At 40.9% G+C, this 56555-nt stretch overlaps 2 protein-coding genes across 2 annotated transcripts; both read left to right on the forward strand.

Moving 5' to 3' along the window:
* The first annotated feature begins 4666 nt into the window (after positions 1–4666).
* Positions 4667–27450, forward strand: LOC119742903 (protein stum homolog). Its single transcript, XM_038219157.1, has 3 exons — positions 4667–7750; positions 22578–22748; positions 25385–27450. The coding sequence occupies exons 1-3, from the start codon at positions 7483–7485 to the stop codon at positions 25450–25452; spliced, it is 507 nt and encodes a 168-aa protein (XP_038075085.1). The 5' UTR covers positions 4667–7482; the 3' UTR covers positions 25453–27450.
* A 10538-nt stretch (positions 27451–37988) lies between these two features.
* Positions 37989–44180, forward strand: LOC119743393 (protein SPEC3-like). Its single transcript, XM_038219781.1, has 3 exons — positions 37989–38564; positions 43061–43243; positions 43704–44180. Exons 1-3 carry the CDS (start codon positions 38405–38407, stop codon positions 43973–43975), a joined length of 615 nt encoding a protein of 204 aa, XP_038075709.1. The 5' UTR covers positions 37989–38404; the 3' UTR covers positions 43976–44180.
* The last annotated feature ends 12375 nt before the right edge of the window (positions 44181–56555 follow it).

Raw genomic sequence — 56555 nt, forward strand, 5'->3', positions numbered from 1 at the left:
CTTTACCTCGACGAAGTCTCCTCTTGTATCTCAGGCAGGTTGCAATGGCTCTTTTGGCTCGATGCCAAGTGGAGAAACGATCAAGTCGGCACGTCTCGAAGTGATCTGGAAACTGGATGTTTGCACTCTTTGTGCGGGTAGACACTGCTGCAACTCGCTTGACTTCGGGGTCGGCCTCATCCAACTTCGGTGTTGTCACTTGTGACATCTCTGTAGGCCCATCCTTCTGAAGAAACTCTGGCCCAGTCAACCAGCAAGACTTCTCAACTAACTGCCATGCAGTCAGCCCACATGATGCTTCATCAGCTGGGTTGCATCTGGTGTCAACATACTGCCATGAGTAAGGATCAGATGAGTCACGGATCTGCTGGACACGATTTGCAACATACACATGAAATCTTCTGGCGTCGTTGGTTACATAGCCAAGTACAATTTTGCTGTCAGTCCAGAAAAATTCTTTCATCCCCTGATATGACAGCTCTGCACGCATGAACTCACTCGTCCGCGCTGAGACTGTAGCAGCAGCTAACTCAAGCCTTGGGATAGTTACATGCTTCAGCGGTGTGACTCTTGCCTTTCCCATCACAAAGGAACAATGGGCTTCATTCCTCTCATTCACCAGACGAAGATACGAACACTGGCCATATCCCTCTTCACTTGCGTCTGAGAAGTGATGGAGCTCGATGAGCTTCACACAGCCAAAGTTTTCTGGTTTGTAGCATCGCTTCTTTACACCGGCCTCCAGGACACTAATGAAGCGTGAATCTTCGGCAGAGTAGGGTTTGCCCTTGACACTCGTCTGTGAGAAATCGGACTCTAGAACTCTCAGCACTTTGTCTACATTGAAGATTTCTTTTGTTCTTGTGCCATAAACAAAGTGGGAATACGGTTCACTTGCCATCATGTTCGCACAGCCTGGTGGCTCAGCAGCAACCACTTTGTTGCATACTGCTGGTGGGGTTTGTTGTGAACCCTTACAAACGTTCCCAATCACTCCCCAGCCCAGTAGTGACCTCTGGCCGTAAGGGTCATCCTCACCACCGGCGATGATTTCCCTGGGTCGAACTACTCTGGGACAATTGCTCCCGATGAGAAGAGATATTTGCAGGGTTGGGTCATAGGGCATGAGCTTCTCTCCTAGAGACTTCAGGTGGGGCCATTGATGCACAACCGCAGGTTTCGGTATCTGGGATTTCTTGGCTGGAACGCTGTCCCGCTTGAAGCAGACTGGAAGTTTAACAGTGTGCTCTCTGTTGACATCAAGCACTTCAAGCCCGGATATGCGACTGCTGGTGATTTGCACATTTTGCTCTTGCATTGTACTGAGTAGTAACTGCGTCTCTGGTCCCTGCAGGTTCATCCTTTCACACAAACTCTTTGACACGAAGCAACCGTTGAATTGTTCGTCCAAGATGGCATATTCGAGGAACTCCCTCGCTGGATCACTCTCACTACGAACCAACACTGGTATAATCATGGAGTGGTCACCTTCTCCTTCTTGGTCTGGTTGGGAACACACTTGAATACAGTTGGACATTCCCTCATCTCGTTTGGGGTGCACAGCAATGACTTCTTTGGGTGGGGATGAATTGGTTGGAACTTTGTCAGCTGGTTGTTTACTTGCTGTTGCTGACTGGGGGTAACTTGAAGCAGTTTCTTCTGGCCGTCTCTGTTGGAAGTTGCGATGGAGACAGGTCAAATGGGCACCAGCGCAGATCCGACAAACTTTTTTGTCGTTACACTCTCTCACTTGATGATCACTGGAACGTGCACAGCCCATGCACAGTCTCTTCTTGAAGAAGAAATCCTTTCGCTCAGCGAAAGGCTTGCGCAGAAAGCGCTCACAGTCGTCCAGGAGATGATGCTTATTGCAGAAGAGACAACTATTGTCACTGGACAACTGCACTCCGCTTGTTGGTTCACCTCGACTGGTACTAGTCGCAAAAACACTGGTATTCTTTTTCGGAGCACTTCCTGCATTTGAACGTTGTTTGTCCTGACTTCGAACCACGCTCTGCAATGCAGGAATGTTTGCCCTGTCTGCTGCAATCTTCACAAGTTTGACAAACTCGCTGAATGGGGGGAAGGAATCCTGACCACGAATCTGTCTCCAATAGTCAATCTTGTCCCGCCACTTTGTCTCAAGGTTGAATGGCAGTTTCTCGACTAGACGAGCATTCTCACTGGCGTAGTCCAGCACTCCAAGGCTTGCTGTGGTTGCTCGTGCTGCCTCTACTTTCCCCAGAAAATCAGAGAAATCTCTCAAGCCTGCTGCATCCCTCGGCGTTAACCTCGGCCACTGACGGAGTTTGCTTATGAAAGCAGTGCTCACTACACTACTGTTTCCGTACCTCTCGTTCAATACTTTTCTTGCCTGCGTGTAGGCCTCTTCAGTGCCGATGATCATGTAGTGCTCCACTAGGTGCTTTGGTTTCCCCGACACATATTGATTGAGGTAGTTAAGCTTGGTGTCAGCGTCAAGGGGTTGGCTGTCGATAAGGGAATTGAAGGAGTTCCGCCACAGGGGGTACTGGAGTGGATCACTGTTGAATTGGGGGACGGCTATCTTTGGTAGCCGTCCCCCAATTCAACGGTGATCGGCGTTTGTTTACATCATGCTGTTGTCTACTGGACTCGGCCAACTGTGTAATGCACTTCTCAAGTGTCGACGACATCGTCATCCGTCCTCCTTCACTTTGGTGATGAGACTGATGTGCACTGGACTGTTCATCAGATCTGTTCTGATTGGCTGATGTAACCATGGCAACTGGTTGGAGCGACGCATTGTCCACATATGCGCTTTCACTTTGGGGCACAGATGGACACAATGTAGGGGGGGGGGGGTGATCACTTTGATGCGAGTTGAGGAATCTCTGCATATGTTCATGTTTTTCGGCAGGGATGCCGGACAGCTCTGATGATATTGAACTGTTGCCATCCCACTCCAGCGATGAGTACACCTGCATCACAGCTTGGGTTTCGGCCAATTTCCTCTCTATCTCAAGTTGTTCTAACTTTTTGTCTCTCTCGATCTTCATTTCCTCCACTTTCTTTGCCGCCTCCTACTCCAGGAGTTTCAGCTGTTTTTCTTCCTCTGCATAGTCTAGCTGGACCTGCAGAGCAGCCGCTGTTTTCGCTAGTTCCAGCTTTTCTTCCTGATGCCGTGCATATGATGATGTAGCGGACACGGCATGACTGGCTCGACTGGAACTCTTACTTGACTTGTAAGAAGACACATGACCAGCGTGACTTGCTGCTCAACCGGCGTTACTCTTCTTTGACTTGTCAAACTTATGACTAGAAGACGACTGGATTGGTAACGACATGACGTGGGTTTATTCACTCTGCATGCTCTGGAACGACTGGACTTTGGTTGTGACTTTGATTGTTATTTGATTGTTATTGTGGCTGCCTCAGGGCTCACTTGTGCCCAGAGGAGTTTCGGACTAGTTCTCAAACTCATGAGAAAAGGACTCCCAAGTGACTGGTATTCGCAATCAATCCAGGAACCACACACAAAACACAATGAAGCCACTTGACAAACATGGTGGTGATTGCTGATAGTAGATTGAGATAACAATCTGCAATTTAATAAAGCAGAAAAAACACTAATAAGAAAACTATAATAAATGTACATGGAAAAGTCTAATCTATTAAACATGGCAAGTTGAGTCCAAAAATGTGAAGTCTGATTTGTCAAATCTAAACACTATTTGCAGTTCAATCTGTTTTTTGCTGAATGAATAATCAACTGTAAAATCTCAGAAAATCCACTGAATTCTTTTTTTTAACTTATTAAAAGTAACTCATAAAATCAAGGAAAATGCTTCTTACCAAAATGGGGTCTTTCAAGGTCCACAAAGAGTGAATAAAGTGATGAAACTTGAAGAACTAAATCGCAAAGAGTATGAAAACACTTGTCTCTGAAATCACATGGTCAGTAAATATGGCTGCCAATTGTTTATGTGGCAAGATTATGCGGTACTTGTACCCACACAGGGTCTCTGTATGCACACAGGAAGTGCACAAGGTCACTCTGGTGGTGGGAAGGAGGCTACTTAATGCAACACATAAGTAGGCTCTTTCACTATTAAGGTGAAAATTAACTGTAGGCTCTTTCACTAAATATGAAATAATACTCTAAAAATGGAATTCTAAATTTAAACTATGAAAAACTTGTTAAGAAAATTAATAAACTTAAGACAAAGTCACTACACAGCTGCTGCAGTGACAGTTAGGAATATATCTGTGATGCTGAAATAGGCCTTGTAATGCATTAACTGACTTGTAACACCTGAGGCATCTGAAACTCATTTCATCAGAATTTGTAGCTGCATCTTACCTGTGCGACCGTTGTTGGTGGAAGTTTCCTTTACACGGGCGTAGCCTTTGTTTCTAGATGTGTTTGTCTTGTAGCACTACTTCTTTTTGCTTATGATGCAAAACAAAACAGCACTTCTGATCCTCATCAGATCTCAAACTTGCTGCGGAGCAGCCATTCCCTTGTTGAAGGGTCAACTTCTACAGATCCTGAATGCCATTCGGAGCTTGGTGGAGTGCGCAGTCAGTTGTGGTGTACTGTCTGGTCCTCTGCTCCACAGTGCAGTCGCATGCTGGCCGGGCTCTGGACAAGTCCCCATCTGTGCATGTTGGTCTTGACGTCTTGAGGCGTTCTACTCCACTTCTCGGTCGGTTGAGTTTGGTCAATGCATACCTTGGTAAGTCAGAGCCAGGGATGCTGTTTGATGGATCCACTATGAAACGCTGCAAGGGGGATGGTGTTGAGTGCCACTGAGCTGTCCATGTCTTGGTATAGTCCAGTGTGAGGTGGTCTCTTTTGGCTGAGAGGTCTTAATCAGCTCCATAGCATCCGAGGCGAATGGCTTCCTCGATTTCAAACGCTGTTGGGAGCCAGTTCGTCTCTCTGCTATCATGGTCCCATGAAGAAAGTGGTTGGGTTCCTGTGCACGACGTGAAATTGCCAAGGTCGCTGCTTTCCGTCTGATTTCGGATGGTGGGATCCCAGCGGGGACAGGTAACTCTTCGACTTGTACTTTGTAGCACTCTATACATGTATACGGAAGTCTTATCCCAATTTTATGGATTAGTTCTTTTGATGTTGCGTTCAAGCGACACTGCGTCCTACAATGCTGGAACCGCGAGGTGCTTGCAGGCTGTAAGCACACTTAAAGTCTTGAGCTCCCCTGCTTGGTAGCGGACCCTCATAGCTTGAACAGTCTTCCTTGCATGCTCTTACTAACTTTTGTTGAAATACCGTCTAAGTTTGGACTCCATCGGTTGGCACATCTGGAGCTTCACCAGGGATGCCTCTTTTTTGTAGCAGCATCACGACGGTGTCAAAAATGACGCAGTGTCGCCCAGCTCTGCCGTTAAGTCGCCTGTGGTGCGGGTTGACCAGATTACGATTTGAATAGGGTACGAGTTGACTCGGAAACGAGTTGACTCTGGTACGGGTACGAGTTGATAGACTTGTGTGTATAATAGTGTTGATCCGTTCCCCTCGGTGTCAAAAGGTCGAATTCAGACCTCTGCGCTAGTGAGCAGGTCATGGGCTCAAATCCCCCCTTAGGCCCTGTAAGCTCATGATTTTTTCAAGCTCTCGCACAGGAGTGTGTTGTACTTGCACATTGTTTTCACGTTGGCTATGACCACAACCCAATTCAATACAAGACAATCTTCTTAACAGTAAATTGTAGACATCGTGAGCAGTTAACAGAGGGCGCTATTGAGAGGACTTATCAATGAGAATGTTTTGAGTCTCATTGAAAGTGGCATTCTTTAGAGAAAAACGAAATCTGTTTTTGTTTCATTTATCGTTCGACTTTCGCATAATGCATTCAGAGTGGAGAATATGAGGCCTGCCCGTCAAATTGTCCATTATGAAGCAGTCAGCGGTAATATTATGTTCTACTTTTTCAAAGCCTGTCACTAACTCTGTGGGTATATTTGTCAAAATCCACCGCAGTATTTCGCTAATTAATTCATAGTTAAATGTTTTTGACTTCGTGAAAACATTTTCTTGTCGACTGCTGCCTTTTCCAACGTGCCTTATTATTGAAATCTTCGATTTTATGACCACATTTTTATTGACTCTATATTTTTTTCCCGGATATAGGTTTTTGACTCCCTCTAAACAAATTGATTGAGGATTGAATTGATTAGTCCTTCGTTATTGTAGGGAGATTCGCCAGCTGTTTACATGTATTCAGCAAGTCGGAAATCCCAGGAAATGAGGGGATTTCCATTCCGGTAATTAAGTTAATTACGTTATTAATCAGTTTGGAGATGAAACAATTTGTAACTAAATACAGGAAGTGGCCTATCAAACTATAAAATTGAATGTGTCTAAGAGAATCCAACTTTTTCATTTTTATTGATAATTTGTCCACACAAACAAATAAAAAGTGTACATGTCTGTTGTAAAAGTTCGTTTAAAAAGCTTTTTACATCATTGGTTTCAAAGTCAAAAAGATTACACAACAATAATTAGGTGTTTTTTTACGTACGTTACGTACGTTGTTGTACACTTCAAAACCACCACAATGTGAATCATGAGTCATTCCAAACTTCAAGAAACAGATTTACGAAGCACAAAAAGCAAGGAAGACAATGAGAACAATTACCAAGTTTTGATTTTTTTTTTAACAAGAACAACGGGGGATATGAGGGCACGCCCCTCCCTCCCCCGCTTTGAATTTGGCGAAGACAAATGAGCTTTTATTTGTTAGAAAAAAATGTTGAGTGCTCCGGTCCCCACCCAAGAATAAGAGTGCCCCTCCATCCTCCTCCCCTTCACTAAGGTGGACCCTTGTTTTGCCACTAGCTGCACAATCAAGAACAGCGACCAGATTTGCGGAGGCGAATAACCCCGCCCCAACCTTCCCTCTAAAAAAGACACTACAATTAATGCATGTTTGACAATGCAATCGATTGCCACCACCGCCCATCATTCAAGGTTAGCCAACGAGCAAACTAGTCTCCCTCAACATTATTACAAGCCTGTCACGCCAATATCAATAGCGTATTTGCATTGTGCGTACGTCGTCTAGGCTGTGCTTGGCAGACACAGACACAACGTGTTCAATGCACCGTGAACCTGAACTCTGTATGGTCTCTGGTCGGTCAAAGCAGCCGCCAGCCTGCAGACGGTATTGTTCCGTTCGTGTATGTGAAGCGAGGCTGTCGCTATTATTGTGCGGTGGGAATGTGTGTCTATGTTTGCAACTATATCACATGGAAATAATGTGTGACGCGGCTGGGCACTCTAAATGACAGTGATATTCTTGATGACATTATTGTAGGCACAGTACATTCGTTTAATCTACTACTCCTTTGACTTCGGACGTGTATATAACCTGAGTACCGAGTTACACTGTCGTCTTCGCGCTGCTTGAACGGGTGCTCTCGATATAAACTTCTTTTCTGTAACTCGCCCGACGTTTTGACAAGAATCACCACACCATGGCTTCCGAGGATGCTTCAGTTACCGTGGAGCTGACCACAGAATCGAGCTGCTCCCCGTCAGCGGCAGCAGGCGGCGACCATGACGGGGGCTCGCCCCGTGTCCGCGAAGCCCATGTTTTCATCTCCAACAGACAGATGTCCACTACCAAAGATGTCATTATCAGTGTGCGGGAGAAACACGGATCCTTCCGATCTGCTGTGCCCTGCATGCCCATGTCACTCGCACTCGTCTGCTGCCTACTCAATATCTTTACGCCAGGAATCGGTACGTATACACGAATACTTAAACATCGCCTGCTCATTAATTCGATAATAATCACACAAATTATTTATTGATAAAAGGGTATATAGCAAACCACCATATGGTCTCTGGAAATTAGTGAAATAACTGATTTCACAATCTTTAGGGATGTGTCCACATTGTTTAATGCAAAAGAGGAATGACTTTATATTGTATATTTTAAAAAATACCTTCCAGAAGTGAATTTATTATTTTTCACATGCACGCCCTCCGCCCCTGCTTTGCCCAAGGTCGATCCCTTTTGAATGTATTTACTATGGGGTACTTTTTGGGTCTTTATGACTTGTGACAGTGAGCACTAGATGTTTCTCAATTAACACACGGAGAGTATACCTTTAACTTGGGGAGTCAAAGTCCGCGACGCGATGACATGTGGATGTGCAGAGTGAAAACGTCGACAACCTTAGATCATACAAAATAATAAGGGCATCAGAATGCATGATTAATGCCATTCACGATCATTCTGAATGTCAGTCATGGAGCATACACGCTCCATGTCTCAAACCATGAAAGACAAATGAGAACATTAATGTTATCCTCGTCGTAACAAAAATGTTGACGTCGAATTTGAACCATTTTAGGATGTGCGATTTTGTTTGGAATAAGACGGGGAACAGCTCACAATTATTGTTCCAACTGATACACCATTAAAGCTGTGGTGTTCATCATATGCTTAATCTACGAGGAAGACCTTGCGAGGGGAATTAAGATGTGACTGAATAACTAGTGAGCGTACACGTGATCGGGAAGAATGCACGTGTCTGCTCTCGTCGAAATATCTGGAGGTGTTTTATCAAAAATGTAAAGGGGAATTGTTGCCGAAATCATGTCCGGTAACATAATCCAGAATCTAAATGAGCTTGGAGTTCTGAGGGACATTATTGTACGTCGGTGCTCTATGATAAAGGTTTATCAATAAATTGTTTGTCTTTGATATGATTTTTGGAAGTAGGAATGTGTTAAATTGGATCCTTTGGTTGCCTGTTGGTAACATATCACATCATCTGATCCTTATTATTATATAAATCACGCTGATGGGTCTAACCGTGCTTTAGAGACGTATAGTAAGGGTTCATTTCAGTTTTGGAAAATGACGAGTTTAGTATTTTTATTATTATTTTTTAAAAATCTGTGCCTGTGTATGTCTGGCTGTATTTGTAGCTTTATCAAAACGCAAATACTAAATCTATTTCAGTTCTTGTATCATTTCAAAGTTAGTTTATGCGTAACAAAGAGTGGCACGACGTCGCTGGGAAAGAGCCGTGGTCGTGATAATATGTTTTAGCTTCAAATTTAAATGCAGTGGTGCCGTACGTGACGTTTCAAAGTTTTTAGGGTGTGATTGTCTGCCTGAAGCGGATCATGGTTTGCAGTTAATTTTTTTTTAAATTTCACACCTATTGGGAATTTTTATGCCTAGGTTGAAACATTGTTGATCTTTACTTAGGGAAGTGACTGAATTTGTCAATGTCTTTATCATTGTCATTAATATCCCACAAAACACTCCACACAAATATAGATATCAATGAGCCATTTCAACACTTGCAAGCGGCCTACGTTTAGGAAGTTTGGTATAAGCATAGAGGAGTGTACTGTCCTTTCTCTATGGTATATTATGCATATAATGCTAAGTAATGACTGAATTTGTTTTACCCGCGGACTAACGTGCATCTTTGACCTTATCAGAGTACCATTATAGAAAAAAAGTAGCTGCCATGTGTCAATACCACCATATGCTGATAATTTCACTCCACCGAAACAGGTTTTGAAAATGAAACATGAATCCGATGCGCCAATCGAATCAACTCATTATAAATGTAAACGCACGGGAAGGCGAGCAAGTGATACTATATTGTCTGAGCGTTACCATTTTGTACACAATGGAGAAAGGACATGGGTACACATAGTTTACTTGAATGTATTGTCTTACAATCTATAGACAGACTTTCTTTTAGATCTATAGAATTTATTATAAACTTTTTTTAAATTTGAAAAAAAAAATCAAGCTGTGCTAGCATTAACGGGTCGGATCACGGGCTGAAATTGAAAAGGATCAAAAACGAGGAAATTTAATACATAGGCCTATAATGGCTTGCATAAAATAAAGTGTACATCGAGAGTATGGTTGCTTCGGTAGGCCTACAGACTGTAACTCGCACCAACCGATTCCTTCCTCCATGCTCACATTGAACGTGCAGGGAACTAATTGGCATGTGCATTTGATAGTTTTACTGTCACTGCGAAGATGCAGCGTGAAAATGTGTTTGTGCAATGCTATGCTAGGCGATATGGAGCAAGTGGTAACTCCATGCAGATATGCAACAGGTTGCGCGCCATATGGTCCGGCTGGCGGCTAGCTGGTTGCGTGCTGCGGTTCAGTATTTCGCATACGCTGAATTCATATGCGCATCATTACCATAAGAAAATGGCAATGTTACCAGCAAAAAAAATCAAATCGATACAGTTCATTGTTAATGAAATACGGGCGTTATCGTGCGGCTGTCGTTCTGCAATGTGTTTCCGGATGAAAAAAAGTGATTTAAAAAATGCATGGCATTTGAAAGAACTGGTTTGAATCGAAACTTTCCAGGAATAAAATCTAATAGAAATAATTATTCGCACCTGCACAGTGACACCTGTTCCCTCCACTAGATAAAAATCGCCAGGAACTTGCATTTTCATTTAAGAATTGGAATAGAATCACGTAGCAAATGTGTGCGGTTTCACACGCAAAGTCGGGGGGGGGGAAATTTGCCTTGCCGTTTAACGGAAACACAGCTAAGTGCAGCTAACACCGCGCGTTTCTGAATAATTGATCGTCCGAGGTATATGTTTAAAATAAAAGAAAAGGAGAAGGCAAATTGCCTGAGCTGTCTGTGTGTTCCCCGGTGGCACCGGGGCCCAGGTGAATTACTCTGCCTGAGGACACGGCTAATGAATCCGTAATGAGAGGCTTACATCTATTGAGCAATTAAAGGAACAACCTTGGACAGAAAGATACGAATGGGTGGACGCGTGTAGTTTTACACGTCATATGGTTGATCCATAGAGCAAGCCTTGCTCTATGGTTGATCCATGGAAGATGTTCAACTTGTCACCATTATGGAGCGTTTAATTATGAGCTGAATTGTTCCCGCCCAGTAGCAGCACTTTTCCCTGTCGCTACAATTCTTCTCTTTTTCGATCAGCACTAATTCTCTAATAGTACTAAACAGTGTGCAACACTTTGACTATATGGCAAAAATAAACACCTGTAGGCTACATAAAGAACATCTATTAACTACATTTTTGGCATTTGTGTTTTGGTACAGTTTTTGGTTATTACGGTTCATGAGATGAATATATGTCTTTGGAACACATTTTGTGCAACTTCTATTCCTCTTAGATGTATGAAAACTAGCCTATTTGACATCCCTTTTTGATTAATTTGATTGGAAAATGCACTGCTATAAAAATTTGAAATTTTCAATGCTTTTTTTTTTCGGGCAAGGCTGAGAGCGCTGTTGCTGTGATGTCATTTCAGGAAGACACTGTTCAGTTTTGGGGTTTTTTGTTTAAATTGTGAACCCAAAAACGGTGCTCATTGAAAACATTTGTGAGAAAACTTTGCTCATTGGCTTACTGCCTCGTACTGACACAACAACGAATCACCAAAGAAAACAACATTTACGACGGTCACCGCAAAATGTCCACAATTCTGCCAACTTTTGGTGCTGAAAATAGATGCAACATTGAAGTCTCTGCCTGAAATGACATCACACCTTTGCTCATGAATATGAAAATTTGCATCAGCATATAAACCAAAAAAGGCACCAAAATACCCTTGAAAATGGCAAAACGAAGTTGAAAATAAGGTTCAATGGAACACAAAGGTGCATTTTCAAGAATTGCACTTTAAAAATTACATTTGATTGGTTCTTTAAAGCTATCCGCATGTGCTCTTCAACATGAGAGTAGATTTTTTTATAAAAAAATCCCTTCTAGTTTGGACGGTTCAACCCTCTGAAAATACATTTTCCTAACGCACAAAAGAGACGTCTGACTTATTGTCGAGCCGGAACTAATTAGGAATGTGTATACATTAATGTTTCATTCCTAAATTGATATTTTTTTGTAGTAGGCCCTATACCAGAAAAATAGCAATTTAAAAAATGAAATCTATTTTTGGTGTGAAACATGGAAATAACACTTTTTGTGCATTAAAATCGATGTGTGACGTACCCAAAGTAAATAGCACTTGGGAAATAACACAAAGCAAATGTTTGATGTACGTATAGGGCGAGAATGCCACGTAGACATAGATCACATCATATGATTAGCATAATCGATATCAATAAACAAACACACAGCCACATCGGTCCGATGGAATGCACCGCCACAGTCCAAGGTCATTACTAAAAGTAATTACTGGTAATGGCACTGACTTGATTTATATTGTCGTATTATTTAGAAAACTGGAAATAAAAATTGAGATATTTGGAAAGTGCTGGTCCATATGAAAGTGCATGTGGTGGAATTTGGGACTTTGAGCAGCTCCACTTTGAAATATTGGGACAAACAATTAATATTAAAAACATATGAATATTATTTATAAAAAAGAGATCAGAACTTTCTAGTGATTATTATTAATATTAATCATTTTTGGTGATGAAACCAAGGATTTCCCCAAAAGCGCCCTATAGGCACTGCAGCTCGCAAGCCTGAAGAAACCTGTAGAAAAAAGACAATGGGAATAAATTACAGTTTTAGAGGTCGGAGGAAAAGCCCAGAAGAATATTCCGGGAAAACCCACGGAATCAGGTAGGGACTGAAAACCCAATCCACATATTGACCCAGGCGGGATTCGAACCCGGGCCACAGCGGTGGAAGGCGAGGAAAGTACCGCTTCGCTAACCTGACTTTCGTGTTAAATGGCCGCATTAAAAATTGAGTGCATAAATTTTACACCAAAGATTACTTCGCGCCAATATGTCTGGATTGAACGAAATAACACGTTACAACTTAAAGAACAGTTCGAACGTGCAGCTCACAAAAGTATGCAAGGTTTCTTTGGTACCTCGAAAATCGTTATATTTCACTACCCAGGCATAATTCTTTGACTTATAGTGTACAGGTGCTTACCTGTCAGATTAAGACCTTCTGGAGCAAAGGTCAAGCTACACTCATTTGGCAACTCAATTCATCTTTCATCAAAGAATGTCATTCATCGGCTACGTCAAACTGGAAATGATTTTGTGTGTCAGATGGCTTAGACCCGTCAAGATGACAAGCTCATGACTGACTGGTCCAAAACACCAAACTTGGCAGATAGATTCTATAGCCCTGGAGAAGATATTCAGAAGGCAGTGACACCTGAAATTCTTTTGACAAGGGTGCCTATTTTACATAAACCGTAAATACATGCCGTGTAATATTATTATGTGACCAGTCGGTCACAATTCCGATCATATGCCACCTGACTAGCTGTAATTTTGGTATAGAACAAGGAAAAATAATGCATGTATATGGTCCACAAAATGTGACAACCATAAGCGTGCCTGTTCCCGAACTTCATTTTTCCCCCTCAATTTTGTAATGCAATGATAATCAGGGAGGCACCAAGTTAATATAATTAGGGCCTAAGCTTCAAAAATTACTTTCTCTTTTTTTTCTGTCTCCTTTTTCGCATTTATTTTAATCAAAAACATCCGTGCCTGCTTGGGCAGAGTAGGGAGGCATTCAATCTTCCCATATTGGCCGTCGAGGGGCTCTCCTGTTGTCAGGATGTTTGTTTCTAAGGAAAGCGATCTTGGGACGAGAATAGATGGAGAAGTGACGGGAGATGTGTTGGAGTGAGTACGTGCAGCTTTCGTCGTATGTCGCGTCAGCGCGGCCTGTCTTGGTTTGATTCTGATATTTTACCCGCGCGCTATTTTCAATTCACTGCCATGCTCTCCGACCAGCATTTCCGCGTGGGGTCAGTTTGGAGTGCTTTTACTCGCGTGACCCACATGCATTCCCAAAATTGATTTCCATTCGGGCACGGTTATAATCAGAATCTGTCGTCAGGGTTACGGGAATGTCGTTCAGTCTTCTGATCGAGATTTTTTTTGGTATGCATTCCATCCCTCAACTAACTGGATTTCTGTCGACCTTTTGTTGTTTTGAAATTGTTGAAATATCTTCTGTACAAATGGAATGTGTTAATGATTCTTGGGTTGCAAGAGACTGTCTAATCTTTAGCAAAAGTCTCTGACAAATCTGAAGAATATAGGACGCGTAATTCGTTCTCAAATTTCTGAGATTGTAATTTGTTTCTTGTATTGTATAGGAAATGGCCTGCAGACCGAAAATTCATCAAACAGCAAAGAAGAACAAGATTAGTCTTTAAATTGTTAGATTTTATATTTGTTGTTCATCCAATTTTAACATTGCTCACGATGTTTCTCGTGTGACGATATCGGAGGCTTAAATGCATAACATTATAATGTTAGGCGTATAATTATTCACAATAAAATGATGTTACTACGCTTTCGGTATATATAAATTAAACCAATTCTTCAGTATAAAATATCTGCAGCAGAGTTTATAACATAAACTGTAAAAAGTTAATCTATCTTTTTATGTTACCTGTCATGGTTTACATTTTAAACACAAATGAAAATATCTAAATATAAATCAGACAACTGCTCATGCTGGTACAGGTCAGAAATACCTACAGGGCCCAGAGGAAATTAGAGCCATACCGGATTTAGGATGATATTTTTAAACATCACAAATTCTTAGAGTCGTTGTGGTGGATGTCATCAATCGTCTATAAAAGTGTGTCATTATTCATGCGTTGTTTGTGGCACAAGTAGGCCTACTTGTTGGGGCAAACGGCTGCAGAGCTGACCCCGGCGTGAGCTCTGCAGGCCCGCTGTGTTTCCCTTCTATCGGTATCTGGATACTTGACACGTAGCCGTCATATGCCTTCTGCAGGATCCAAGCCCGAGCTGCCCCACTTATTAAAGAACTCCAGCGGGGGAGAAAATGCTTGGAATCGTCACGGAATTGCTACGGAAACCCCACTTCCCTTCGACACCAACAAACAAGTCCGAGTTTCGGATTTCGCGTCAGCTGGTTCACAAACTGCCAACTTGAATATCATCAAGCGTTTCACGTTTATTTGTCTGGATCGATAGCTGTGTTTCGCAACGAGTCTTCAGTGTGTGGTATCATCTTCCAAACAAAAAAAGCGAGCAAAAACAAAGTTGGTTTTATCCCGAGATCATTTTATTCAAACCCTTTCATTTCCCGGCTTGGTGATTGAAGTATTTACACTCGTAACAGTGAGTGATATGGTTTGACCGATCCAGCTGTCGACTTGAGTGTTTACATTGATAGTTGTGCAGCTTGCTTGGACTGGTATATGGTGTGTTAACTAGGCGTCAGTTTGTGTGACCACCTTATTCAAGATACATAGGTATTACTTAGCGTTAACTAGGTCAGGCCATAGAAATAATTTAAGTTGGCCTACTTAAGCCTGAAATAATCGATTCAATAAAAGTAATGCTGGTTTTTAAGGTTGTTGCCGACATTGAAATTAAAGAATGGTGAGACATTTGTCTCTTTTTTTTTGGGGGGGGGGGGTGGTTGGGCATTACCTCTTAATTGTATTTTGCAATTTTGTAAAGTCTTCATTGTAGGATATGGCTTTTGCTGATGCCTATTCTGTCAAACGACAGTAAAGTTTGGGCCGTTAGTGCATAGGACTTTTCTCCATGATCGCAAATACGGTCGGAGCGCAATGGTTTTGTTGACGGTTTCACGCTCGTTGCAGTCGCTATAAGTCGGTCGACCTGATAATCATGGCTTTCTGCTCCAATAGCTTTTTCTTCTAATATCAGGAATATACTTTGCTGAACGTGTATTTATGCAGAAAATGCCCGCATTTTCCTCTAAGGATACCGACCGATGGAGTGCTTTTATGAGTTTTCTTGATTGAAATTTGAAACTGCAAGGTCGTATTGAGATACCCACAGGTGTTAGTTCTAAAGTAAACACACAACACGCGCATTAATTTATAATCAACCACGCGACGCATTCCGTTGACGAGTTTTTGAAAGATAGAAAGATGCAGGTATGGAAACATATGCTATAAATATATTTACTCGGCTGCGTTCACGAATTTATAGACATTTAAATTTAAAATCAATTTAAAATATAGAAACCAACAAACTGGACTAACAGCTGGAGACCTCGTGCAATGCATAGATTAATTGATTGCTATAGTTGCGAGACAGACATTCCAACTTGTTTGTAGAATTTATACCAGGCAGATTTCAACAAAACTGAAATAGTCCGATCCGTTCCTTTTCTTGGAAAAGCAAAATACAAAACATCGTATCACATTTTTTGTTGGTATTTTTTGTGTGTACAAAGAATTCGTTGAAGTTGGATATCTTATAACTCCTCAAAAATGAATGAAAATTTACAGAAAAGCTTGATTGTGTGATATTTTTGTACCAAACATGTTGGTATGTAACAGATTATTGGAACTGTTAACCATCGATATGAATCGGGGATAGTCCCTTCAAAATACACAATTTGAACTTTTGCATAATATCGCGTGGAGTTGATATTTAAACATCTTTTTTTTGGGGGGGGGGGGCAATGGGTTTTGCGTAATAAAAGCCGGGTTTTGTTTCTGAGCTCATTATGTTAAGTAATGGAAGCACATTTTCGCGTGTCGTCACTTTGAGTCCTCCCAGGGATTCAACATGTAAAGGGGATGTACATTAAGAAACAGCCTGTCCTCTGACTTGAGTCTCGCAAGCCCTGTAGATTTGCAAAGAATGCGCAGCGAGCCTCGTGGAACACGACCGGTGCGGGTATAATATCGACCCACTGTGGCAAAGCCCCTTTGCGTCCGTCTTGGCTTTACCGGGCAAAATCTCAGCCGGCGGGCAGGAGAAGATGATGGAACAGCAACGGTACGAGAAGATCACATTACAAATCTGTTGCGCATTGGACGCATAAGACAGGGATGAGTTATCTACTTGGGAGCAGGGGAGGGATTAAAGTAACGGCAGGTATAGGATACAGCACAGTATATAATCACTACATCTAAGTAATCGAAATACACCCGTCAAACTCAACTTATATAGTTTCCTCTTCGTAACGTATATAGGCTTTTAGAGTGATTAAACCCGAACGGCATTTCAGTCACCGGGGACATGACTCTTAAATAAGGGAAGTCAGAAAAGTGCACTTATAAGAAACACTTAATATTGACATTTTTTTCTCTCCATTGAGTAACATGCTAAACCATTCCTTTTATCTTTTTGAGTTGAAGGTTGAAGTATTAGTTTATTTGTCACTGTTTAAGCCGCTGTATTTCAAAATTAACCAATAGTTTACACTCGGGTCAATGTGTTTCAGTGATTTGCCTTGTAGGTCTATGTCAACCTGCCTGACTTCAGAATCTAACCATATATTTCTTGGGATGTACAAACCCTTGAGATATGGACTTCGCTTGTCTGCCAGACCTCTCAATTATTCTCGCACATCGTCTCTGACCATGGCAACTGGCATACCGTACGATCGCCATAGACTCGCCTCAGTCTTATTTTAGCTGCGGTGTCATTAATTTTATGAAACCTTATACTTGTGCCGTCTCGTTTCTTTTTACTTTGTGGGTTCCCAGTCTCACAAAAACATGTATGAGTTCTCATTGTTCTGTGCACTGAGACATCGCAGTGCGGCTAATGAGGCTGTATTTAAGTGAATCTCAGTTCTAAGGTACATATTTTGTGCAACGTTCTTCTCTTAAATATATGAAAATTGTTTGACATCCATTTTTGGTTAATTTTATTGAAAAGTGCACTTTTATTAAATATTTAACAAATTTCCAAGCTTTTCCGGACAAGCGAAGGCGCTGTTGCTGTGATGTCATTTCGGGAGGACTCTGTTCAGTTTAGGCGTTTTCTGTTCAAATAATTTGTGAGCCCAAAAGTTGCTCATTGAAAACGTTTGTGAGAACAGTTTGATCATTGGCTTACTGCCATGTACTGGCACAACAACGAATCACCAAAGAAAAGAAAATTTACGACAGCGAAATATCTAATACTCTGGCAACTGTAGCTGCTGAAATACCCGTAGTGTTGAGGTTTTTGTCTGAAATGACATCACTCTTTTGTTCATGAATATGGAAATTCGCATTAGCATAAAAACAAAAACAACAGGACTAGACCAAAATATTCTTGAAAATGGAGAAACGAAAATTGAAAGTAGGGTTAAATGCGACACAAACATGTCTTTTCAAGGATTCCATTGAAACAATTACATAACGCGGGCCCTTTAAATCCGCACTGCATCTAGTGGAGGTTCTGTATAATTATAGACAGAATAAGTGTTGTAATTTTCCTTGCAGATGGCTGCCATTCTTAATCGGACTGTTTTGACCAAAGACAGCATTAACCACCTTGACACACCCTTTGAATTATTTGATCAGTCCAACGACAGACTGAGTGATTGAATTGGTCTTCGAAAGTAGTCTCGTTGCTTCGGCAATTCCGAGTTATTCAGTTTACGGAAATGTACGTAGATTCACATTGCTGATGAATCGGAGAGCTGGAGCATTGGCGTCAGTGGATATGTGACGATCCAAGCTGAAACAAGGCCCAGAAGGTACATTCCTCCGTGTTCAGATGAAACGACCGCTTCGACCAGTTTGCTGTCGCTGGTAAAGCGGGGATATACACCCAATCTATTCATTCCGCTGTTACCCAATCAGAATACGAGCCAGGCGCCTGGCTGTACACAGCGTGCGTCATTGCCGTCTGATTCTTGGACGTGACTTATTGAAGAAGCTTCTCTAGCGGTTCGCTCTGCCAGTTATCATCAGCGTGTAAGCCCTGGGACATCTATTAAGAAGCTGGATTTCCTGAGAAGAATAACAAGTTCTCCTCGGTCCTTACTCCTTGCGTGTGGAGTAAATCATCGCCGAGGGTATAAGACATCAACAGGAATGCCAGTATTTACATTTTTTCTGGCAAAATATTTCTTTTAACTTGATTGCACAGCTGCAACTGATGGCTAGATGAGTTCGGAAACATCTGTGTAAAGGAGCTATAATCGGGGAATTTGGAAGCCACGCCATGCAAGTAATCAAAATATGAAAATACAGCTTGCAAGGATATCGTCATCCACATTGATGACGTGGATTTTTTGAGCAATATGCTGCCCTGCGTTGATTTATACATGCATGCTTTTAAAAACAACTGCTTTGAAAACGCTTGGTAACCATGCGTGTTAGTGTTTAGTTCACCAGTTGCCATGTCAACGGACATACGTCACTCTCCAATACTCTGCTTAATCCAACTCAATTCAAAGAGATATTTGGATTGTCAGTTTGTGACAAAGAAAAAGTAAATAAATATGAAATTAATTAAATAAAAGATTGGCACAAAGAACAATTACAAAATTGTACAAAATAAACAACGAGGCATTTTCAAGAAGACGAGGCTCGTACAGAAAAGCCCCATGAAAGCCGAATAAATGTTCCCCAAAATTGCCATGAAAGACAATCGAGCAACAAAACATAGTGATCAAAACAAAAATTTGCCTGGAAACAAAAAATAATACAGCACAGAAAAGCAGACATAATACGGACTGACAAAAAAAGACGTGATGCATTATGCTGAAGTGAGTGGATGGAAATCGAATCGAAGATCGGATAAAGCTGTTACACGATTGGAAATGGGAATCTCTCGTGAAGCATCGTTTAAATTGTCCAACGGACGATTGGGCTCCGATTACCTCCGTCGCCCGTGGTGTTCGAGAGACGAGACCCATAAAGAAATACTCGAAGTGCTGATCGGATAGAGTGAGACGTGCGAGCAAATGGCAAAAATAAATTGTGTTTATTACGAGAACCGGTGAAATACCCATGAGAGTCTTGACCTGCAGTGAAGGAGTTCGAGAAGAGACGAGAAGAAGTAAACTCAAACATAAATATTTACTGTGAAGTTTGTTACTGTCAGTCAGTGTGAGGGTATTTGGCAAAAGGGGTATTGTGCTCGCGAAGATGGGAATTGGACTTTACAATCCGACAGCCCACTTTTGAATTATTAGTGGACTAAGCCTGCTAGTTGAGTGTGACCAATCAATTTTGCAGTAATTTATGGATAAAAACATAAATTTGTGATTAGGACAAGGGAAGCTAGAGAAGGGAAGGCGCGAAACATGTAGCTAGCGTACCCGGTACCGTGTTTATGTTCCAAGTAGTTTATACTTTGACAATAGACTGTCTGTATACAAAGTGGATGGCGTTTCTTCACCGTTCGCCAAAGCTCCGGAAGGTGGGAGGGGAGGAGACGGGGGACAAGGACGCAATGCTTTCAGGAGTCTCTCCCAGTGGCCTCCCCCAACTTTCTCTTGTGAGCCGCTGAGGGGGTACTTGTGACGGAGTCCATAGCCCGGGATTGATATAGAAGGCTCTGGGTCCCTATGACGGCAACAACTTAGGAGAGGAGACTTTGAAATGGATTAGTATTGTCTTTTTATTTAAGGAGGATTAAGAAGATCTGGCCTGATTCAGGGAAAGATTGTTGGTATTACTTTCTAACAGGTACAGTGATATCAAGACAAAACAAATAGTAGGCCTAAACTACCATGTTTTTTAAATTAAAGAAAAATTATCTCTAATGAACGATAGTTGAAACAAACTGCTCACCTGGATCAAAATGTCTTTCTTTCCTTTAGATGTTTTTGATTTCTCACTCTGAAAGCACTCTATTCAGATAGAAAACAACCCAACTTGCACCCACTGATCCTAGCTGTACTCAGTTGTGGGTAAAAGTTTGACTTTGTTTCTAGTGACAAATCTGACAAGGTGCTTTAATAGTTTTCCATCCATGCAGCGTGTCCAATCGATATACGACTATCCGCATCTCTCCCCCAAGGACGCGACCCACAATGATGGGTACTCTTTCATTACTGATCTGGGTCAGCAGTACATCCACGCGGCAGCACGTGGTGCATCCTTCCGTCCAAGTATCCGATCAATGGTCCGTACTGCTCTCTTCAAGCTCATTGAAATCGATAGTCTGGCATGAACCAGCGTATATACGTCACCAATATCGAGCCTGTGATTTTCACGGAGCATCACACAAGCCACCACCCTTGTACATTTACTGTCAGGAAACTGAAGTGATTTGACAAGTCATCGACGAAACTATATGCAACGGTTGGGTGTAGCAACGGGGTCAGCTTAGATAGCAGCAACTTATTTTATGTTTTTTCTTTGCCATGCACTTGTGTAGGATAGTAGTACATTTTGTTTGAAATCAACAACAAAACACATCGTTAATGATGAGCAGCAGTATAAAGAATATCCAAGAGTAAAAAAGTATGAACTTGTTCAATGTGTTCAGATTTTGTCATTGATTTATTTTTAAAAAAATCTATAGAAGGACTAGGCCTACTCAATATGCGTCTATGGTTGCAGGCCAGTAAATAGGTCCGAAATTGCCTATAGCCGGCCAAATCACGATTTGCATGCCCTCAATTCTTTTGCTATTAGATCATTTTGTAGGTCATGAACTTGAGGGTTTGTAAAATAAGAAGGGTGGAAGCCGTGAAAGGGACTGCGAGCTTGTATTTTCTGTGAAATTCTGATGAAATTGGGCCCTAAAATTGCTGTATTTTTCAATAATGAGCGCAGGTATCATGTTTCAAGATGGCGATGGGCTACAGGCAATTTTTTATGGGGGGACAATCTTTGGACGGATTGTTTTAGCCCAAAAATATATGAAATAAGCTTTAAAGGGAATATACATCGTTTGCTTTTGCTGTAATTTTCAGAAATGGATGGATTGTTTTTTTTTGGGGGGGGGGGGCCATATAGTATATAATTTTTTATAGTAATTATAGTATATATATTGTTACACTGACTTTTTTGACGTTTTGGGTTCGTAGATGCTATAAAAACGAAGAAAAACAGTCATTTTCCTGTAGTCTGGTTCCCTGACTCCATTTAAAATGAAACGGAGCAATTTATGTACGCTGGGGAATTGTAAGGTCAGGGAACCAGTCTAGCTTGCTTGTACCCGTTCATAGGTGTGCAATCGATTGCAAACAAAACCGGACTAACTAAATATGGTCAATTGGGGGCCAGTATTTAAAAAAAAAAAAGTTTTTCCCAACACTGGTCGGCCGACCAGCGTTGAAAATTGATATGAAAATAGCACTTTTCTTGAAAATGACAGCACACCAGGTGCCATGATTTTACAAGATGTTTTAGAATGTCATTCACTAACGGTTTAGCAAGGTATTTCAAAATAATTTGGTAACTTTATTTTTTGATGTTTGCAAATGTTGTATTTTCCCTTTAATTTGATGTGTATCTGAAAGACCTTGGAGATTTGTGAGTATTTATCCTGAATTTCGAAAGTGGGGGCATTTATCATCGGGGTCTATGGCAGTTTTTGTACTAGTCTGCAACTCGCATGCATTATAATATGCGGAAAAGCTGCACCACAGCACCAGCCGACGTTTTTAGTGGGCAAACAGTTACTGTGGTGTAATGCTCGCTGCATGCGCCCACCTGACAACAAATTCGTTGGTAGTTAATAATACAACTTTTTCCTTTTTTTGGTATATAATTGTAAAAACTTTAAAATGTCAATTGGAAAACGAAAATCGGCCACTAATTAAAGGATGACGCCAAGGTCGGCCGAGGTCATGGTGATACGTACGCCCTCAGTTGTTTATTCTAAGCATTCACTTGATTTACCTTTTTGTTTTCCCTCACTGTTATTACTATTAGGTACCCTTGTGTCTGCGTTCTCCGTGTTCTGTTGTGGCTTCACCAGGATCAGCTCACAGCGTGCGTTCCTATGGAACCTACTGGCTGCTGTGTTGCAGACCATCACATCTATCTTCATTGTGGGATGGATCTGGAGCATTTCGTGGGGAATGACATTCTGTACCCTGGCCAGTAAGTATTACGATTCCATCCACGCTCGTAAGCCTATAGACCTTTATCATGCTGCCATCATTTCAGTCATGTTCCCTGTATCCATAACAGTACTGAAGGGTGCACACCGGTAAATCGATCCGCCAAGCTCATGAATAAAAGTTATACCCTCAAAATATTCTATATTAGAGAGTTCTGAGCGCCGTAAAATTGGGGAATTGAAGAGATATGGTAATGAACCTCTGGCCCGGACTTGGGGCTTCCAATTCTGAGCATTTTGGATGCTATTGGGCTCGAAAGTGGCGCTATTTTGCCATGTTGTGGAGGGATCGTTTTTCAAGATGGCCACTTTTCCGCTTTGGGGGAAATAGGGGTCGTCTTCTTTGCGTGAAAATATCTCGAAAAGTCAATGGTCAACCCACCAAAAATCGAAAAGAAAATGAAAGATGACACATTGATCATCATTTTTCTGTGCAGCTTGAATACCTGTGAGAGTTTTGAGTATTTTTAAAATAATTTTGAAGTATGGGCATTTAGCACTAGTGTCTATGGGAGTTTATTTGCAGGTATGCACCCTGAAAGATTTTTTTTTTGTACAGAAAGGAACCAGACTATTTTTCCTTCCAGCCTCGCTTTGGTTACGTTGATTTGAATGGAAAAAAAAAATAAAGATGGCCGCAACATGATAATGGTCTATAGACCTTTCTTCCGTTTGTAAATACTGAAGCGCCATTTTGTATTGGCTGTCACAAGGGCATACATGAAATCAATCTCACTTGGAAAAATATTTTGTGCAACTTTCTACTCCTCTTAAAATAATGTTTGAACACTATTTGACATTTCTTTTTGGTTAAGTTTATTGCACTTTTAAACGCTTTTCAAACTCTTTTTATGGCACTTTTTTTTTTAACATTTATAATTTTCCATGCATGCTTTGCCTGACAAATGAGGGCGCTGTTGCTGTGATTCATTTCGAGAAGGCACTGTTCACTGTAGGGGTTTTCTGTTCACAATTAGTATATTGAAATCATGTAAGAACAGTCTGCTCATTGGTTTACTGTCATGCACTGAAACAACAATGAATCACCAAAGAAAAGAACATATACGACATCAAAATATCAACAATTCTGACAAATTTTGGTGCTGAAATAGCTGAAGCATTGAGGTTTCTGTCTACAAATGTCATCACACTTTTGCTCATGAATATGGAAATTTTAATTAGCACAAAAATCAAAAAGACACCAAACCGCCCTTGAAAATGGCAAAATGAAAATTTAATATGGGACACAAAGGTGCATTTACAAGTATTGCATTAAATACAAATTACATTACATGGGCCCTTTAAGCCGTGGTTGGCAAAAAACCTTTTGCCAAAAACTGCATAAGTGGCATGATGAATCGGAAAGAGGCATTTTTGTTTATTAAGTCTTTGGTAGTGTGTTGATTATGTTGTATTTTCAAAAATCCAATTGTAATGTTTGGAAACAATAATCTTTCTTTATTTTTTAAATATTTTTTTGCGACGTTGACCTTCCATGCACGGGTTGGCAAAGAAACGTCTATAGGTTTTAACTTAGTATTATTAGTGGAGAGGGCCAAGGATAATCACTGAACATTCATGAGACACTGCAGTCATCATGCCCACAGAAAGGTGTCATTTATGGTTGCAAAACTGAGCGTCACACATTCGATGACAAACAGGTTTCTCACGGGGGAAATCGAGTCGGTGATTTGGTTCGTGTTTAACCTTAAGCGTGTAGTAGCGTTCAGTTTCTAAAATACCATAGGAGAGCACGTCATATCCACACGAAGGAAGAAAAGATAGCTACGTGTGGATACGAGAGTGCCAAAAGGGTGTATAAAAGTCCATATTTTGTAAGGCAAATGTGTAATTTGGCTTTGATGGGGCAAGTTCAATGTGCCTCTCTGATACAGCCCAATGCTGTGGGGATATACACTTGGCACAAAAAGAAACTTATCAGTTCTTATAATCGTCCTTGTTTGGACATTTCTCGGTGAACAAAAAATCCGAAATATTTGTTTCATAATAACAATAATGTGGTGCTTATAGCGCCATAAACGTGTCAAAGCGCTTTACAATTATTACCCCTGTACATCAGGCATGAGACCATTTCTCTGCCGCAGCTCCAGATCAGCGTAATCTGGTCTCTACCTTCCCAGGTACCCATTTATACTCCTGGGTGAAGAGAGGCAATCGTAGTAAAGTACCTTGCCCAAGAACACAAGCACCATGTTCCCCGTCTGGGTTCTAACCCATCCATGTACCACGGCATATTATGCGTCGAACACCGTAACCATTGGACCACAGCGCCCCACTTTCCGTTTTGTCACGGAAGCAGTTAGGAACACTGTACAGTGTAAGAAATAACGAGAGCGCAAGCACTGAAGCTCGTGAAATCCCAAAACAAATGACGTAGGTCACGTTCCATTCTTGGCCGTGTCCAAAATCAGATATATCTCCTGACTACGGCTTTGGCTTTATGCCATCAGCACGCTTTACGGCGATAGACAACAGTGCCCTCCTCGGTCACTTTTCTACTGTGGCTGAGTGTGCCTCCTAATTGCCCCAGAATACTCTAAAATCCTGTCTACCTGTGTTTGAATGTACTAACTGTTCTTGTGTGTTTTAATTGCAGCTGAATACAAATATGAGAAGCAAGTCAGGGGAAAGCAGCACCAGTCTGCGAGATGGACTCCTACTTAGCGACAAGTGGAATCTATGCTTTGGCTGGTCTGACGCTGGTTGAAGTACGGAAAAAAGGTCATCACATGTCATCCAGCAGAGTGTAATCTCTGCATGTTTTCAAGAATTACACTTGTCGACCTTTTGAGTCAGTGCTTTGCCTTAAGACTATCTTCAGTCTCTGGCCAAATTGGTAATCTCTGCCGCTTTCCTGTGAACCAGCTCTTGGTCAGCAATTACGCCCAAACGTCTGGTGGTTCCTGAGACCAAACACTATGGTCGACTTTCGTGAGGTCTGAAGATTGGCCAGGACTAACTCTGGTCAGCTTGTGAAGTCTACTTCTGGTAAACAAGTGCGACATTTGCTTCTTAAAGAGTGTCTTCGCCCTGCAGAGTGGCTTCAAAACTATGCCTTTATTGTAAAGATGCGGATGTAATAGCCGTGTAGGCAAAATGTTACACGGTGTGCGTTACGAAGAAGTTTCGATCCTTCTTTTTTTGTGAATATATCTGAATAATAACTACATGTACTTGAGGATTCTCAAGCGAAATGTGGATTTGAAGAGATTTCGACGTCAAAATTGTGACTGATTTGGGATACGGACTGCTTTTATTCCCAGTCATGAGGAGGAATTGAGTTCCAGAGACAGCTGAGCTGCTAGTGAATCATATTGTCCCTTATCGTACCTGACTCCCTTGTCGATGATGGACATTTTGCTAAACATGAAAGACCAAAGAAAAAAGTAGTTATAACCCAACCATCGTGTGATGTCACGGAGGAAGGAAATCGTTATGACATTTTGCGAAACGATGATCTTGCTTAAAGAAGAGATCGTGCGGTGAGGATGTCTGAAGGAAGATGGAGTTAAGGACCCGGTTTTTAGAACACTATGCACTCCAAAGCCGCCCTCAGGTCGACCTGCGATTTGCTTGCGCCACGACGGAACGGTCGGCATCAAGCACAAAAGTCATGCTCAGGTCATAAAGACACCCTGAGAAATCGTTTGATTATCGTAGAACAAGCGGCATCTCGACACAGAATAATTGCTCGCGTCACCCACGACGCGATGACGAATCACAATAAAACTTCACACAGGTCGACTGCGATTGATTCCCGCCTCTCGGAACCACATTCCGTTGAAATTGAAATTGAAAGTGAAATTTAGAAGTTGAAATGTTTGTACTCTTGCGACTGTCGATTTTTGAGTGCCGGCTGAGGCCGATCGTCATAATATCGTCGCAGTTACACCCATGTCACACACAAATCGGCGACTGAAATGTTCCCGACCGTCGTAGCTCAGGAGCAGCTTGATCCTGACAAGTCAGTGGCCGATTGTTCTGTGTCGTCAGCAAGGTCGACCCGAGGGCGGCTTTAAAGAGTCCCGGGCCAGATTTGACCCGGATTCCGGTTTTATTTGACCCGATACTCTTCGTGGTCAACATGACACATTTCTGGGTCAAATGACACTTTTGCCGAGGTTCCGGGTCAAAATGACCAGGACAATGGTCCAAAAAGTGTCATTACGATACAGATAAGTATGATTTAGATTATGCACAAACCAACCTGCAGTGTGATATGCAAAGCTGTATCATACTGTAGCGAGACTTCTCCTTCCATACCGTGACTTTTTATTGTTTGACATTGCGTGTTGTGTTGTGAATGAGTGTAACCGACATACTTTTAATGGATGTAAACAACTGTATTGCTTGTAAAAATTAACGTACGTGTTAGCCTTCGTACAAGCCGTTAGGAGTTGTGTGACAAAATATTGTACATTATGAAAGTTATGCTCTTAATAGTGGTATGCAGTCGGTTAAGGTATTGATTTGTGCCATTTCGGTTTTAGTTTTTGATTCGATTTGTTTTAATTTTGTTAAGGCTGAAGATTGCTGCAGATTCTAAATTCTTCCACAGATCCAAGTTTCAAGTACCTTTGTCCTAATAGCTTGTTGTTATTTCGGTTGTGTACTATATGAATCTAGCAACCAGTTGTGTAAAAAAAAATGAACAAGTTGTGCAAGATTTTACACAAGTTGTGTAAACAACAGTTTACACAACAGGTTGCTAGGTTCACATAGTACACAACCGTTTGATTTTCACACAACCGAATTTAATCGAAGCCTTGAAGTCATTTAATTTAAAACCAAGGCATTCAGTGTAACTATGTCCATTGTTCGGATTGTTTAGTTCTTAAACCTACTCAGCATTATTTTGGCAGTTAAGTTGGCACTTGAAAAGTAGCGCTCTTAATACAAAACTTGGTTGAAAGTTCTGGTGGTTTGCAAAGTGCTGTTGTAACATAGCTATAAATAATTAAAGACCAACGTTTCGCAGTAATAGGTCAAATATACCGTTATGCTCATGCAATGCACTGTGTAAAAACTTATATCGTACAGGGTGAGTAAAAAAAAAGCGGAACCCAAACCCCCAAAAATATATTTCATATTTAAAAAAATATGTAGGGCCTAGCACCAAAATAATAATGACTGGAAAGCCAATTTCATAAACTAGGTTTAGATGAAAAACATACTTAAATTGCTCGAACCGTTCAAAGAATATCACCATATAAATGCAATGACCCTAAAACCTGTTTCGTCCAAAAAAAACCCCCCAATTTATTGCGTGTTCTGACTGTTTGGAACAACAAGGAAAATTACACAATTTATTGCGTGTTCTGACTGTTTGGAACAACAACGAAAATGACACAGAATACTTGTTTCAACAACTGTCAACAACTGTAGTACACAATATCTTTATAACAACCCTGCTTGGGCAAACAATATGATTTATAAAATCAACTTTTTCAAAAGACGGGCCTTCAAAAGGACTTTGTTGAATATCTTTAACTTTTAAACTGAGGTTTTATCGCTGGTGATGTTTGAAGACAATGTGACGACGATTCTTGAAATCGCATTTTTGGACAAAAGAGGTTTTAGGATAATTGCGTTTAAATGGTGATATTCTTTGAACGAATTGAGCGATTTCAATAACTTTTTCATCTAAAAGTAGTTTATGAAATTGGCTTTACAGTCATTATTTTTGGTGCTATATATATATATTTTAAATATGAAATATATTTTTTTGGGTTTGGGTTCCGCTTTTTTTGACTCACCCTGTATAAGAAAAAGAAGAAGAAATGTTGAATTATCATATGATAATTTCAGTCAGGCGTCCTGAATTGTTCACAAGGGCGGATCCAGCAGGGGGGAGGGTCCAAAGGGGGCCATAGCCCCCCCCCCAAAAAAAAAAACCGAACCCATTTTTTTTTCAAGTGACGTCGCAATAAAGGCAGGCAATGAGTACACCACTATCTTTTCCTAAAAAAAACATTGGTTAAAGTGGTCAGGAATTGCCTCAGATCGCACTACTGAGCATCTGGAATGCAATTGTTTTCGGGCCCCGAACTCCTCCCCCATAATTTTTTATTGACCCAATTTTTGGGGACCAACATTTTTTGGGCCCCCCAAAAATTGTGTTCTTGATCCGCCTTTGATTGTTCATCAAAAGATTTACCTTCATGTTGCAGGTTTATACTGTGTAATATAAAGAGAGCCTCTTAAAAATGATAACGAAACATCAATGGCCGACATTGGCTTTGGATATTAATTTAAATGTGTGTCAGTGCAATGGAAACCGATGCGTCAATAGAGGGCGTGATTCCAAGCCGATGTTAAGTTATTTCCCAAAATAACATGCCCGTTGCGAAATAGATAACAAAAATAATGTTAGCGTCGATTGTAAAACTATGGTAAAGACGTGATATTTCATTTATTTTTACACGATTTATTACACCCGTGTGTGCATTATCTATCTTAACATCATATATCTTGTCTTTTGGCTCGTCTCGAGTTTCCAGCACGTCTCATAGAGTGGATTATTTATGGGGAAAAAAATCTAAATTAATCATTTGCCGAACGCGGGCCTTTTTTTCTCGAGCTGTCGAGGAAGTATAAATATTTATTCAGCCACAGTAAAAAAAAATCCGTGTATTGTAAAACGTAAGATAAGTGGATTAAAGACGGATTTGAATATGAATTAAACAATTTTTTTCTTGGGGCTTACTGAGACTCCCATTCTTGGTTTCATGAATTTCGTGCGGCGTGTTATGCACGTATGTTGCTGGACTAGAGTTGTCCATGTTGTCGAAAACCTAAAGTTTTCTCGACATATATTGTGTTGTTTTACATCCACATTATGTTCGTTGTGTATTGGATGGTATTTTGCAGCACACAGAATCTGGCTTTTGTGTATACCGTCAAACATTTTCAGAAATCAATATGCTACACTCGGCGATACTATAATTATGCGGTTCTAACAGGTAAATGGTATTCGATTCTGAATTCAAGCCACAACAATGTCCATTAGTCCCAAAATGTTTGACTCTCAGTACTGTGTATGACTCTAATGTGAAATTTTTAGAAGAAAGGTCTCCTTGGCTGGTGAAATACTGAGGACCTTGTCTTTGCCTCATGAGAAAACTTTGGGAATTTTGTTGGCTAAAGACTGAGTAAAGTTTGCCCGAGATTTTGTTCTGCATGATTCCCTGCACTCAAGGTCCCAGTCTGGGTGTCCATGTGCATTGTGGTTTCATTTTGTTTTGCGTTAATGTTGTAATTTTGCGTCCAATTACATGTCGTTCGAGATCGTAACAATTAGCTACTATAGTGTGATACTAAACGGTTGTAACTCTTAAGTTCGTGTGTACACTTGTGCCTTGTACATTGAAGATTTTTTTTGTTTTAACTAAAATGCCATTTGTGTTTAACTAGTACGTCTCATAATATTCAGTCTGTTCACAGTGCATGCAGCTAAGCTGCAAATAATTTTGGAGCAAGAACAAGTTAGGTAACTATGGCAACGATAAAAGTTCAACTGACCTTCATCAAACGCACGCTAGTCAACGATGGCTTGACTAGTCGAGTCATCCGTTTTGGACTAGCCCATGGTTAAGTTGCAGACCATAAGTATGCCAAAAATTATAACTACGCCGACCAAATTACCATTTTGTTGCCCTTGGTTTTATTTTTAATAGAGATTTGTGGTCCTTGCATTTAAGGGTTTGAATAAGCAATGGCGTTGCAACCTCGTCCCCAGTGCTTACTTAATGTCCACGGCCTCGTTTCCAAAAGTAAGCCCTTGATAGGAAACTTTCTTCCTGTATCCTGATTCCGTTATACTACAATTGGCTAGTAATGGATGTATATCGTGTAGGTGGTGTTATTTCCAACGTGCATTACGTGTTTTCACGATCATTGCCTTTCCAAGTTGCTCATATTAATATGAAATGTGATACTGCATATTGGCGGGATAAAATGGTAACATTTTAACTTAAAAAACAATCGTGTTTTCGTAACTCAAGGCGCGACAAATGGATTCTGATTTTATCCCAGACACCGCATACAAAAACAAACGCAAATGTAACACACATGCAAACACCACACTATTTCTCATTTGCATACGTGTTCAAAAATTTTGCACATGCAAATGATCCATAATACATGTAACAGGTTGAGAGAGCAGGTAGTGGTGGGCGCGTACTGCTCGACACCCTGGTTACGAGGTTGATGGAGTTGAGGGATCATTTTCAAAATGGCGATGGCTTCAGGACTGTTTTTTTTTTAGGGGTGGTCATTCCCACAATATCGAACAGAAAACGAAAGCCTCAATGTGATGTCTTGAAAACACTGGAGAGTTGTAAACTATTTTTTCCCTCGATTTTTCAAACTTTGGGTTTATCATTGATGTCCATGGGAATTCATTTTGGTCTGCACGGCCCGATGTAGGTTGGCTGCGTCGCTGGTAACCAATATATAACAACTTATATGACCATGGATACAGCAGGGTGCCACGCGCCCCGCAATTACGTCACAAATAAACCACTAGTCGATACTGCGTCACGAATTATCCAGTAAATAAATATCCACTACATGTATAGTCGATGAAGTACATAATCGATCTTTCTTATGCCCCGGCGAAGTTAGTTAATCAAAAGCGTGTGAATGGAATAAATGTCACCGAAAAGTGAAATCTGTGGGGATTAATGGAGTTTGTTTTATTATTTCGACAATGTTAACTTGGAGCGTTGGATTTAAAGGTGTTACTAAAGAAAAATCCATATTAAATCAATATTGTGTTAATTTAGAACAGAACGTATTTATTAAATTTTGTCATTTTAATTTGTTCATCTGTGACCGTGCTTTTCCTTCGAGTGAAAAATCGAGGCCAAATAAGTAAAATGAATTAAAAAAACTATACTAAATGAAATAAATGTAGAAACTAAGTGATTTCGCCCTGTTGTCTTGCGTTGCATTTGAACTGATCTTGAAGTACATGTTTTCCCATACATATAAAGCTTGCAAGGGAGGCAAGAGATGTGTATAGAGCTTGCAAGGGATGCTAAGAGGCGTAAATCCCGGGATGGGGAGGATATATCCCCCACACTTGTTATGATGGGGGGGGGGGATGGGCCATATTATCATTCTCCCAGGTTTTTGTGGTTAGAAACAGAAAAAAATCACCTTGTAAATTGACAACTGTCCAAATTGATTAAATAGTTTTGAAAAAGAAACGGAGAAAAAAAACAGTACAAAAGCTTGCACTGTTTGTATGCAACGTTAAGGTAGCAGACCAGTAAATAAACTTCCATAGACCCCAATGGTAAATGCTCCCACTTCAAAAATTCGGGAATAATACTCACAACTCTCCAAGATGTTCGAGACACACATCAAATTAAAGCTAATTTCATCATCTTTCATTTTCTTTTCAATTTTCGGGCGGTCAAGTGATGACTTTTAGGAGAAATTTCCATCTGAAGATGATCACCCCTGAAAATAGTCCTGAAGCCCATCGCCATTTTGAAAAACGATGCCTACACTCCATTGCAAAATAGAGCGCTTTTAGGGTCCACATTACATCCAAATTACACAGAACTGCAAGCTCTCAGTCCTGTGCACGGCTTCCACCCATATTTTTTACAAACCCTCAAGTTCATGGCCCACAGCATGCTCAATACTGAAGATTTTGAGGGCATGCAAATCGTGATTTGGCCGGCGTAGGCAATTTCGGACCGATTTACTGGTCTGCACCCTATAAGGGGTGTAAGTAGTCAAGTTTGCATATACCTGTACAGCTGTATTCTGAATAGCGCCCCCCACATTTTGTCCATCCTTTTTAAAAAAATTTATTCCACGGCCCTGCACTGAATTTGAGGCTTTTGGGCTACGGTCATCCCCCACTCGCCGACACGGATTTACGCCACTACTGTCAGGTTAGTTGGTTGAAAGTCCTTTTATATCATAAAAGGGTGTCAGACGAAGGGGAAAAGGGAAACAAATAACTAGGCCTACACCTGGATTATTTCTTCTGTGTATTATCGCACTTTGGAATTTCGGGGTACGCAATTTTTGGTCCCAAACAATTAATGGAATCCAGTCTTAATTCCAGTCACACGTTCATTTCGAAGACGTTTCCTAAAGCACCGTGTACTCTCGTTGTGCTCGATACCTGATGTCCCATATAGTTGATTGCCACTTAGTTGGAATGCATTACGTGAGGCGCCAGTCTAATGTTGACAGATTCAAAATTCAATGGTTCTGTTATTCACGACAGGAAATTCGCTTAAGCAAGGCTAAAATTGGCTGCTGCTCAGATGTAGGCCTAAATAATATTTTTAAAAAAATGTTATCCAACACTTCCCAGTTCATTTAAGACATGAGGTTATTTGTCTTTAAAATATGGTAAGTAAGCAATCTAAAACACTCAATTTTGGGGATCTCCCGACAAAACTATGGACTGAATTTGGACCGTAGTTAACGGTAATGTATACCATTTGCAAACATTCAAAAACGAAACTGCCAACATAAAATTGCCTATACCCGATAAAGTAAATACATGTATCAAACACCCCGTGAAATCGGTGCGCCTCGTAAACCGGCAGGATCAAGAGAGCGCCAGATCGAAGACAAGACAGGTTTCGCCTGGCTTCCTTCTAACGCAAGAGGGCATGACATGAGTCTTCTGCAGATCTGGCCGCGATTTGTTTTTCCATACCACTATTCGCTACTATAATAGAATTATGCCGGAGGGCGCTATACATTCGATTCCCATTGAATGCTTTCTTTTAAATGCTTAATTCTCCTTTACTTTTTTCTCTCTCTCTCTCTTAAACAGGTTTGTTAGTCATTTGGAACATTGTCTTTTACCAATTTGTGGTTTGGGAGTTTGTTTTTTTTTCAAGGGAAAATAAAGTCCGAGAATCTGAATTGCAACTCAAAGTGCTTATGCACGACCATAGCGAATCAGTGGTATGAAAAAACCTACCTCCTGGCCGCGTTGATTCTCACATTTAAACGGCAGAGGGCGACATTTCGCATCGACGACCTTCAGGTCAGTGAAGAAATTTTCGCCTGGAAAATCGACAACACAATCTGATTGTCAAGAGCTCGACTAGAGGCAAAATAACAAGCAACTGAAATAAAGGGCTACGTCGTTCTTTTTTCTCTCGAAATGTGCAAAGAAAAAGGCTAGAAATGAGGACACGTGAAATGTGCCGGTTTTATAGAAAGGAAAAACAATGATCATTATGTTAATAATTTAATTATATCCTTACTCGCAGCAGAGAAGCTGAATTGCGAAGGACGCGGCTACAACGTGGTCGAGCCGAAGGCACGTAAAGGCGCCTAAGGCAGCCGCCATACTACCCATGTCTGACCACGGAGCACAGCCGGAAATCGAAGTGTTTGATTTTTGTAGAGGGAGGAACACCGGAGTGAGCCCGTAGAAAAACCTTCCGTGGCATAAGAGAGGATCAACGCACAACTCTACTCGCATCTGGTCCGAGCCAGGAATCGAACCCTGGCCACAGTGGTAAGAGGCAAGCGCTTTACGCACTGGCCACCATGCCGATGGTGTAACTATAAAGGCAGAACCGCAGAAGATCACGCCCTTGAATCAAGTACCACCCCCCTCATCCCCCGCTCAGAATTCGGAGAGAATAAGAGGCTTTGGTTCCCTTACAGAAAATGAGGCCCACGTGGTGACTCCCCAGTCCCCCAATATAATGTAGGCAACACCAAAAAAAAAAGTGTGGAGGATAGGATTGCTCAGCACTTCTTTCAATACATCGTTTCATCAGGATGGATTTCGTTATAGCGCCCCCTATAATAAGCCCGGCAGCATGGTGGTCCCTCCTTTAAAGAGCCTCCAAATTCGCGTGTAGAATGAAAACAAAATCAGACGTAACTATAAAGATCTTCGAATAAAACTAACCGGAGCGGTTTAATTTAACAAGTGACACAGTGTTGTTGCTTGAATATTTGGTTAATTTTTTTTTCAGTGCGTAATTGTGAACTTTTTGACCTAGAATGTTTCGCAACAATTTGAACTGAATTATTTGGAAGGAACTATAACTACAGTCGTTCTTGATGTTTGATTATTTATTATGTGGCTGAAAAATGTGTCTTTTTTTTACCTTCCACTGTACATGCATAAGATACTGTTAGAGGATCAAAAAGCTGTGACTCATTATGTTAGGTTGGTTGCAATTTTCGACTATGCCTACCCCAAATTCTTGCCGAGGGTGTGGGTAGGGTAACAGACCCCGAAGGCGTGCCGTGCCCCCGCCTTAGTTCCACCAGATATTACTTCACGATAATGTCCGGACGGTTTTGACAATTCACGCCGTGCTATTACTTTCATTAGCCTATTTGAGACATGGCAGAAACAATAGGAGGCGCTGTTTGATTTGGGTAAAGTCTTTTGTTTTTACCCAAACCAAATAGCGCCCTCTTGTTGCGTCCGCAATATCTCAAATATAACATTTTGCATAAGTTGTTGCATGCATTTTTTTGTGTCTTGAGGGCGCCATACGATCACCCTGTATACCTGTAGCGGTGAGCATTTTTTTCTGCACCCTTGTTGAGTCTTTAGGTTTCATTATCATGGGCCAGTTCATGGGCTACGCCCATGAACTGGCCCATGTAAAGACTGCCTTTTTCCATTCAAATGCCCTTTTTTCAACATGCTTACCTCCCCCCCAATAATTTTGAAATAGTGCCCTTTTTTACGAAGTGCCTTTTTTTCTGATCAAGTGCCCTTTTCAAAAAAGAAGTGGTGCCCTTTATTGTGGCATCTGCCGTTTGGGGTGCCTTTTTCAGAATTTCGGACATGTATCGCCCTGAAAAGCACCATATATTGGCCCTTTGTGTGTATAATTGTCGGTTTTGAACAGCGCCCCCATCGACAGATGGTACCAAACAAAATTAGAAGGTCGTGGGTTCGAGTCCCACCTGAGTGATATTTTTTCCAACGTTCACTCGGGAGGTAACACACTGAGTATACAGTGTTTATACGTCGGTGAAGGGCAAAACCTAATAATAATTTACATCACCCAGACGCAGAATTCCATCTTATGAGTAGTAAAAACAATACTGCTCCCTCTCGCGATAACGTGCCCCGCTTGCAACATTACAATTACTGTGCCCCTTTTTTAAGATGGAAAACTGGCCTGTAAAAATAATAATAGTGCTCCTCACGCGAATAAAATTTCACTGAACTGGCCATCAAAAGCAATAGTGCCCCTAGCAGATAATGGTTTATATCGTGTACTTGATGTTGTTAATTCGAACAAAAAAATAAGTGCATGTATTGGGTGTTTTGACGTTCATTGTAATTATTACGTCCACACATTCTCAAAAAATAATCCTTTCCTTTCCAATTTGCTCATATTAATATGAAACGTGATACTGCATATTGGCTGGATAAGCTTGTAACATTTTCAATTTGAAAAAACAAACAAACAAACAAACCGTGTATTTGTAACTCACGCCACGACGAATTGATTCTGTTTTTACCCCAGATACCACATACAAAACAAACGTTTATGTGAAGCTCAGGACGGCACCAGACTATTCCTCATTTGCATACGTATACAAAAAGTTTGGATATGCAAATGATCCAACATCAGGGTGAGAGAGCAGGTAGTGGTGGGAGCGTTCTGCTCGACACCCTGGGAACCAGGTTGTCACCGCCCTATACCAAGGGTGCCATAGACAGCTAAACGCTTTCACACAAAAACAATTTTCGGAAGGAAACGCATGCGTCGCATAGCATTGGGGGTAATTCACTTGCAAACAAACAATGTGTGCATTTGGTGCACACGGGTCGTGCAAATGGCTCAGAGAAATTAGAAGTCACCTCGTATGGGGCGGTGGGAACGAGCGAATGCCTTTGCCATCGCAGTATAGAGGGAGCCCGTGGCTAGTTCTTACATGGGCAGGTTGTTACAGAGTCGATTTCTTTGAGACAAAACGATTGAGGGCAGTCTTTCGGCTTTGTCCTTTCACAATAATTGAAAATTTACACGGTTTTTTCATAATGCGTGTTGGAGGTGAACTCGTCGCATCGTTAGTAGAGCGGATTTTCAAGGCCTGATTTTACCCCCTTGTTCCGTTCGATTGCATTGACAACGTCGACCATTATATTTGCAGTAATTTAAACTGTCGGTAAATGAAACTTATATTCAACTCACCGTCAGGTACTACGAGTTGACACGAAAAGCGGGAGTGTAGCATGACCCCCCTCCCAAAAAAGTAAAAAAAAAAAATGCTTTTGAAACTCCAACGTAACTTTTTTTACACTAATATTTTTTTAATAGGTCTACCATTTGTAGATCGATCAATATGACTAAACTGTTTCAATGTAGTGTGAACTTAGGTCTAAGAATCCCGCAAGTATAATAGCGTGGAATTCCCCCGAAGGCAAAGTTACATATATGTATACCATGAGGGCAAGTTGTTACACTGTTATTAATCAAATGTTTCTTGTATGAGCTAATGAACAAATCCTTTATGCAACAAACAGTAAGGAATCCAACAAACAAACAAGCACACATGGACATAAACAAAATATTGTTTTATAGAAAGAGCTTCTGCAACCAAAATAACTCTGATACTGTGAAGTTATCACTGGTTTTCAATGTTGATTACAAAATTACACGAAACGAAAAACATATATGAAATATGCACTCTTTTTGTTGAAATGTTCATGTCAGAATGAAGCACAGAAAAAGTGAAGAAAAAGAAGCCCAAAACACAAAATGCTTAATTAGACTTGTTAATTATTTTGCTTTTGTAAAAAGATTTTAACAGGTTCTTGGAACAATAATTGCAAATTCAGTGTTTCTTTAAAAATGTAACTACTTGCCCCAGCACATGTTGTAACAATATACCCCATACCTAGAGTAAATTCATTAATTAATTAATAACTAATTAATAAAGAGTGGCTGTATAAGCTGTAGCCACTATGTTTTATAGTATACATACTGAGCTTCCACCAGGTGAAAAATCTAGTGCTAATAATTATTATGTTATGGCGAGATTAGATCGCAAGATGTAAAGTCCGTCACCACTCGCCCCGGTCTCTCCCTAGCGACATCCAACCTCGATACAGCATTATCTCGACCCACATTCCTGGCAAACAGGAAATCACGTGAAATATTTCTTCATCTCAATCAATCATGTGATACGGTCATCGCATTTATTATGGTTAATTACTGAACAAGGCTGCATGAAAAAAAAAACCCGTTCTTGTTCACCTGGATGCCGACCATGAACGAATTTTTGATGTGCGCTTCTTTATTTTTTCTTTGTTCGTGATTCCTCTTCATCATCATACAAGTGGTACAAATAGTAGCGGCCAGGCGATATCTATAGCAACCCAATACACTGCCGCCCTGAACAAACCAACCACACGGCTCTCGTGTTGACACGCACATGCACGCGCATCAGACACCGTAAAAGGACGATTGGGACGATACCTTGTTAACATTGTGCGCAATCGGTTGCGGATTCCACGCTAGAGTCATGGTGAGCATTACCTGATGCTGATAACCAAACGGAATTATTGTCCGCTGTGAAGGAATTCCAAACTATTGCGTGATTTGTGACTGGGATATATAATTCTACCAAACAAAATATGGAGAACGCGATGAACCAGCAGCCGCCTGTGCCCGGCCAAGTTGTGACGGTTGTTGTTCAGGAGAGGAAACCCAACGCCTGTCGAGCTGCAATTCCGTCTCTACACATCGTGGCGGCCGTTATCTGCCTCATCCTTAATATCTTCCTGCCTGGAATTGGTACGTGTTTTTGTATGACTTCTCTAGATCGACTGATATCGACATCCTCAAAACTTATAGCCTACAATTTCTGTAAAGCAATCTAACCAAATTAGTCCTTCAACTGAAGTGTCTATGATTAACTAAGCTAAACTAGTAGAAATTTCCGAAATCGCACCCTCAAATGAAACTGTTCTTATTATTGGGGCCTCAAAGTGGATTGATGTTCCGATTTTAGGTAAAATATACTAATTTAGTTGAAATTATCATTAATAAATAATATGTCTACGTTATTGTATTAACGTTCTCATGAATAAATGCAACATGGTTATTCCTAATCAGCGTGAATTTTGTTTTAAGAACGCGTGAAGAGATGCCTGTCGATCCAACAGGCTTCCCGACCAAAGTGTTTGGCGTGCTCCGGGGGCATTTATTTTCAACCCAAACCAGCAAGGCAAGAAGTGATTATCACGACAAAACTGCGATCTCAAGTAGAGCGTAGGATGTCTAAATGGAGCAGTGGTTAAATTTAGGTACTACACAATATTTGGCACTTAATTTAACAGCGCATTTTTTTTTGTACTGAAGTTATCTTACGATCAACCAATGGATTTCTTTTACAGAAATATTAAACTATAGCGTTATAGGATTCTTTCACAAAACTGTACTCAGCAACATGCACGCTTATAATGGACATGGTAATATACGTTTACTATAATGAGGCACCGTCATGAGTTAATGCGTCTATTTTAATTATGGATAACTCGTATGTTTTCGCTCTTCACCTTATGTGCGCAAAAAATAGACAGATTCAGTTTGTGTGTTCACTCGAAAGAATTTGTTTTGCGGTTGAGATCAAAATTCATAAATCAAAACAACCTCGAGAGCGTCCATTCATATTGCACAGAACTGTGTTGGTCGATCTTTGGTTTTTGAACGTCAATCCCGTCCAGAACGAAGTCCGCTTTGGGCTCTTTTCTTCCGTTTGGAACAGCGAGTTTTAGGTTACATAAATGGTTATTGAAAATGCAGCAATTGAAGGCAAAGTGCATAAAAGAAAGAAAGCCAGGGGGAGCCTGTCACTGGATATCCATGGCCTTCCAAATAATCAAGACGTCAGTAAAATGAACGTGCCTGACAGCTTTGAACAGGTAAAACAAAGTCAAGACGGCTCGTTCAGCCTCAATCAAAGCCGGTGTAAGATTCCAGTGGGTGTGTTTACGCGTCCACAGCAGCTCAAGTCATGCACGTAGTTATTCTGATCAACTCATGAAAATACCCGCGGGCAAAACGAATTCAGTTTTTTTCATGTCCGCGCAATAAAATGCCGAATCCTACACCCACTTGTCCGCCGCCGCGGAAATCAGACAGAGCGACCCGAGTGCGGATTTACATTTTATCGGAATGTCGATTCCGACGGTCTTGGCAAAGGCGGATGGATATATTCTCGAAATGAAGAAACGCGATATTTTGCCGCGAGCCGTTTATTAAGAACCGGGGATTCAGACGGGTGGTTATTCTATCTGAGAATTATTTTTTATTGACTTCTGCTATATCGAAATGTAAGTTAAGATTCGAGCCCAGTTCCATTTGGTAGTATTTCTTTCCGATCTTGCGTCAAAGCTGTAGTAACTCACATCGTGACGATGGTTGCAGAAAAAAAATTATTCATGAACTATTGTACCGTAACATGATTGAATTGATTGTAAATTCAGGATTTTGTTTATTGTGCCGATCGAAATAATAAAGATATAAGTTGATCACTTGAGTCTGATATTTTGATTTTCTTATTTTGAAGTCTGGAAAATGAGTCTCGTTTTATACTTTATCAGTTCGAAGTCGATCCATTACCTAAAAACTAATTTAGAAGGTTTATAATTATTTCAGGCGATGTAACGAAGGAAAACTATTAAACTAAAGCCGTAAAATTAATAAGACTTCCCTTTTATGGCATGTACTGATCATACTGGATGCATCATGTTCCAGTTTGTAAGACATACATTTCGAAGAACTCGAATTATGAAACCAAATGAAGAAAAAAAGAGTAAGCGATTCGTAAATGATTATACGTACATTTCTAGCTTTTGACCGACAATCATGTCTTTAGAACGACAATAAATGACGAAGCTGAAAGAAAAAAAATGTTCTATAAAATTCTACCGAGCTTGCCGATTTGTACTTTTCGTAACCGACTTGAGAATGTCATTCGCAGTATCATATCTCGTACCCGACCTTTTCCGTAAGTGTGTACGGTAACCTATACAATGAGTGTCGAAACTCGAAACGACTGATATTTGAAACCATTTAATTAAATCGTCAGCTACAAAAGAACCCCTGACAACTGGGTTCTTAAAGGCACAAACCATTAGATACTCCGATTCCAGCATGTAGGCCAACCCTTAATGTAATTGAGCTGAAACATGTGCCGACACTTCTCATTTTAATAAAAAGAAAGTATACCTATGGTGATCATGGACATACCAATGCTTTTAAGCAAATGGACCTATTACTCCAGAGTTCATGTCGTTCGGCTGCAGGGCATATCAAAAATAATTATAGGGTCGCGTCCCTCTGATTACAATGTACGTCTCTAATTTTCCGTCCAGGCTAAATTTACAATTCATCTTAAGGTCGACTCCGGATTCAGCTGCAGCATCTCGCGTCGTGAATTCGACCGGAGGGGAGGAATTTACGGTTCGACGTTGGTAATAGACTGCTCTGAATGATTGCAACTGAATCAAATCGTTCCGTGTTTTACACACCGAGTTGCCTTGAAGCGACAACGCAAAGTCACATTATTTTGTTCGTATTGCAACATCGTTAATAATTGGATTAAACATTGTGGCGCTCCTTCATATGGCCACGGTATACCACATTATAGTGCTTTAATGTCAACACCCGCTAGAAGCTCGCTTTTCCATGAAAGAACATCGCTTCTATTCATCACGGATGAAACTCACGATTTGCTTGTGGTTGGCTCAGCGTTCACGATAGAGGGTTCAAATCGGTTGATGCATGAGGTATTCTGACCAAGACGATTACTTGATTCAAAAAACGACAGTTTTAATGTAAGGTTTTGTTACGTTTGATTATGTGTTTATCAGATAATATGTATCTTGGTATAGATATTTAAAATATCGTGTAAACAGTTAAGTTACATGTTTAATGTTGGTACTCACACAGTTTTTTTATGGACGTGTTGTGTTGTATAGTGGTGCGTTCTATAGACTCTCCTGAGTGACACCTCGGCTTTTACCGAGCCATTGGCAGTACATTTTTCGCTGTCGTCCCGCGGGAAAGTTGCAACACGCTGGCAAATTAAGAGCGCGATCGAGCGGCGACAGGGCGATAAATCCGGGGGCCGCATCTCAAGGCATTTGTTGGGAATTGTGTGCTGTATATATAGCGGTCAATACGTCTGCTGAGGTTACTAAGGCCAGAAGCATGAATCAAGAGGTGGTTAAATCCCATAGAGGGGAGCTGGCGGAGCTCTCCGAGGTGCATTACGGAGATTAAATTTTGCATGATTTACGGGAAGTTGTTCGTACTCGGGGAGGAGAAACTCGACGTGACCAGGTGCGTTAATGCGCAAACTGCATGCAGGGAAACATGCCGGTATGTTAAGCCCCGCTCCCTCGACACAAGTAGGGTTCGTAGACTTCTTTCTAATTTTCTTTGAGGGAAGACCGAGCATTCTTGTAAAATCTCAAGGAGATGGCAATGAGAGAAGAGACAAACAGGGCTTCGCTGGCTGCAATCGTTGAAAGATGTTTTTTTAACATGAGTACCTAATACACCGGGCCCAATTCCAAGGGACGGTCGGATCTAACTGAGGGTTTGAACCTCTGGCAAAGTTTCATGTTTGGCGCTTCCAATTTTCCCTATTTCATTTATTAACACTGTCTAACCAGGTGCCTATAAAACTGCCATTTCCTTATTCCAAAAGATTCCGGAAATTTGAAAGACGTCTATTCTCCCCCACCCCTTCCCCCCCCCCCGCCCCCAGGAAAACAAGCGTATTGTTATTCACGCGTTTATGATTAAAGGGGTATTACGGCCTGAAATCCCCGAAAATTGTATGTTTTTGGATTGTTTACTTATCCTATTTCAAAGGTCTGGTTGAAAGGAAACTAACATAATGCCTTACCATTCCCGGTTGTCTACATCGGACTCGGCGGACATTTTGTGGCATAGCATACGTATTTCCAGCCGTGCCCATTCAATGTATGGTTTCTCGTACGTCCGCAGAATGCGATGCACTGGTGGAACATGTGCGGCAGGATTCACAACTAGCACTCAACAGCTCGATTTTTGAGAGTCAAAATTTTGACCCGCAAAATTCGTTCTTGCATGGTGCTGGCAAGAATCCCTCACAAAAACCGCCCAGTTTTTAAAGGATGGATGTATGGATGTTAAATGATCTTTCCAATTAACATCATTTCGTTTAAAACGCGTTTTGTGGCCCAATTGGGCGCATTCCAGGAAGTATATTTCCCTTTAAAAATGTTTTATTTCAGGTACCATAGCGGCCGGTTTCTCGGTGTTTTGCTGTGGCAATCCTGGCCAGTCACAGAGCGGAAAGTTCGGCACCTTCTGTCTGAACTTCTGGGTCGGGATACTGCAGCTGCTGACGTGCTGGATCTTCCTGGTTGGCTGGATCTGGAGCATCATGTGGGGAGCCGCCTTCCTTGGTCTGTCAGGTGAGTCTGAAACCAGACTTGACCTTGTGACCTCGTGCTGGTACAGTGCTGGTATATTGCCGTCGTCAGGATTTTTTTCTAGATGGGGCAATGCACATTATTTACCCAATTTTATTTGTACATTTTCTAGCATAATTATTCTCAATTTATCATTTTTCGAGGGTGGGCGGGTACCAAACACTGACTAGAGAAAGACTCCTTTCACTTTATGAACCTTAACACATTTTAACATTTTCCCTCAATAAAAAAAAAGGTCTGAAATGCGCACATTAGTGGCCACTCATCATTTGACATTATCTGCAACATCACAAACCGTTGAGCGGACGTCAGACATGAACACTGCAGATTTTTTAGTTTTCATGTTGCATTGTTTTCAATTTATCGATTGCTTGTGAATTTCTGTATAAATCAAATTTTATAATACAATGTAATCAAATGAGTTGTGTCCATTTGTTTCCAGCCGACTACCACACGCCTAGAGAAACCACTACCGTTCTGACCACCACGCCGGCCGCGCCGGTAGCCGGCCAGGCCGTCGTCTTCACCCAGCCCGGAGCCTACCCACCAGGCACGGTCTCCGTCTCCTACCCAGCGAGCCAGACAACTACTGAGCAATCCCAGCCTCCCCACTACATCCGAGACGCGGAGAAATACCCACTTGAGGAGAAGGAGCTGATCCACTCCATTGATGCGTCCTACAGTGTCAAATCGGGACCTCCGCCCGTCCAGTAAACTACCGTATTGTTTTTGTTTCTCCTCCTAAGTAGCCCTATCGTTTGAAAGAAATGTATTCTGAATGCGTGTTGCAAATTCAATATGCCCGCACGGTTGCTCATGAAGTCTGCACGATCTAATCCTAAACTTTCCCTGTGTCTGACAGCTGAATGTATTATTTATCTCTCGAATACCTTTGCATTATAAAGGGTGATTAAAAAAAGGAAACCCAAATAGCAGGACCATTTTTGTGATGAGGTTCTGCATTTAGCATGATCAAAACCTAGGATATGAACGCCCAATTAATAAGCTTTCTTTTTGTGCAAGAATCATTCACATCACTCATGTTCTTTTCAAGTAAGTGTTCTTTCAGCAAAACGAAAACAGTTAACGTACATCCTTTAATGTGAATTGTTTTCGTTTTGTTGAAAGAACACTTACCTTTTTGTGACCGTGAACAGAACTTTGAAACTTGAAAAGTACATGAGTGATTTGAATGATTCGTGCATTAAAAGAAAGCTTATGATTTGGGCTTTCATATCCTAAATTTTCAAAGTGCTACATGCAGATCTTCATTGAAAAAAGTGGTCGATTCTGCCATGCTTTCCTTCTTTGTTTTACTCACCCTGTACAGCCAGCATCATGTAGGTGTTTTTCGTTGTTTTTATTCACTTGCAAGATAAATGCACAAAAGTTCATAGATCCACTCCAGCGTATCCCTGTGGAACAAACTCTACTACGGCTAAATTACCATGTAAAGGTTCTGTAAATATCCCTCCAGGTTTCGGATTCACCTCCCTTCGATCTAGGAAGCACACCGGGCCGTACTGATTCTGCATCACGCATCAAGTCAAGCTGATTACTCGGACATTTATGAATTTTAGTTCTTAGAGAACCGTGTATGAACGGCCTGAATGAACGGTTCATACAAGATGGTCTAAATACTTTTTCAGAAGCAGATCTCTCAAAATTGGGGAGACATGTTGAAATTGCTTTAAGATATTCATAAACGTGGTATGTGGCGAAAACGGCGTTGAAAAATATGTTAAAAAAAAGTAAAGTTAAGAAATAGCGGCCATTTACAGAAAAGTGGTCGAAAACTAATTTGTCCACGCCTATGGCAGTCATGTAGACCTATAGTAATGTACATTATTTGAGTTTTCTGTACATGCAGCGCTATTGTGTTAACCATATCTCATAGACTTGCGGGTGGACAAACTGGCATGCATCTTTCTTTAAACCATCGCCATTTCTTAATTTAGCCTTTATTTTTAACGCTGTTTGCACCCTATACCATTAAGGTACTGTAGTTTAGGAATATCTTAAAACAATTTTGACATGTCTCCCCAACTTTTAGAAATCGGCTTTTGAAAAAATGTAAACGTTTTTGGACCACCCTACACAACGAGAAAACACAGATATTTCTATGTATGTGAAGGTTTCTGCACTGTCTGATTGTGTTGTTTTGAGGACTTTTAAATAGTAACACTCGGCCGCGAATAAGAGTGATGTTTCGAAATCATAGTAGTGACGGAGTTTCTTTACAAGAAAAGCAGTTGAGATAGTTTTTTCCACATCGTAGGGAATGAGAACGGTGACTGCTCTATGTTCCGACACCCCTTTGTTCCGACACCCCTGTCTTCCGACTGCGCAGCCAATGTTCCGACAAACCTAGGGTTAGGGTTAGGGTTACGGTCAGGGTATTGTTTTGCAGGCCCGTACCCCTTGGGGTGTCGGAACATAGGGATATCGGAACATAGGGGTGTCGGAAGTTAGGAACATAGGTGTGTCACCATGGGAACTTGCTCTTATCAAAAACAAAACAAAAATCGGGGTTTTTTTTCTGGTCAGTTTTCTCTGGGAAAACAGTAAAAACAGTTGGAGTCAGCAGGGTAAACGTTTGACTGTTTTCCCCAGCCAATTTTTACAATTTTTAAGAGGGTAAGCGTATAGCGTTAAATTTACAAAAGACACCAAATAAAGTAATAAACTGCAGCTGAATAACTTCACATTATATTGTACTTGGTATTTTTCCTATTCATGCGAATGCTAGAGTGAAATAGCCTAGCTAGAGTGAAGTTGAACCCCGATGTGAATACCGAGTGCCCGCCGTCTAGATTTCGGTCCGGCAGGGCCAGCAATGTGTACACGCGCTTTGTGAAAATATTGACAGATCGTGTGCAAGCGTAGACATAACTGCGCAAAAGCATCGCTGGTATAGTCAACAAAGACGGGGTCGAATTACATCCCGCTATATATGAAGATGTTTTTCAGCAAAACATCGGCAATATTTTTTTGTACCGGATCAATATTCTGAACATTTATCCTAAACACAAGATCAGCATCTTGTAGGTAGGCGTTTCCCTTTGAAACACATACTTAATTTCAAGAGTGTTTGAATACAGCAGTAGACCTATATTGAATGTAGAGGCGGTTCTTGTTTAATTAACACGCATTAGTGACATGCACACGTTCGTCTTTCATTTTTTTGCGTGTCGAATGTGATCTAAGCGCTTGACCCTTCGCTTTTAGAATCACCATTGTAATTATTCAATTTTTTGTTAGGCCTTTACCGTCATGTAAATAGTGTAATGTGCTTATTTTGCTGCTGTGAGTGGTAAATTCAAGATTAATGGCGATCGTTTCCATTGACTACATCTTTTGTCATAGAATTCGCTTCGCTTACTCTTCGTACCGTTAAGGTTATACATATACACAGTTCGTATTCATCGCCAATGCAGACTTGTACGCGAATAAGTGTCGTATGTATGCTAAGTTAGAAAGGAAATATTATGTCCACTTTGATAACAAAGGCTAGGATCCTTTGTTTTGGAGCTGAGAGTTGTGTGACCAACTTACCAGTTGTTATATAGTAAACCAATTCTATATACAGAGGTTTTTTCATAAAACTGTTACTGTACAGGGTACTTTTATACGCAAATGAAAAATTAGTATATTGATGACATTTTTGCTTCATGAACTGTTTAGGAACGAAGATGGTAAATATTTAGGTAAATGTATATAGTTATATCACAGCAGATGACCATGTATTATGGTAGACATTTTCACGGAATACTGTTTACCTAATTATACGCTGTAACTTAATGTGTGTATTGTACGAACGTTTGTAAGAATATAGTCAATTGTAAATTGAAAAGAAAAAAAATCACATACACAAACCGGCTGAAGAGATTCATGTCCCGACCCGGTTGCAGGCCAGTAAATAGGCCCAAAATTGCCCATGACACGCCTGCAAATCACGATTTGCATGCACTCTAATTCTTTGCTATTAGAGCAGTGTTGGTCGTGAACTTGAGGGTTTGTAAAAAAAAAAAAAAAAAAGTGGAAGCCGTGCACAAGACTGCGAGCTTGTATTTATCCATTTGGATTAAATTGGGCCCTAAAATTTGCTCGATTGTCCAGTGGAGCGTGGGCAGCATTTTTCAAAATAACGATGGGTTTCAAGACTGCTCTATCTTTGGATGGAAATTTCCCCTCAAGAGTCATCGGATTACTCCCCAAAATCACAGGTCAACCCCCCCCCCCCCCCAATATTGAACAAAAAATAAAAGCCTGATGAAATAAGCTTTGATTTGATGTGTGTCTCAATCACCTTGTGTGGTTGTAAGTATTTTTCCTGTTTTTTTTTGGAAGTGGGGTTAGTTATCACTAGGGTCTATGCCAGTTTATTTACTGGTCTGTAACTTTAAGACCACAATATTGTGCATAGCTTTCCCTGTATTCTCAAAATGGTATCAAATGAACTTCAATAGGTTAGTTGCTATTCACCCGACTTAGCTGTTTGAGAAATTGTTTGTGTTGCTTCCAAAAAAACAAATTGCACAAAATGCAAATGATCGTATGACATTTAACGTGTTTTTTTTTTAGTACGGCAGAAAGGCGATGGGATTGTGCCTTACGATCACAAGGTTATAGTTTTCCTATCTAGATTTCAACAATTTACCTTAAATTGTAAATTTCTTGCGTCCTTCATTCCGTAATGGTTGCATGTGAATGATATGCTTATGTAATTATACGTTACGCTGTGTATAGCATTATACCAGTAAAGTAATGCTTTTTATGATCAAGTCGGAATTGAAGTGCATCAGAATGTTTGCTTTATTAATATTCATATTTGTACGCATTGCAGGATTGGTCTGAATATACCTTATTCACGAAGAAGCCATTTTCGATCGTGTTCCCTTACTTTATTGTACAAATTGTGAAGAGTTGAATGGTGTGGTGCCAGACTATTTTATGATTGCAGTGCGTTCCAAGCCTCACTTTCCTTTTTTTTCAAAGACGGTTTAAAACATTAGGGTATGTTTATTCACATATTTTAAATTATTCATCAGAGCAGTCTGGTATTAATTTGTGATGAACATTTATTTCATTGCTTTCATTTCTACTCGCAGGTTCCAAAACTGAAGACTTTCCCTCGCTTTCAATTTGATATGGCTGACTCGCGAATAAAGTCTATAGGGACATTGCTGTCGAAGTTTAAGAAATTACACGTCTTTTTCTAAATGGAAGCAAAAAAAACCAAACCCAAATAATAAACCTGATCGCATTTGAAACATCTCTCGTATTCTCATTATTTCCCTCAGTCAGTTTTAGTTCAAGAAAAGCGTGGAAAGAAAATCTGCGATGGATTTTGTTATAGTGTCCGTCATCAGTCCATTTAGGAGTTTGACTTTGGGTTCTTCGTCGGATATCAAAGAGCAGTATATTCTGACCCGGGAGGACCATCGCTAATTATAGGATATTCCATATCCGAAGGTGATTTGAGTAATCCGAAGTCCATTTGCGTCAATCGGCACATGCGCAGAGCTGCATACTTATACGGAAAGTGTGACATGATTGGTGAAACTGCTGTCACGTGTCGCGCGTATGATGTCAACAGGCAAAACTCCACTGAAAGTCAAAAACTCCCCACATACCAATTTCGGAAGATCTTACAATTGCAGATAGGCTACAGAAATGCCAAATTTAAAAGGAGCAATTTCTTCTTTGTTCGAGTTTAAACGCCTGCCTCATCCCAAGTTCTTTGCCCATCATCATAGTTGATACAGTCACTGGCCTGTTGCAGTGGTAAGAAACTGTGAAACTGTGTCGGATATAAGAACGTCCGAGAATGGACAACGAGATGTATATGGGCTATGCGTGATTGGAATCGGTCCTGCCCCAGTTTATGCACACATTATTTATCCAGTAAGATTGGTTTCAGGAAACCGCCGTGTACTTGCCCTGGGCAGCATAACGGAGAGAAACGAGCAAAATGATTGGGAATGAAATAAGTGTGCCAGTGATGGAGCAAGATGGACTTCACGTCTTGGATGAGACGACCAGTCATCGAGGCACCGTGTAGCGCCCCTTGAAGGCGACAGCCAGCCTTGGGGGTAATATTGCTTCTGATTTAAGTCTCGTCGTTTCGTCATTACTGAAATACCACAAATTCTTCGACCTCGTGCGACTGTACTAAAGGAGAAAATCTTCCCTTTTTTCGATCCGCAAATAATTGAACCAAAACAAAACGAAACCCATTTTATCCGACGTCTCATATAGCCATAGTTAACTTGCCAATTTGCCGAGAAATACAAGACACTTACTTTCTAGAGATATCTTTTGAAACAAAATGATACACATGGTCTTCAAGTAGATATCTACGATGAAAAGATTGCAGTTACTAATAGTCATTTCTCTGGAGGTTTCATGTCAATGAAGATTACTCGAATCATGGGACAAGGAAATTGCAAGACGGAGTACGTCATTATTCCCAGTCTCCCTCGTCTAATGATAACGAAATGCATCGTTGTTTTCGTGAAAAGAGTACTTTTAAAATACATCTTTAAATCCGTTTTGACATTTCGGATACGGAAAAAATGTCAATTCCCGGAACAGCTGTAGTTATACCCCCTCTTTCCTTGCGGATGAGAGCCTTTTTTCGTGAGATGATTGCCTTCCGGCGATCGAACATAATTATGCGACATGATCTGTATAACGGTATCATATGAGTACCCAGTACTCAACCACTTGTATAACTGACATCAGTTTCGTCTTGTAATTCGTTGAATTAAGTCTCAAGTAATTTCGATTTATGCGCGTGCTGATTTTTTTGCTCTCCACCGCTGCATCTCATGAATAATCAAGTCAGCTGGGTCAGTGCATTGTAAATAGCTACTCGTGATACGCACAAACATCTGGTTCCTAGAACTCCACTCGATTGTACCGATATTTGTGTCATTGCCCCCTCCCCCATCACTGCACACTCCCGCACGGAGTTGATCGTAACACCTTTGGGATCCTTTCTTTCAAGTTGCTCTGCCTTGCCATTTTCGAATTTCAATCAGAAATTTAGACTTTGTTTTATTAAATTGCTTTTTTTCCCTTCAAATACAAAAGTGATTCATTTTTGAATGAGACATCGAACTAACAAACCCGCTCACTATTTAGTTATGGTATTTCCTACAATAATTCAGGCCTATACACTTTTGTAAGTTATGGGCGCAAAAGCTGAAGAGCACGGGTAGAGGTAGAACATCTTCAAGTGTCTTAGTTTGTTTTTATGTGATGAACAGAAAACGTAATGAACAGAAAACGTAATATGTTATCTTATTCCATTTTGAATAATGGCTTAAATTCCTTCCCCTTTATAAAATAGAACGTACAAATTGAAAAGTCTTGAGTAGGAAGAATCCAATAATGTTGGAGATCACGTCGGGTAGAGCTAGAGCATCTTCAAGTGTCTCAGTGTGTTTTTATGAGATGAACAGAAAACTTAATGTATTATTTTATTCCATTTTGGGTATCTGGTGTTGGCCCAATACCAGCAATGTTGCGGTTGATTTACAACTGCTGCTGAATATATTCTCAACAAGAGTTATCCTGTCCTCTTGCGGCTTGAAAAAGCCATAAATAAACGGTTTAGCTGACTTTTGTTTTTAAATTCTGTACCTTACCTAGGCCTAGTCTGTGTATCATCCGTTGTTCGCGGGGCCCGCAAGCTCCGCAATAACGTCTGATTATTATGTGAGCACGTAAACTGTTACGCGAACGCGCACGCGCACGCGAGCACCAGCCAATCGGATTCGACCTTAGACGTCATTTCGTCCTAAGCTGTTGATTGGTCATTATTGCCTGCCAAGTTTTGTTTTCGTATAAATACAACAACGAGTTGCCGAAGACCTGCCTAGAAGGCACGCGCTGATTGGTCATGGAGGTCAAGAGGCATAATTAATAGCCGAATCTGCACAGGTATCATACAACCTTGCAGCTAGCGATGCCCTCTCCAGTTGATGAGTTAATGCTCCGATTAGCTTCCGTAACTATTCCTTAATTAAAACTGATTGTGTTCAATAAATAACATTTTAAAAAGGTGGTTCAATATAACAGGTATGCTTGCATCGATGTGTTGACTTGCTACACAGGATTATAGGTCTAATATGAACCGTTGGGTTCAGCAATGAGTCAGACGAAGGCTAGAGCGTATAGCCCTCGGCGCAGTATTGCCGTGCTTAAAGCCTTGTCAATATGACAGACCAATATAGCTCAGGCAAGCCAGTGTCAACAGACTGAGAAACCAAGACCTGTTTACCACAGCATGCCTCTCCTGCGTGACATTGTTACCTATATATCCACGCACGAGGAGGATCAGTCACCCCGGTCCCTCACCCCAACAAACCCGCAAGACACTGCTGGATCAATGGCTATGCGTCTCCGCTATATAGGATCCTCGTAATTGCATATACATGATATAAGGCTATAACGCGCGTAGGCGGGTGACGCCGCAGGCTGCCATGGTAAAAGTCTTCGGGACGCTGCACGGACGCCTAAAAATAGTTTTCAGCCTGGCTTATGATCCTCTCAGCGTAAATCCAAAACTCTGGTGGGAATAATAAGAACATGTTGAAAGCGGCTGCAGGCTCCTGAGCAGCTTCCCCCCCCCCTTTCATGCCTCAAATGTCAAAGATGGTCTTGGATATGCATTCGTTTCAATCGGTGGTGAGAGGTTTTCCCCCCAACAACAAGTCGCTTAAATCCATTCATTTTCCACATCTGCACCAAGACAAGTAAACGTGACATAACACAACGGACCCAGGCGAGTTCCTCTGGATGTATTTGAAACGTTCAATCAATATTCCGTCAGCACACGATTCATGGAAATAAACGCACAATTCAATAATATATGACTTATATCAAACAATTGTAGACTATTTTCCCATGCGGAATTAATTTACTGTGGTTTTTATGCAAGGGCGGATCCAGAACACACTCTTTTTTTGGGGGGTGGCAAAAAACAAACAAACCAAATTTGGTCCCCCAAAAAGTGTGTCCAAAAAATTTCAGCGTGGGGTTCAGGGCCCGCTGAAGGGCTCCGATTTTTTTGGGGGGGATTCTAGATGCTCCGTGGTGCGATCTGAGGCAATTTCTGACCACTTTAACCAATTTCGTTTTGAGGAAAAGATGGTGGTGTACGACGTCACTAAAAAAAACAAAAAACCTTTTGGTCGTGTTTTTTTTTGGGGAGGGGGGGGGGGGGGAGGCATAGCCCCCGTTGGCCCCCTGGATCCGCCCTTGTTTTATGTGACTGTTCACATATAGTGGCTTAATTGTATATTTCAGAATTCGTGCTCGCACCCAAAGCTTTCTCCTCAATTAATCTTTCTCATTTTCTTTCATCAGGGGTTTGTTTTCTTGGCTTTCTTCAAACTTTTTCTATTTAATTAAAATACATGTACATACATTGCATAGCATATCATTCTAGTTCATTTTAAAAAAAATTTAATGACAGCAACAGAAGTGCCGTTAAATGACAGATGAATTCTTAGTGTAGTACACCGAGATAAAACACTAAGCTTTGTTCCACAAATCCTCGTTTTTTTTACCATGAATTTTCACGACAGTCGTCACCGTTGATTTTGAAAAAAAAAAAAATTGCACAGCCAGAAAAGTGCAAATATATATATTTTAGCTGTGGGACGAACTTTACTAAATCCAGACAATCTCATTAGCTTTCAACCCAGACAGATTTGATTTCTTCGCGTCTTGAATTACCGTCTTCTAATTGAATTTTCAAGCTATCCTCTCTGGAAGGCGGTCCGTCTTGCCGGGATGGCTGGGCTTGTGTGTATTGAGCAGTCACTGACTCTTACCCTTTTGGTGAAGCATTTCAAGCACACGGGTATAGTTTACCGGGTCTTATGCCAGATTTTAATGGCCCACATATTTTTGCCTACCCATCTTCCCTTTTTATTTAGTTTGACAAATACTGCAAACGGTAAATGCTGCTGCTGCAACTACCAAGGAAAGGATTTATACCATTTGGTCTAATGACGAATCTAAACGATTGACGATTTTACCTCGCAGATTGACTCCCCATAAAACCTTCAATTTGTATATTGAGAACTGTATTTTTCTTTTAAAGATAAGTCGAGGCAAAACAAAAACATGTATTTTAACTTCAATCTACGTCTCGTTTTATCTTGCTTGAGAATATCTGTAGAAAAAAACATAAATGAAGTACGGCGACTTGGATGTCACATTAGGAAGCTCTGTGATTTCAAGTCTCAACCACCCAGTGGTTAAAGTGCTCATGCAATGTAATTTGTTAGTGTAATATTTAACCGTTTTTTTCCCAAGGGTATCATGGTGCTTTTTTGGTTTTTATGCTAATGAAAATTTACATATTCGTGAGCAAAAGTTTGATGTCATTTCAGGCCGAGACCTCGATGTTACAGCCATTTTAGCACCAAAAGTTACCAGAATGTTGATATGTTGCTATCATAAATTCTTTTCTTTGGTGATTTGTTGTGTGATTTGTTGTGTCTCAAAAATGCGTTCAATGGGCAAACTTTGGGGTTCACAATTTGAACAGAAAACCCCTAAAGTGAACAGTGTCTTCCTGAAATGACATCACAGCAACAGCGCCCTCTGTGGTACGTGGTCTGCAAATGCATGAACGCCATAAAGAAGTGCACTTTTGAATAAAATAAACAAAAAAAAAGATGTCAAGTAGCTTTCGTACGTTTAAGAGGAGTAGAAAATTGCACACAAAATGTTCCTGTCATGTTTTTGGGAAAAATGAAGGAAAAAACAAACAAAAACAATCCCAGCTCTGCTGCAATAGTAGACCTACCTTAATAGTTCACTGATTAGAGACTGAAACGTACCAATGTTAGAGTCGGGTACAGGTTTCAACAGTATGTTCCCGTCATAATCATAGTTGCTGTAGATTCCTAGCCGTCTCAACATTATAGACCCCGGTATGGAATTAAAGTGCAACTTGATGAATTTCATTTCCAGCGATCAATTGACTAGTATGTAGTGTTTTAAAGTGAACATTGTGTGAATATTAAGCCCTATATAATCATAATCACTAACACTTATTCCTTTTTCCATTTTAATTATTATCAGTTAAGTGTGATAAAACAGGCTGGATTTGTGTATCACCTTAAAAAATCATTTGTTTTCGAATTTAATTGACCCAGTGAGGAATTGCTTAATTCGATCTGCACCTTAGACAAGACAATTTAACAACCATTTAGATGCAGATTGTGAAGGCACCAGACCATATTCCGCAACTTGTTTGAATTACAAATGACCCAATGCTTTAATCGTCAAGGCCAGAGAACAGTAAGTGATAGCGCACTGCTGGTGGTCGCTTGAGGGCGCTGGTGCCTCGATGAGATAAACTAGTGGTGATAAAGGTGAAATAGAAAACAAAAGAAATTTGAAAAAGACAACAGTTTTGTGTACATGTAGGCTTAGAGATACATAATGTCTACGTCCATGTAATGCCTTGTGTTTAAATTTTTTTGCGAGGAATATTGCACTGTACATCTGTACATGTGCGTATATAAGCGCCTAAGAGTTGACCCCTGGCATGGTGGCGCGTTTCGGGAACCCTTGAATAGGAAAATTAACGTGCACAACTTCAAACATTTGAAATTATTTTTTTTGTTAAGTGCTAGTGATTTCTTAAGAAAATCACCCTCGCCAAGGTTCATTGTAAAATAGTAAATATAGCATCTCAATATTGATAGGGATCAGTATCTCAATATTGATGGATCCAGAACACAACTTTTTTTGGGGGGGGGGAACATTTTTTGGATCCCCCCCCCCAAAAAAAAGTGGGTCTCAAAAATTACGGCGTGGAGTTCAGGAATTTTGGAATTCTAGATGCTCCGCAGTCGAGTCTTGGCCCAAGACGCTAGTAATCGATAGTGGATGATGGAGTGCATAGTGCGCCTGCCAATGGCACAACAATTAGACCGGCGGGCCTACTCGCATTGGCCATTTCGTCTCAGCGGTTTAACCTTTTCTTTATTTTCTCGGTATTTTTCCTACCGAACCAATCAGCGATCGAAAAATAGCTCAAAGGTTCGGCCAACAACGGTTGCCCCCCTGTATCTGCCCTTGATCGTACACAAATTTGTTCAATTACTATTGGAAAGGGGGCTGAAAATAAAGTAACCCACGGGGACGAGGTTGATACTGCATGTAGGTTCGTGAACCCTCTGAGTGTGATTTTGCTATTTTCAAGGCACGAATCCATAGTTGGGGTTTGGGGGACCACCCATCCCCCCCCAGCTCTGTCTGAGATTTTTTTCTTCATAGAAATACATTAAAATAATGAGGAACAACCCCCCCCAGCTCTGTCTGAGATTATTTTCTTCATAGAAATACATTAAATTAATGAGGAACAACCCCACCCCCTGCTCTGACACCCCCCCCCCCCATTTTTTTTGATAATTATACATTTAATAATAACCGTTTTTGCACAGAATGTTGTCAGAGCCTGCAGTGCCAACTGGGTTACGGGGATATTCTTCATTATAACACCTCACCCACAGATTCTGTGTCTTGATTGACCGAGAGCGAGTCACATGATACTTTCTATTTTTGCTATCTTTCTGTACACGGCCAAAAGCACTATACCCGTAGCAACCAAAGTGTGACCATTAGCAACCAAAGTACTATTTCCACGGCGCGGTATGTGTGTGTAAATGCATGCTGGTGTGCGCGTTGCGCGTTGCACGTAGCGCGTTTTGTTCCAAAGAGAGCGCGCCACAGAGTTGGGTTCAAACATTTCGCGAAGGGGTAGTTTGGAAGAGAGAAATACATTTTCCACAAAGTTTGTATTGACATTGAAGTTTATTTCAACTGTGTTCAGATTTAAATAATTAAAAATTTTAAAACCAAGCAGAATCTGTGGGTGAAGTGTTATAAAACAAATATTGAATGCTTCATCTCGTGGTGAAGTTTTGATGAGGGACTGGAGTCGAGTCGAGTCATTTGCTTGCAGTGACTCGAGTCAAGTCGAGTCATTCACCCATAGGGTCTCGAGTCGAGTCACCAAAAATTTTGACTCAGTCATTGACTGGAGTCATTACAACTATGGGTACAAGCGAATAGGAGGCCAAGTGTCCAAAGGAAAAACCTCGTTAAGTACATTTCAGCACTTTTCTGCCGATGAACTCCGCTCCTGCAAAAATTCCTGGATCCGCCCCTGATTTTTGTTTGTTTTATGTACTTTTTTGGTCATATAAAAAGGTTTTTTTTTTAACAGTTATTTGGAAAATTTTTGGGGGGTATCCGG

This window comes from Patiria miniata, unplaced genomic scaffold, assembly GCF_015706575.1.
Source record: "Patiria miniata isolate m_02_andy unplaced genomic scaffold, ASM1570657v1 HiC_scaffold_6, whole genome shotgun sequence".
In the NCBI taxonomy this organism is placed as follows: Eukaryota; Metazoa; Echinodermata; class Asteroidea; order Valvatida; family Asterinidae; genus Patiria; species Patiria miniata.

Excerpts from the sequence above, each read along its gene's own strand:
- LOC119743393 (XM_038219781.1), top strand. The coding sequence starts at position 38,405 with ATGGAGAACGCGATGAACCAGCAGCCGCCTGTGCCCGGCCAAGTTGTG. Across the intron at positions 38,565-43,060 it reads TATCTTCCTGCCTGGAATTG|GTACCATAGCGGCCGGTTTC; the intron begins GTACGTGTTTTT and ends GTTTTATTTCAG. Across the intron at positions 43,244-43,703 it reads CGCCTTCCTTGGTCTGTCAG|CCGACTACCACACGCCTAGA; the intron begins GTGAGTCTGAAA and ends ATTTGTTTCCAG.
- LOC119742903 (XM_038219157.1), top strand. The coding sequence starts at position 7,483 with ATGGCTTCCGAGGATGCTTCAGTTACCGTGGAGCTGACCACAGAATCG. Across the intron at positions 7,751-22,577 it reads TATCTTTACGCCAGGAATCG|GTACCCTTGTGTCTGCGTTC; the intron begins GTACGTATACAC and ends TATTACTATTAG. Across the intron at positions 22,749-25,384 it reads GACATTCTGTACCCTGGCCA|CTGAATACAAATATGAGAAG; the intron begins GTAAGTATTACG and ends TTTTAATTGCAG.